Source organism: Lonchura striata, chromosome 14 (genome assembly GCF_046129695.1).
Source record: "Lonchura striata isolate bLonStr1 chromosome 14, bLonStr1.mat, whole genome shotgun sequence".
Taxonomy (NCBI): domain Eukaryota; kingdom Metazoa; phylum Chordata; class Aves; order Passeriformes; family Estrildidae; genus Lonchura; species Lonchura striata.
Genome location: NC_134616.1, coordinates 15,831,019 through 15,881,521, shown reverse-complemented (window position 1 = coordinate 15,881,521; position 50,503 = coordinate 15,831,019). Strand labels below are relative to the sequence as shown.

Below are 50,503 nucleotides of genomic sequence, written 5' to 3'. Positions count from 1 at the left end.
TGAACCCTGTGCCCTCCTACCTGTCTGTGCTTTTGCAACTGTTGCTTTTCTTTTCCTTCTGGGTTTGTCCTTTTTATTTTTGATCCTTCCCTTTTAGTTTTGACCCTTCACTTTTTCTCCGTGGGAATGAGAAGTATGAGCAAGCAGGAATTTCGTCTCAAAATTAGTTTTGTTGCAAAATTGACCCATTCATGGAAAAATGGCATTTTTTCATTGAAAAGTACCCATGTCTGTAAAAAACTAGAATATCCCCCTTGTTTCAGTGCAGGGGACTCCGTTTGGGGACAGTGTCCCAGCTGGGGGGGTGTTCCAGGCCTCGGGGTTGGGGAATGACCCCTCCATCCTGGTGGTGCTGGAGCTGGCTGGGTCCTGTGGCTGATGAGGCTCCTGGAAGAGCTCAGGGTTTGGGATTGGGATTGAATCCTGGAGTGCTGGAACTTCCTGGGCTCTGTGTGGGGTCATGGCTGGTGATGGAGCTTGGGTTTGGGGTTGGGGATCAAATCCTGGGTGTGGGATCATCCTGAGCTCTGTGTGGGATCATGGCTGGTGATGGAGCTTGAGTTTGGGATTTGGGATCAAATCCTGGGTGTGGGATTGTCCTGAGCTCTGTGTGGGATCATGGCTGGTGATGGAGCTTGGGTTTGGGATTTGGGATCAAATCCTGGGTGTGGGATTGTCCTGAGCTCTGTGTGGGATCATGGCTGTTGACAGAGTTTGGGTTTGGGATTTGGGATCAAATCCTGGGTGTGGGATCATCCTGAGCTCTGTGTGGGATCATGGCTGGTGATGGAGCTTGGGTTTGGGGTTGGGGATCAAATCCTGGGTGTGGGATCGTCCTGAGCTCTGTGTGGGATCATGGCTGGTGACAGAGCTCCTGGCCACCCACTTGGGGTTGGGATTGGGATTGAATCCCAGGGTGTAGAAGCTTTCTGAGCTCCCTGTTGGAGCATGGCTGGTGACAGAGCTTGGGGTTGAGATTTGAGTCCTGGGGCGCTGGAGCTTCTCAAGCACGTTGTGGGGTCATGGCTGGTGACAGAGTTTGGGTTTGGGATTTGGGATCAAATCCTGGGTGTGGGATCATCCTGAGCTCTGTGTGGGGTCATGGTTGGTGATAGAGCTTGGGTTTGGGATTTGGGATCAAATCCTGGGTGTGGGATCATCCTGAGCTCTGTGTGGGGTCATGGTTGGTGATAGAGCTTGGGTTTGGGATTTGGGATCAAATCCTGGGTGTGGGATCGTATTGAGCTCTGTGTGGGGTCATGGCTGGTGACAGACCCCAGCCACCTGCTCGGGTTTGGGATTGGGATTGAATCCCGGGCTGCGGGATCTTCCTGAGCTCCCTGTCCAAGCACACCTGGCGACAGAGCTTGGCGTCGGGTCTGGGGGTGCTGCAGCTTCCCGAGCTCCCTGCCGGAGCCCCGGGCCACCCTCTCGCCCTTTTATGAGCGGCTGTCCCGGCGCCGGGAGCCTGATTGGCTCCGCATCACCGCGCCGCTTCCAGGCGGCGTTTCCTCCTCCAGCGGCCAGGTAAAGCTTCCCGCAGCCAGGTAAAGCCTTCCCGACCCGCCGCCGGCCTCCCACCAGCGCAGCTCGCTCCGCCTCGCTTCAGGGTTCTTTTTTTTTCCCCTTCCCCTTCCTTGTTTCTCCCCTTTTTCCCCCGTTTCCCGGGCCCGTCCCCGTGCGGGCGCGGGGGGATGAGCGGCGGGCTGGTGGACGCCGCGGTGTTGGCACCGCTCAAACCCGTCAGCATGTCCGGGGACCCCAGCGAGGACACCCCGGTCTTCGAGGACATCAAAGCCCCCTCCCGGCCCCTGGAGACCCCTCCCGACCTGGCGCAGGTAAGGGGCCGCTCCCGCCCGCTCAGGTAGCGGAGCCTCCCCAAAACCTGGGGATTAGGGCGGAATTCTGCTTTGTTTTTCCCGTCGTTGCTGCGACACCTCCGTGGCTCTGTCGGCTCCCGCTTCCCCCTCCGCTGGGTTCTCTCCTGGGCGTGTTGGGTTTTGTTTGGGAATTTTGGTTTGGGTTTTTTGCCTCCCGTCTGCCTTCAAAACTCCCCGGTGCCTGTGTGGGTTCTGCTCCCACTCCAGGGTCCAATCCCTGTCCCTGGGGTTGGCAGGCCAGGGGGTGTCCAGGGGTTCTCCCACCGGGAAAGGTTTCGGGATCTGGATTGCTGTGCCTGCGTGTGCTGGATGGGACACGGGACATTATTTTCCATTTCATTTTATTCTCTGTACTTTTCCGCCACCGCGGCCGGGAAGGAATGCTCCTTGAGATTCCCTGGCAGCATTTTCCCCAGATAAAGACTCGGATAAGGCTTTGGGATGTTCCCGCATGCCCACCTCTGTGCTGTGCCCTGCTGCCCACCCCATGTTGGGGGACCAGGCTCCGTGTCCCACCGGAGCCTGCGGCCGCTCTTCCTGCTGGGAAGGAGGGTGAGGCAGGCCGGGCCCCACCCTGGAGCCGAGGTTTCCCCTTTTCCCGCTCCGTGGGGCGCGGGGTGCCCGGGGTAATGATTAACCCCAAGCCCACGGCCCCAGCGCCATTTTGATCGGGGCGGGAGCGCTCCAGGCCCGGCTCCGGGGCCAGCCAGGGACCCCCACCCGGCTGCTCCCCCAGAGGGACCCCCGAAAGGACACCCCATGTGGGTGGCACCAGCCAGGGTGGGGCCCTTGCCCGCTGCCCTGCTCTGCTCCCCATGTCACCCGTGTGCCAAGGGCCATTTTGGGCCAGTGTCCCACAGCCGGAGGTGGAGGCCGTGTCCCCATCCCTGGATTTCCTGGAGATCCGGGATCCACAGGGGCTGTCAGCGGCGCTCGTGGGTGTGGGGTCAAACAGGGGAGCCATTCCTTCCTCCTCTGTGGGATTCCTGCTCCGCCGTGGAGCTTTGGGGATCACCAGGATCAGAGCTGGGTGGTGGCTCTTGGAAAGCTGGGGACTGTCTCTGGGCCTGCCCGGGGGGAAAAGCTGTCAGCTCCCTCCAAACCCCCCAAAACAGGCTGGGAGAGGGTGAGCTTGGCTTCCTGCCTTTTCCCTCCGGGTGGGATGAGGCAATGTGGCCACGGCCATGGCTGGCCCTGAGCCATCTCTTGGGACACCCATGGCTGGGGACACCTTCACCCCCCCCATCCCTGCTGTGCTTCCAAGGGAAAGGCGCTTTCTCCTCCCAGTTTGGTCCCACTTTGCTCCGGGGTGGTGGCAGCTGAGGAGTGGCCTTGGAGGTGTCACCTTTGTCACCGACCGTCCTGTGTCCCTTTCTGGGCAGCGGGATCCCGGGACAGCAGCTGTGGAGCTGAGCAGACCCCGCGGATCCCCAAAGGCAGGCAGGGAGCAGGGCTGGGACACCCCGAGAGCCCCGGCTGGAGCTTCCACACCCCGGCCCCTTTCTCCCGATGAGTTCCAGAGGCTGTGGCGCTGCGGGAGCCGTGCCTGGAGGCTGGAGCAGCTGGAAGCTTTTGCTCCAGAGGGTTTTTATCAGCTTGACAAGGCTGCTGCCAAAGGCTCTGACCTGTCAGGCTCCAGCTCGGGGCAATTCCCGCTGCTCTGGCTGCCCGAGCTTGGGAAGAGGCAGGGGCAAATTATTCCTGTGGTTTTGAAGTCCCACTGCCATATATCCCCCTAAAATTGCTTTTCAGGTGGGAGCTCTTTGCTGTTGAAAGTTTTATTGGATTGGACTCAGGCGGAAAGAGAGCCTTTGTGGAATTTCCAATCAAATTTTCCCCTTTCCTTGGCTTTTCCAACCAAAAGAAAAACAACAAACCAAAGAAAAGAGGAGGGAAAAGGGCTTATGAGACGAAAGGACTTTTCCTTCCTGATTTGAGTCAGATCAGCCAGAAAAAGCATTTTCCTCTTTAAATCTCCAGTGGTTGATGCTGGAGGGAATAATGATGATGATGATAATAATAATAATAATAATAATAAAGGGAACATTTCAGGAGAGGAGGAGCTGATCCCTTTGTGTGGCTGTCAGGTCTCCTGGATGAGTGAGGGGCCTGGGGGATTTTTCCTTGTTCCCATCTGGCTGCCACAGCATTCCTGGGCACCTGGGGCCAGGGAAGCACCCTGGGATCACCCGGGGCCGGAGGGACAGGGCAGGAATTGGCTCCTCCAGGCTCCCCTGTGGCTGTGGGGAGGTGGCTCTGCCACCCACTGTCCTTGGTGGTTTGGGAAGGCAATCCCTGTCTCCGTGGCTCCAGCTGGGAATTCTGATGCTGGAGGCTCTGGAGCTGCTGGGAAGAGACAGAAGGACAAACCCCCGACCCTGTCCCTCGGATTAACCCCTTCCTGCCTGTGCCAGGCCCCAGGGCAGTTGTGGTGGGGCTGGTGAGCTGTGAGTGGGGCTGAGGCTGTGCTGGGAAACCAGGAAGGTGGTGATGAGTGTGGAAAGGGATTTTCCTTGGCTGCAGGCTGAGGAACAGCAGCAAAGGGCTCCCTTTGTGTCCCCTGATCCCAGTTCCTGCCCCACAGGCACTTCCCCACCCTGTCCTTGGCTCCCTCTGAGCTGGGGGGGCTCAGGAGGAATAAAACATCTCCAGCATCTGGAGGGTGCTTGGACACATCAGATGGGACGAGGAGAGTGCTGTTCCCAGAGCTTTTCCTGGCACTTCACCTCCTCAGTGCTGGGAATGGCACTGCCAGACCCTTCCAGCAGCGGGGAAGAGCTGTGGAACAGGGTGCAAGTGCTGTGGTGCTCCTCTGACTTTATCTTGGCAGGGGTTTTGCTCCTGGATCACAGGAGAAGCTGGAGGCAGCATTTTTAGGAATGCTCCAGCTTTCAGGAGCTGTTTCAATCCTGCCCTGTCCCTGTGCCATGTCCTGCACCTCCTTTGCTGCATCCTTGTCGTGAATGTGGCTGTGGTGGCTTGAGGGTGGCTGTCCCTTGGAGCAGGGATGGCTTTTCCTGCTTCTTGCTGCTCCAGGGCCTTGGAACCAGGGTGATGGCTCCTGGTCAGGGCCAGGAGAGTCCTGCCTTCCATAAATAAAGCTCCTTTACTTTTTAGGAGAGTTGTTGGAGTGCCCAGCACAGCTCCCAGCGGATGATTCATTTCCTTGGAATCTCAGGAGCTGCAGACAGGGAATAAATTTGGCTTTTCTGCAGGGAAAGGGGAGATGGCTGTCTTGGAATTTTGCTCTGGACCTGGAATGAGATGCCTGGGGAGAATTCCCTCCCTTGGGGATCCTCCTGGCTTTGGAGAAGGGTTCAGAAATTCCATGGAAGCGTGCAAAATCCATTTCCAAAGGGTGCTGGCAGCCTGGGCAGCCTCCAGGGTGTGCAGGAATGGGGTGGGAGAGATGGGACGTTAAATCTTGCCAAGGAAGAATGGGAAAACCTGATCCCTCTGGCACGAGGATGGGTTTGGGAGCTGGTGGAGCCTTGCATGAGGCATCTCCAGAGGGAGGGATCCTTCCCTCTGTTTTGCTTTGGGATCAGCTGATCCCAGCCCATGGATTTGCAAGTCTGATGGGCTTTGTGCCTGGCAGGTGTCTGCAGGGCCACAAGGAACTGGGACAGATTCCCCGAAAGGATCCATTTATCCCTCTAATTTTTCAGGAAGACCCTCAGGCGAGTCCCCAGCCCAGGGGTGTGCCAGGGGTTGGTCCCACGGCAGAGCAGCTCCAAAGCTTGCAGGAAGCTCAGGGTCAAACCAGTGCGCCCCAACCCAGCACATGTGGGGGGGGTTCATCCCCAATATTCGTTATTTGATTTTTCTGGAGGCCCCAAACCCCACCAAGTTCCCCAGGAGGGAGCGAGGGGCAGGAAGGAAGGAGCAGCAGGATGGGGCCGCTCCGTGGAACTGCTCAGCCGAGCTTTGAGCTTGGTGTCCCGGGGGACAAAGGCTGATTGTTCTGCTCGGGAAGGGGACGAGTGTTGCTGTCGAGGCAGGATGGGAATGAAGAGGCTCTGAGCAGATCAGAAGGTTGTGAGAGTAAAACTCCGGTTTATTCAAAATACACTGTTCTTTTATCCAGAGCTTTGTGAGGGCCAACTCCATTGAAAGTGAAAACAAGTCAGTGCATTGGTGTACAGTGCTTGCACACAGTGATAGAACTTAACTGTAAACAATGTGAAAAACAAGAGAGATAAAGAATTATTTACATTCTTCTCCAGCTCTTTCCCAGCCTTTTGCCTGGCTAGAAACTCTCAGTTTCTCTCTTTGACTGAATCTGAGTCCCACAGACGAGGATCCCAGGTGTGCTCATCCTCCTCCCTGCGGCCTGCCATCGGCTTGGATCAGCTGGAAAAGTGCCGGTGGGTTGGTGTTTTTTCCCTTTTTGGAAAGCTGCAGAAGGAGGGGACGAGCGGGGCGCCCCGGGTTTGCCTCTGCGCCTCCTCCGGAGCGGGGTGCGGGAAGCAAACCCCGACACCTGAACTCGCTCCCCGGCCTTTGGGGAATGCATTTCTGGCCCGTGCAGCTTTCCCCCTCTCAAACCTGTTCGGTCACCTCCCGGCGCTGTTTTGTTCTCCTTCCCTGCTCCAGTGAGTTCTTTTATCCAACCCATCCACTGCAAATAATCGCACTTACGAGCGTCCCGGGAGCTCGATTACAGTGTTTGCTTTCCTCCTGCTCCATTGGCGAATTCCCGCAGTCACAGGGTCCGGCCGGGCTCTGGGGATTGGAGAACTCGTGTTTACAATTCAGATGTTCTCAGAACTTGAGCTAGCATGAAAACCCTCCAAAAAAACCCCCATGGGCTGTTTACCACATCAAAGAGCTTCAGCCCCGTTCGAGCTTGGCTTGAAACTCAAACAAAGAATCTTTCAGTGAGTTCAGAAACGCTGCGAGAATTCTTGGAAAATTATTGTTTTCAGCGTGATGGGGAGGGAGCTTCAAGTTCCCACCCAGAGCAGGATTTGTGAGTATTAAAATGCATTTCAGGACCTGGCTCTTTGTAGGTTTTTCGGTGCAAGCAGGAGAAGGGAACGGCAAGGCATTCATCCCGGTGCATCTGCTCTGAAAGCACAGGTTTATCCCAAAAATCAGGGTATTATCCATCCCTTATCAAATCCCTCACACCTGAGGTGATTTATCTCATGGATCTGAACCCATCATGGAGAGGCCAGAGGATGTGGATGCTCTCCAGCCCATCCATCCATGGGTTTTTTGTTGTGTATTTATCTTCCCAAAATATTTTCATGTTGTCTCTACAAAATCGTAATTGTGCTGCTCCTCAGGCATATTTCAGGGAGCTAAACCCAGGAATGGCTGGATATATTCAAATTCCTCACAATGAGCAGGTTTGATGTTCTCTAAGCTGTGGAAAAGCCCCAAATTTGTTGGGAAAACCAGGGCATCTCCCCACCTGCTCATCCAAAACACTTCAGGACGTTTTGTTCTGGGAAGCTTCCAATATTTGGGGGTTTTGTGGTTCTGTGGTGCGGGAGGAACTCAAATCCATTAATTTGGGGTTTGCCATCCCCTTGGGGATGCCAGGAGTGTCCCAGTCCTTGTGTTTCCCAGAGCTGGCAATGCCCAGGCTCCCAAATGCTCCTGCTGGAGCTTCTCCAGAGCTCAGAGCCTTCTCCTGGGAGCTGCTATTGGCCTGTGCCATAATCAGCTTCCCTTAATTAACAGCAACTGAGGGTTCCTTTATACACAAGGAAACCATGGAAAGGGAGGGTTTGGGTGGAAGGCCCTGGATCTGGAGAAAACTCCAGAATTCTGCTCCCAGGACCACACCAGGAGCACAGAGGTCCCTGCTCGTGGCAGGGGGTGGAATGAGGTGATGGTTGAGGTCCCTTCCAACCAAAACCATTCCATGATTCCATGAAATACTCAGCACAGGACACGTGGCAGGAGTGGCCCTGCTGCAGTGTGCCCCTCAGTCCCTGTTTTGGCAGGATCTCCTTGGCCTGGGGATGTCCAGGCTTTGGGGAAGGGTTGGCCCAACCCAAGGCTGCCTCAGGGTTTGTTCTGTTTTCCCAACTGCTCTGAGGGGAACCTGGGGCCACAGGGATGGAGGGGGGGTTTGCTGTGTGCACGTGAAACCTGCCTGGGGTCTGCCCGGTGCTTCTCCTGGGAAGAACAGGATTTGTGGCCTCTCTGATGGGATCTGGATGCCAGGAGGGCTCCACAAGCTCCGGCACGCAGCCAGTGACTCACTGCACTGTCAGCCCCTGGGAACGTGCCTTGGAGAGGAGAGCGAGCTGCCACAGGGGCTGAGGCAGGCAGAGTGAGTCCCACCAGCCGGGGATGATCCCTGGGAGCTCCAAACCTCTCCCACAGCACCTTCAGCACTTGGGGCAGGGACGTGGAGCTGGGGGAACTGGAAGGCTCAAAGCCAATCCTGGTGTCCTGTGGCCAGGAACAGGTGGATAAATCTGTCCAGGTAATCCTGGGGATTGTGGCATCCAAGAGTCAGGGAGAGGCAGTTCTGGGATGGAGCTGAGTCCAGAAGGAGCAGTGAAGCTGCAGGGGCCTCTGCTCCTGGCTAATTCCAAATCCAGACCGATTTGTACCTGTGTAATCCAGGGTTCCTTGAGTGTTTTGGCTGAGGCTGGAGCAACTCGGAGCCTCTCGATCTTCCAGGAATTGAAATGACATTAAATAATTTCATTTTTCCCAAAAATCCCTCCAAGGGGCTGTAGCAGCTCACACCAGGAATCAGCCCAGATCAGCCTTTGATGGAGCTTTGATGGAAAACCTCCATTGCCTTTCAGGGGCATCACCTCAGCCTTTGCTGAGCAGGAGCAGCTCAGAAATCATGGAATGGGAATATCCTGAAAGCTGTGGAGGTCCAGCTCCCTTAAATCCTCATATCCTCCCTTCCCACGCTTTGAGAGGTCTCCTCATGCCGGGTGAAGCGATGGGAGAGGGAGAGGCCATCCCTGAATCCCACCTTCCTTCCAGCTCCAGCCAGGGCCGAGGTGGCTCTCGGTGGTTCTGCAGAAGTGGGATCTACCCCAAAAATGGGGATCAACCCCAAAGCCAACATGGGACTCCCCCACCCTCACATCTGGAGATGCTCCTGTGTCCCTTCCCGCTCCGGGTGCCGTGTCTCCAAGGTTTTGTTCTTTTTCAATCCATTTATGGCTTTATTTTTGGAAAGGTTTCTGCTTGCTGCTGGAGCCTTGCTGTTCCCAGCTGCTCCTTTCCAGCCCCTTGACCTTGGAGTTGGATGAGGCTGTTTTTTCCCTGGCTCCCTTGGCCTTTGGGACTGTGGCATGATCCCAGTGATAAATTCCTGAGGTGTACTGCCGTTGAGGGAGCCTTTATCAGCTGCTGGAGGGAAGGAATTGCAAACACAGCCAGCAGGTCTGGGAGTGGGGCTGCCTGGAAGGAGATTCCCAGCTTCCCTGGTTCCTGGGAAGTCATCTTCTGCTCAGGGAGTTCCAGCACAAGGGCAGGATGGAGCACTGGAATAACCCTCCCCATCTCCTGGGCCATCCGTGGGCAGAAATGTGGAAAATGAACGAAATTCCATGAATGGTCTGGGGGCAGCACCTCATCCTGGAGTGCTCTGAACACCCAGCTTGGGGCAGGATGGGCTCTGACATCCTTTGGCAGGGAACTGGGGCAGGGAAAGGGGAAATGTCTGGAGTGGATGATGCAAACCTTGGGCTTGGTCACCTCAGAGGTGTTTTCCAAGCCAAATAATCCACAAGTGCCTCGAGGGCAGCCGCTCACCCTGGAGTTGCTCAGAGCCCCTGGAGCAGGGGAGCCCATCCAGGGCCTCCCTGGGCCCAGCACATTCCCACGGGAGCTCAGATTCCACCTGGGACAGGCTTTGTTGTTTACAGCAGCCAAACGTTGGGCACTTGAAAGGAAGAGCCCCTTTGCTAATCCCGTTTTACAGAGAGTTCCAGGAGACTTGAGGAACAAACAGAAAATAACGTCGATCCAGGTCGGTATCAAACCTAAATGATCAGAGGATCAAATATTTACCCAGGTCAATATTTAACCAGGAGACAATAAATGCTGATATTGAACCAAATCTGGATATAAATACAGGCTATTTATAAAGCGAGCCTGCAAAGGGGCACTGCCAGGGCCGTGCCAGGGGGGTTGATTGATGATTATCCTGCCCATTGTTTGCTGATTCCCTTGGAGGCTGGAGTTTGGTGCAGGTGCAGGGAGGAGCAGGAGCCCGGGCTGGGCTGTTGTGCCACACCTGTGCCCCCGGGGTCCCTCATCCTGGGACAGGCCCCCCTTCCTGCTGGAGCCACCTCCTGCTGCTCCCCCATCCCTTCAGCCCCCAGAATCATCGACTCATGGACTGGTTTGTGCTGGGGGACAGTGGAGACCACCCAACACCTCCCACTGTCCCAGGCTCCTCCAGCCCCAGTGTCCAGCCTGGCCTTGGGCACTGCCAGGGATCCAGGGGCAGCCACAGCTGCTCTGGGCACCCGTGCCAGGCCTGCCCACCCTCCCAGGGAACAATTCCCAATTCCCAAATCCCATCCATCCCTGCCCTGTGGCAGTGGGAGCCATTCCCTGTGTCCTGTCCCTCCATCCCCTGTCCCCAGCCCCTCTCCAGCTCTCCTGGAGCCCCTCAGGCCCTGCAGGGCTCTGAGCTCTCCCTGGAGCTTCTCCTCTCCAGGGGAGCACCCCCAGCTCTGCCAGCCCTGGAGCAGCTCCGTGGCCTCCTCTGGAAGTCCTCCAGCAGTTCCACATCCCTCAGATGCTCCTCTCAGCTCTGGGTGCTCCTGCCTGCCCGGCATGGACACAGGTGACGTTTTTCTTGCCCCGTGTCCCCAAATCTCTTTGCAGCAGTGACAGCACCACGCTGGGGGCTGGGTCTGCATCCAGCTGGGAGGGAATCTCCCATCTGGGAGATGGGCAGGAGCGGGCACAGGGCTGCTGAAATGCCCCCACGTGCCCCCAGCCCCTCCCTGTGCCACCCTCAGAGCTGCTGCCTGTTTAGCAAACACCTTTTTCCTCCTGCCCGGGCGGTGACAACACCTGATGTTCCTCCCCGGCCGTTTGTCATTTATCACCTGCAGATTAGGAGGTGTTTAATCAGGGGACAGCCAGTCCCACCCCCAGCCCCAGCCCAGCTCTCCGTGCTCGTGGTTAATCCGGGTTTATCTGGGGCCTGCCAAGAAATGTTTGTGTTGGACTCTGCTTGAATCGATCTCTGTGCTGATAACAGCTCCCCCAGCCTGGGACATCTGATCCAGGGATAAATCCCAGGCTCCTGCAGGATTTATGGGAACTGCCGGGGCTGGAGGGGCTCATGTCCACCACTATGAACCCCTGGAAAATCCTGCTCCTGGAAAATCCACTCTGCAGAGGTGGGATGGCATTGCTCTCTTCATTGAGCCACTGGTTTTACTGGGGGTGGGGGATTCACATCCTGAGGCTCTCCCAGATTATCCTGAGGTTATCCCATCCTCCAGGGAACTTTGGTCACCAGGTTTGGGTGTGCTGAGTGTAGAGACACACAAGCTGGTGCCCTGTGCCTTTCTGGAGTGAACAAAGTGCTGGTTTGTGCCTTCTCCTCATTTTTATTTTGGTTTTCTTTCTCTGCCAAGTTGAGGAGATGCTTCTCCAGGGTCAAACTTGGGTGGCTTTGGGGGGAAAATCCCTCTGGAATTCAGTGCTTTGGCTGTGTGAGAGGAGCTTCTTGTTGGCTTTCCCTTCCTGGACATGTAAAGATGGCTGCAAATCAAAGAGAGTGGACTTAGGTGGGATTTTGGGAAGGAATTCCTGGCTGGGAGGGTGGGCAGGCCCTGGCACAGGTTCCCAGAGCAGCTGTGGCTGCCCCTGGATCCCTGAAGTCTCCAAGGCCAGGCTGGGACAATGGAATGGGATGAGCTTTGAGGTCCCTTCCTGCTCAAACCATTGTGGGATTCTGTGAACGATCCCAATCCCTCTGGCCTCCCAGAAGGTTTGTTGGTGTCTCCTCTTTTCCCTGAGCTGCTGCTGACTCTGGTGGCTGCTGGAGCCTGTGGCCATGCAGTCGGGGGTGTCTGGTGCCTCCTGCCCTCATCCCGGTCCCCAGGGATGGCAGGGACAGCCTGGCCATGCCTGTGAGGGCCTGTGATCCCACTGAAAACCTGGTGGCTCTTCATCTGCAAGGCTCCGAGGCCTTTTGCCATCAGCTCACATCTCGTGCACTGTGGGGAAGAGCTGAGCACCCTGTGTGTGGGATAAATTCAATCCTGCCCCAGAAAGAGCCGGGAAATGGCTCATTCCTGGAGGAGGGGATGGGCTGAGCATTGCAGGTCACTGCTGTCCCATGGGAGGGGGACAGGCAGAGGACGTGGGGTCTCCAGCTCTGAGATATGAAATTCTCCTGCAAGTGAGCAGGAGAACCATGTGGAATGAGAGCGAGCCCGCAGGAGCCTGCTAAATACTGCTCTGGGATTTGGAGGAATCCTAGATCTCTTCCCCTCTTCTTGGCCTGTTTGGAACACTGCCCTTGGAGAAAGGATCTGGGCCTGAGGGATCTGGGAAGAGCCCTCAGCCCTCTGTGGGAACCTGGGAGAGGTGGAGGCAGGAGAAGGGAGAGGTGCAGGACATTTGTGAGCACACCATCGTCTGTGTGGGGATGATAAAGGGATTTAGGATGCTGTGCCTCAGTCTCCTCAGGAGAGCCCCGCACTTCCCATTTGCCTCTTCTTTCCAAGAGGCTTCCTTTTTCCTCCTTGGAAAGGCTCCAACCGTGGTGGGCAACCACCAACCCATGGTGGGCAGCCACCAGCTGCTTCCATGGCAGGAGGTGTGGGGTGGGAGGAGACACCATTGGCAGGGGGAACACCTGGAGCCCTAGGGGCTCTGGGAGGCTCTGGGGGTGCTGCCTTCCTTCACCAGGGGACTCTGTGGGGGTCTTTGGGGTGGCCAAGCCAAGGACAACCCCCCACTAACCCAGCCCTGCCTCCCACAGCTGCACCCCATGAGGATGGACCAGCGGATGCCACCGCTCATCCTGGAGGTGAGTGGCTTCCCTCATTCCTTCCCCTGCACCCTCCTGCTCCTGGTGGGAAGAGGACACACAGGAGTCCCCAAGAAACTGAGCTGGGACATTCCCCACTCCCCACCCACTCCCTCCTTCCATCCCCGCTTCCAGCTGGGACACATTCCTCCCTCTCTGCCAGTCCCGTGTCAGTGTGTCACTGTCACCTCCTTGGCCTGTGTGTCCCTATGGGCTGTGACAGGAGTGACAACCACGAGCACCCGAGTGCCTGAGTGGCACTTGGTCCCCTCAGGTGTGCTGATCTGACCTGAGGACTTTGTAGGATCAGGGAATTGTCTAATTTGGAGAAGCCCTCTAAGATCATCAGGTCCAACCATTCCCCAGCACTGCCAAGGCCACCACTGACCCATGTCCCCAGATGTCACATCCACACAGCTGTTAAATCCCTGCAGCAACGGGGACTCGCAGCCAGGGCTGGACAATCCTTTTTGGGGAAGATTTTCCCACTCTCCACCCAGCCTGGGCCCGTTCCCTCTCCTCCTGTCCCTGTTCCCTGGGGTAAGATCCTGAATCCCCCCGGCTGTCCCCTCCTGTCAGGAGCTGTGCAGAGCCACAAGGTCCCCCCTGAGCCTCCTTTTCTCCAGGCTGAGCCCCTTCCCAGCCCCCTCAGCCTCTGGGTTGGGCTGGGTACGGGCTGGGAAGTGCTTTGGGGTCAGAGGTGCCAGCACCCGGCCGGGCAGAGTTTTCCAGGTAATTCTGAGCCACAAACAAAAAGTTCCCATTTGTCCCGCTGGTGCTGGGGATTCCTGCGGAACTGTGGCTCCGTGGGGCATTCCATGGGGTGGGATTGTTGTTGTCCAGGTCCTGCACACACACAGAGCAGTGGGGCAGGGATGGTGTCCTCCTGCCTGCTGGCAGCCACTGCTGTTCCTTACCACCCCTTTCTCCAGGAGCCTGAAGGGGGATTACTGGGTTTTTTTTAATGGAAAGACCAGGAAAAGACTGGCTCTGCTTGGAGGGGTGGTTCTGGAGGAAGCGAGGTTGGGTGATGCCAAACAAGGGTCCTCCATGGAAATTTGGGCTCTTGATGCCTTGTGAAGGCTGCCCTAGAATAGAGGCTGGACAGAGCTAAAGAACCAAGCAGGGATTTTTTAAAAGGCCTCAATGGATCCACCTTGGGCAGCACAAGGGCCCAGCCAGGGCTGCACCCCAGGTGAACCCAAAATGGTCACAAAATCCCCGACCGCTCATGGGGGCTCTCACTTTGATCAGTTTGGCCCCATTTGCATATTGGAGTTAATTGTTCAATTACAGCTCCAGCCTATTAAGTTCCATCCTGATTGTTTTTCTCTCTTCATTCCACGTTGTTTGTGCTTTTGGGCCTGAGATTTGGATCATTTGTCCTTGGTCCCCAGCTAGAGAAGGAATTGTTTTGTCTCCCTGCTCTGTGCATAGAGCTCACCATGCCCTCATGTGAAGCCCAGACCCACACACTAAGGTAGAATGGAATCTGAAAAATATAAAAGCTAAAACCTGAGCCATCACCCTCCATGGAAATTTGGGTCCTCCATGGAATCCTTTAGTTTGGAAAGGCCCTCTGAGCTCCACACCTTTCCCCATTTCCATCTGCCTGGTCCCCTAGGGCAGAAGGACCTTCCCTTGGGAACTGGAGGTGAGAAAGTGAAATGCCAGAGATAAGGGAAGTGTGAAGGAAAAGGCGCCCAGCACTTGCCCTGCCCCTGCTCCTGCCAAGTGGGGCCGTTCATGGCTCAGGAATGTGTGGCATCCCGAGCTGCCCGGGGCAGCTGATTCCCAAGGGAACCTGGCCCGTGCCAGCCCAGTGCCAGGAGTGCCCAGGGCTGGGCTCCAAGGCTGTGCCATGGCTCTCCCGAGGCAGGAACCCGCCCAGCGAGGAGCAGGGAGGGGCTGGAGCTCTCCATGGGGATGGAATGGAGCTGCAGCTCTCCAAGTCCCTTCCCTTCCCTGCTGATGCCTTGGGGTAAAGAGGGAGGGCAGGCACCAGGGACATGACCCAGGAATGGCTGGAGCTGTGCCAGGGTGGATGTGAGGGAAAGGTTCCTTGTCCAGAGGGTGCTGGGCACTGACCCGGCTCCCTAGGGAATGGGCATGGAGCTCCAGGAATGTTTGGACACTCAGGGTGAGGTTGTTGGGGTGTCCTGTGTGGGACCAGGGGCTGGACTGGATGATCCTTGTGGATCCAACTTGGGATGCCCCATAACACCACAAGTAGCTTTAGGCTCTGCCTGAGCCAAGGTTCTTCTCCAGGGGGACTTTTGAGCTTCCTTTGACCAGGACAGGAACTTCCAGCACCTCCACATTTGACGAGGACAGACATGTGATGGTTGATGCCCTTAGAGGTCCTTTCCACACGTGACAATTCCCCAGTTCTGCAGGATTCCCAGCAGGCTGTGTACACACAGCGTGGCCCTGCCCAGCCCGGCCTCCCTGAGCTCCTTCCCGAGTGGCCCGGGGTGGATCTGTGGCTGTCCCCGTGCCTGGGTGACAGCCAGCTCAGCCATGTGCTGCCAGCACGGCACCCAGAGGTGCAAAGGCTCTCTGAATGAGCTGGAAGCTCCGTGATCCTTTCCCCGTAAAGGGCGTGGAAATCTCTTGGCTCCCACCCAGCTTTGTTCGGAGCCCTGAGGAGGCAGCAGGGCCGACTTTGGCCCATGGCACCGTGGTGACACAGTTCAGGGTTGGAAGCCTCGGCTCAGGGCGTGGGCTGAGCTCAGCTCCTGCTCCTGGAGTGCGCCCCGGGCTCTGCCAGGGAAGCCTGGTCCTTTTCCAGCTGCTCTCCGTGGGAATGAGGGCTTTGACACGTGGAGAACCACGCAGTGAAGGGCTGGAGCTCCGCACGAGAGCTTTAGTGCTGGGATCTGCGACCGCAGTGAGCAGAACCTGAGTCACCCAGTGGCAGAGGATGAATTTCCTCGAGGATTGCTCCATCAGGAAGCAATCCTGAAGGATTGTTGGGCCTGGATCCAGTGGGATGCCCCAGCAGGCGGGAACCAGGAGGGGAAGGAGCCAGAGCCAGAGGTTCTGGTAGCTTGGAGGAGCCAGGCTTGTGAAAACAGCTCTGTAAAACCAGAACTAAGCCAAAGGTTAGTCCAGGGCTGAGTCACTGCCCAGGTGCGGCAGGAAGGCAAGAGCTGCTCCCATTTCAGGCTCAGAACACACTGAATTAGTGGCAACATCACTTAGATTTCTAGGCCCAAATTATTCCCAATTAATTAAAGATACTGTCCTAGAATTACTCCGTTCATTAAAGAGACTGTCCCAGGATAAAACACTTCTCAGGCTGATGAGTTTAAAGGAGACAGAGCCAGCATGTCTGAGGTGGGCTGCAGATCCAACCTGACTGAGGTGTGATCCTGGCTGGATTCATCTCATTCCTAGTGCTCCATCCTGCTGCTTGTGTGGCCAAAGCTTTGCACCCAAAGCTTGCTTCCCTCTATCAGGTTTGGTTTCTGTCCTACCTGCATCCCCTCCCACCTGCCCGGTGTTATCAGGGAGATAGGGAGGGGGGAAGTGGGGCAGAGGACGCTGATTCAGCCGTGGGGAGCCGGGCTGAGTCAGACCCGGAGCTAAATCACCTCAGCTCGGGTTCCTGAGCCGTCACCACTGGTGTCTCCATTTCCTGCTCGCTCAAATCCCCGCTGGACGATGGCCTCGCCCCGCTGGCTGCCAAGGTCACCTTTCCCAGCTCCCGTGTCTGTGTCTCTGCCGCAGGCACGCTCGGAGATGGACAAGTACCTGTCGGGCGAGGCGCCGCCCGTGCCAATGCTCCCGGACAAGAAGTACCGCCGGGAGAGCGCCTCGGTGGTGGACGAGTTCTTCTCCACGGAGAAGCCCAGCTCAGCGCCCTACAGCGTGAACATCAACGTCATCCTGCCCGACACCACCCACCTGCGCACGGGGCTCTACCGGCCCCCCAAACCCATGGCCCCCTTCCCGCAGATCAAATCCGAGCCCGGCACCGGCTTCTCCCAGCCCTGCTCGTCCTCCTCCGGCCCCACGCAGACCCTGCCCGACTTCACCAGCGTGTTCAGCATGCCCCAGTCGGTGGCGGTCAACAACATCTTCATCAAGCAGGAGATGCCCGCGGAGATCCCGCTGTCCGCCCACCCGCAGCAGCCCCAGCTCTTCCAGCTGCCCCTGGGCGCCGCCAGCGCCGACATTCCCAGCCTGGCGTCCTCCTCCAGCAGCACCACGGCCATCAGCTGCCTCAGCGGGGTCACCATGTCCACGGGCTCCGTGGCCAGCGTGGCACACAGACCTGTGCAGCCAGCAGGGCCCCTCAAGCAGTACCCACATGTGGCCCAGGGACAGGGGAGCTTCGGGAATATCTCCGGGCAGTTGTACCCCACCCCGGGGGTGACTCTGCCCCCCTCGCCCCCCAACTCGCAGCCTGGCAGCCCCGAGAACCAGCCCGAGCTCATCAACACCATCTCTCCCCCGCCGTCCTACGAAGCCACTTTTGGACTGAAGCTGGTCCAGTCGTCCCAGATGCCCCCGGTGCCCAACGGCATCGGGGGCCTCTCCCAGGGGCCCGTGGTGATGCAGCCCCCCAAGTACAACCGGCGCAACAACCCCGAGCTGGAGAAGAGGAGGATCCACCACTGTGACTACGCAGGTGTGCTCACGGGGGACTTGGGCGGTCTCTGAGGATGGGTAGGAGCCTCCAGGGAGGATAAACTGAGATCCTTTTGGGATGAAGCTGTGCATGGAGCCCCAGGGACATAGGAGGGAATAGAAGGGGTTGATCCCACCAGCATGGTGTGGTTCCTGCTTTGTCCCCTTCCCTCTCCCTTTACACTCTGGCAAAAGTGACTCAGCAAAGTTCCTAAACCAGGGAGGCTCCTGGGAATCTGCTCCTGGGAATCTGCTCCTGAGTTGTTGCTTTGCTCTGGTCTTTCCCAACCCCGAGCAGCCACTGAAGCCACTCTGCCATTCCCATTCCCCCTTCCTTTCCCTCTCTCTTACAGTGGGTGGAAAACCAGCAAGGAATTCCCACCAGGAGCCCGGCTGGACTCTCTCTGAGAGTTCTGATCTTCCAAAGAGGCAATGAACTGAACCCTGTGCCAGCCTTCCATGGCTCCATGTGCTGCAGCAGGAGCTGTGGAAGGGCAGTCATGGAATGGTTTGGGCTGGAAGGGACATTTAAAGGCCATCTCATCCCAATCCCACCTCCTGTCATGGACAGGGACACATTCCACTCTCCCAGTTTGCTCCAAGCCCTCAAGCTGGGGATTAGCCCAGAGCAGCTGTGGCTGCCCCTGGATTCCTGGAAGTGTCCAAGGCCAGGCTGGATGGGACTTGGAGCAGCCTGGGATAGTGGAAGGTGTCCCTGCCCATGGCAGGGGGTGGAACTTGGATGAGCTTTCCTTCCAACCCAAACCAGTCTGGGATTCCATGGCACACACCAGGGAAGCAAATCCCATTGAGAGATCCCAGTGAGAGCCATGGGAGGGCTTGGAAGTGGCCACTCCCAGGGCCAGCGCACACCTCCCACTGCCTGGGCCATCCCCAGGGCTGACCAGCTGTGGGTTAGCAAACAGTTTTCCCGTGGGGGTGTGGGAATGAGGAAAGTCACTTCCTAACTGCCTCAGGGAGATTTACTGACCCTTTCCCTGGCATGGGAGTGGCTGGAGGCCAGCCCAGAGGCTCTGCCTGCTCCAGATCCCGTCTCCAGCCGTGATGCCAGGAGCTGCATAGGAATAGGGCTCTATTTGCTTTCTGTGCTCACACCTTCCCACTCTCTGGCATCCTGTGGATCAGGGACTTTCTGAGCCAGAAGCTGCCAGTGGTTGATGGCTTGTGCTGAATTTTTTACCTTCTGCTGGTCGTGGTGAGGACATGAAAGTGCAATTAGACCTGAGACACACTCCTCGTGTCTGACTGCTCAGAGGCTCATCCTGCAGGATTTGCACCAAGGCCAAGCTGGTTTTAGCAGGATTTTGGTCTGTGGTGCAAAAAAAAAAAAAAAAAAAAAAAAAAAAAAAAAAAAATATATATATATATATATATATATATATGTATATATATATATATATATATGCCCTAATCTGTGCTGAATAAATCCTGGGTCTGTACATGCAGAGATGGAGCAGGGGTCCATGTGATCCCTCCCTCAAAGGTTCAGCTGGAGTTGGCTCCAGTCAGGAATAATGATAAGGAATTCTCACCAACCTGCTCTCTGTGAGGAGGTGAGGGGGGCTTGGAGACTTCACACCTGGAACCAGATGAATATGGGAGACCTGCTGGTAAAGCCCCCATCCAGAACCTTCCAGGGCCTGAAGGGGCTCCAGGAGAGCTGGAGAGGGGCTGGGGAGAGGGGATGGAGGGACAGGACACAGGGAATGGTTCCACTGCCACAGGGCAGGGATGGGTGGGACATTGGGAATTGGGAATTGTTCCCTGTAAGGATAGGCAGGCCCTGGCACAGCTGTGGCTGCCCCTGGATCCCTGGCAGTGCCCAAGGCCAGGCTGGACAGGGCTGGGAGCAGCCTGGGACAGTGGGAGGTGTCCCTGCCATGGCAGGGGTGGGATGGAAAGAGCTTTGAGCTCCCTTCCAACCCAAACCATGCCTTGATTCCATGATCTCTCTCCCAGATGTGAGGGGCTGCCAAAGCTTCAGAGCACCAGAAGCAAAACTGAACGGAGCCACCAGCCCTTGTCCCTCCTGCCAAGGAGGAGAAAAGCAGCTCCTGCCCCACCCGAGCAGGACAGGACCAAGGGCTGATCCAGGGCAGGAGGCTCCTCTGGGCTGGGTGGGAACACTGGGATAAAAACATCCCCAAGCTGCTTGTGCAGGTCATAGAAATTCAAATTCATATTTGAATGTCCTCATCAAAACACAAAGCAGCAGGGCCAGAAAGAGCAGCAGAAGCTTCCTTAAGCTTTATCCAACTTAAACTTCAGAGCAGTTAAACTGACTCCTTTCGAGATACCTTCTGTTGGAACTGTTCCCCTGTCATGGTGTTTCTGTTAAACCCTGTCTTTTGATGAAACCTGTTCTTGCTGGTCTTGTGAAAACACTTCCCCCTGGCTCTGCTCTGGGTCCTGGAAGCCAAGTTGTGATTGTCCCTGGCTGCTTCCTGCTTCCTGGAACATTGCTACTGCGTCTGCTGGGCCAGGACTGTTACAAAACCCAGCCTTGCAAAGTCATACCAGCTATGAGACAGGGCAGCACAGAGCCACAATCGTGGGGGAATCAAGTCTTTTCTTCCTGGTGGTGGAAGGGGGGTTTGAACCTCTGCTTGACTGTCCCCCTCCCTAATTCCTGGCACAATTGCCATGGGTGGCAGGAGGAGGTGTTAAAGTCTGTCTTAAGAGGAAACGCTGCTTAGTTAGTGCTGAGCCCAAGCCAGGCTTATTTACACGGCCCAGCTCTGTCCCTCCCCTCAAACAACAGTTTGTTTGAGCAAGGGCCCCTTTCTCACAGGGGAATTGTGCTTTTTTCTGTCCTTGCAGGTTGCTCAAAGGTTTACACCAAGAGCTCCCACCTGAAGGCACATCAGAGGACTCACACAGGTAAGAGCAGCTCCAGGAAATGCTGCCAGCCTCAGGTACCAACCCCCCCCAAAAAAGGGCAAGGTTAGATGGGATATTGGGAATTGGGAATTGTTCTCTGTGAGGGTGGGCAGGCCCTGGCACAGCTGGGGCTGCCCCTGGATCCCTGGCAGTGCCCAAGGCCAGGTTGGACACTGGGGCTGGGAGCAGCCTGGGATGTGGTGCAAGATTTAAGGTCCCTCCCAGCCTGATCTGTTCTTTGACTTTTTGTCACTCTGAGCTCTTCCCTTGAGATCTCCCAAGTCCTGCCCAGGGCTGATCCTGCTGATCCTACAGGAAGGCTGCTAAGGCCTGTGCTGCACATTTAGGATCTCTGAGGAGACCAGGGCATCTCTTTTGTGTCAAACCCCACCCCAGGGCTCCCAGGGAGAGGGAGGAACCCCTCGTGTCCCCCTGAGTTCCACTCCCTCTGAACCCACACAGGGAAGGGCTCCCAGTCCATGAGGGGCTGGGCTGTGCCCCCATTCCTGAGGGTGCAGGCAGGGACCCCAGCTGGGAGCAGCCCAGCACAGCTCCCCTGGGCTGGTCCCAGCTCCGTGACACTCTGCATTCAAGCCCCGGCGCCCTCATTAAGACATTTATTATACCTGAAACATTATCAGATCCCCAGGTAGTCCAGGAACCATCAGTGCCCTCATAAATCTCTTTTATAGGAGGGCTGATCTTTACTGAGAGCAATTAAGCCAGGCCCAGAGTTCACTTCTCTTTTTTATGAACAACGACCAAACCCTGTTCTGCGGCTGGGAATTGCTTCTTGCTCTTGGCTCCATTCCTTCCTCCCCTTATCAGCCCTTCAAACAAAGAATTTTGCTTTGTGCGTGAGCCATGATGTTTCTTTGGCAGGGGCTGGGGATGAGGGGGCTGGAAAACAGCACGGAAGGGCTGGAAAAAGGAACAGGAAGGATATTGTCCCAGAGCTGGGTGCTGATAGGGGTTTATCACAGTCTGGATCAGGGCTTTAAAATTAAATTAAATTAAATATCTCTTGTCCCTTCTGTTGGGAGCTCTGTGCCCAGGACAGGATCCATGAGTTGGGCGCCTCCTTACCTATCACACATAAAGATGTACCCAGGAAAACTTGGGAGGGTTTGAAATCCAGGAAAACTCAGTGTTTTTTCCAAGTTTCCCAGTAGTTATGCAGGAAATCCGAGTGGCTTTGCCTCCTTTTCTTCCCCTGCTGTTAGAGGGAAGGGTGGAGAGGTGGGGGAGGGTGTGAGCCGAGGAGTCAGGACAACTGGTGGTGGTGTGGGATGAGCAAAAAGCAGGGACTCCAATCCAGAGCCATCCTACAGTCCTGGCCCAGGATCTCTGCATCCAATGTTTTTAAGCCTCGTGGTTTGCTTTGGAGGCCTTAGCCTTGCTGAGGTCCTCACCAGAGCTGCAAGAACAAGGGCTCACCCCAAATCCTACCTCAGCTCCACCACCCAAAGGGTTAAAAGTGTCCCTTCTCCCATTCCCTGCCTGAGAAGTCCGTGGTCTGGGAGCCTTTTCCTTGTGGTTTCCCGTTGCCATGGCCGGGTGTTTTCCTCTGCTGGAGCCACCATTCATTTCCTGGGTGCCATTGTGAGGTTAAACATAAACCCCCGGGCCGGGAATGCCACCTCGGATCCTTTGTTTGAGCCCGCCCTGCCGTGCTGTCCTGGGAGAGGCAGCCAGCTCCGGGGACAATGGGCAGCCCGGGACAATGGGAAACCTTGGGCTTCCGTCCTGGACATCGACCTGGCATTGTTTGAAAGCAAAGGGATCGCTGGGCTTGACCCAGCCAGGTGACCTGGAGGGGACAATGTCTGGGCTGCAGGGGACAAATCCTGCCTTTGGGAAAATCCTGCTTTTGGGGAAATCCTACCTTGGGGCAAATCTTGCCTCTGGGAAAATCTTATTTTGAGGCAAACCCTAATTTTGGGAAAATCTTGCCTTTGGGAAAAACCTGCCTTGGGACAAATCCTTCTTTTGGGAAAACCCTACCTTGGGGCAAATCCTACCTTTTTTTTGGCATGTCCCAAGTCCCATAAAACTCCCACCAACTCCTTGTAAATCCTCTGCAAGCAGTGTGTTTACCTGTGCCATAAAAATCCCTCTCCCTTTCCCATGGAGCAGCATCCAGAGGTTTTTGGAGGAGCAGGATGTGCTCGTGCTGCTCTGCCTCCTCCAGGTCCATGTATCCATGTTTTTGTGTTTTACCCACTGCAGGCAAGGCACTGGAGACCTTGCTGTGGCTGATGTCACTTCCCTGCCCACTCGTGGCATTCCCAGCCCTGGAATTATTCAAGGCCAGGTTGGAGAGGACTTGGATCTAGTGAAAGGTGGAGCACGGTCTAGTGGAACCTAGTCTGGGGAAAATGGGCTTTAAAGTCCCTTCCAAGAGAAGGCATTCCAGGATTCCCTGGCTCTGTGGAACAGCCTGTGGGTGGGAGGAAGGGCTCCCTGGGAGCACGGAGAGGAAGGAATCCCTAGAAGCTGATGATGGAATCCCTGGAAGTTGGTGGAAGCTGGTCTGGGCAGGGTGGAGCATGAAGCGCCTTGCGGTCCTTTCCAAGCTGAGCTCTTCCAGGATTCCCTGGTTCCATGGAGCAGCCTGTGGGAGGAAGGGCTCCCTGGAAGCATGGGAAGGTCTCCCTGGAAGGCTGGCGAGGAAGGAATCCCTGGAAGCACGGCAGGGCAGGGCACACATGCCCGTGCACGCGTGCTGCGTGCGGACGTGCGCTCTCGCCGCCGCCGCGCCCGGCACTTGGCCCCGGAAAGGGTAAATATTTGAGGTCGGGAATGTCAGCACATTCCCTGAACTTCTGCCTGCCTGTTCAGGCTGTTGAGAGCTGCACTAATATTTGAGAGCACCACGCCCTGCGTGGGGACAGGGCTGCAGGCAGGGCTCAGCCCCGTGGCCTGGCTGGCAGCGGCCGCGGGCTTTTCCAGCCCAGTTCCCAGCTGGCTGGGAAGCGCCTGGTGGAATGGATTTCGGTTGGAATGGGTGTGTTGGGGAGGGAGGGGGAGAGGGCACGGGGATGACATCACCTGAATGCACGGAGGGAAATACAATAGGTTGTGTACAGAGCTGCTGGCAAGGGAACTCGGAGGTGTGGAGCATTAGGTCATGGAATCCTGGAATGGTTTGGCTTTGGGAGGGGTCTTTCAAAGCTGTCTGATCCTTTAGGGACATCTTCCACTCGACCAGGTTGCTCCAAACCCCATCCAACCTGTCCTTGAGCACTTCCAGGGATTGGGCAGCCACCAACATTGGGTGACGGATTCAAAAAAACTTTAGATTTTTCAGATTAAAATTCAGATTTAAATCCTGTCTTCCTCCTGGTGCCTCCCACCACTCACAGCTTCCTTGAGAATTTTTGGCTTTTCATTAAAAAAAAACCCCAGCCTAATTCACAAGTTGTTTTTAGCCAGAAAGGTTCCAAAATCCAGCGGGAACTTGAAGGCAAAGTGGGAGGGGGTGCAGAGGGGCAGGACCTGGTTGGTGCAGCTCAGACCCTTGGCAGCGCTGGGGTGTGTGCCCTGGGGAGCCCTGGCAGTGCCAAGGAAATTGGGTGTTTCCCAGAGGCTGGGGGTGTTTTTGGGAGCATGGGGAGTGGGTGAAGAGGAACAAGACCTGTGTGGTGCAGCTCAAGCCACACTCCCCCAGCGGCTCTGGGCTGTGCACGCTGGGCAGCCCTGGCAGGGCCACTGATGGGGGGCACCTCCAGAGGCCAGGGGGGGTTTTTGGGGGGGCTGGGCACGCGTGTGACCTGTGGCTGTCCCCTGGGCAGGTGAGAAGCCCTACAAGTGCACGTGGGAAGGCTGTGACTGGCGCTTCGCCCGCTCGGACGAGCTGACCCGGCACTACCGCAAGCACACGGGGGCCAAGCCCTTCAAGTGCCTGGCGTGCGGCCGCTGCTTCTCCCGCTCCGACCACCTGGCCCTGCACATGAAGAGGCACCAGAATTAGGAGCTGCCTCCCTTCCCACTTCTCCGAGGGCAGCTCCAACTCTTCCCCTGTCCCAGGGAAGAGCCTGTACATAGCAACGACCCCGCGCCGCCATCGGCGAGGCGGCAGGAGAGCCCTGCCAGCCCGGCCCCGGCGCTGTCAGGTTTTACGAGAGACTGGAACGCACCCAGCTCGCTTCAAACCAGCCCTGACTGCAGACTGATCTCCTGACCAGGCTCCTGGTGGCACTGGGGCACTGGAGCTTGGATGCCCGAGGGCTTTCTTCTGGCAATCCTGCTATTTATTTGTCACTCAGGAGCAACTTTTGGGATGGGTTTTGCCCCTTTGGTGAGGCCCAGGAGGATGTGGCAGCTTGGCTGTGACAGCTCTCACTTGGACTCTGTTGGACAGTCCCATGGCATCGCCATGGATGTGACACTGTGTGACCATGGACGTGGCACCTTGTCCCATGGTGTGACCATGGGTGTGGCACTGGTGCCATGGTGTGACCTGTCCCATGGCATGGCCGTGGATGTGACACTGTCCCCCGTGGTGTGACCATGGATGTGGCACCAGTGCCATGGTGTGACCATGGATTTGACCCTGTCCCCCATGGTGTGACCATGGATGTGACACTGTCCCCCATGGTGTGACCATGGATGTGGCACTGTCCCCATGGTGTGACCATGGATGTGGCACCAGTGCCATGGTGTGACCATGGATGTGACACTGTCCCCCATGGTGTGACCATGGATGTGGCACTGTCCCCATGGTGTGACCATGGATTTGGCACCATTGCCATGGTGTGACCATGGATGTGACCCTGTCCCCCATGGTGTAACCATGGATGTGGCACTGTCCCCATAGTGTGACCATGGATGTGGCACCAGTGCCATGGTGTGACCATGGATGTGACCCTGTCCCCATGGTGTGACCATGGATGTGACCCTGTCCCCCATGGTGTGACCATGGATGTGGCACTGTCCCCGTGGTGTGACCATGGATGTGGCACCAGTGCCATGGTGTGACCATGGATGTGACCCTGTCCCCATGGTGTGACCATGGATGTGACCCTGTCCCCCATGGTGTGACCATGGATGTGGCACTGTCCCCATGGTGTGACCATGGATGTGACCCTGTCCCCCATGGTGTGACCATGGATGTGGCACTGTCCCCATGGTGTGACCATGGATGTGACCCTGTCCCTCATGGTGTGACCATGGATGTGGCACTGTCCCCATGGTGTGACCATGGATGTGGCACCAGTGCTGTGCCAGAACAGGAGCTGTGCCCAGGACTGGTGGCAGTGACAATCCTGGTCTCTGCAGGGGCACAGAAGAACAGACCTGTGCCAAACTCACCCTTCAAACAAGGGGCAGCACAAAAGAAGGTGACAAAGGTGTCACCTGTGTCCCACTCAGCCCATTCCTGGTGGCCAGCTTGGGACTGTGAGCACCTGCCCTGCTTTGCCAGGTTTTTATGGTTGTGTCCTAAGCATTTCTGCTTCCAAGAGGAATTTGGACTTCGGGTGTCTCTGGGAGGACCAGCGTGGGTTTGAAGCCACCCAGGGGACAGCAAAGGAGACACTGTGAAGATCTGGTGTCCCAGAATCCACCAGTGGTGCCCTTCTCCAGAATCCCACAGGGACTCGGTGGCTGCTGGTCCCACCAGGCCCGTGCTGTTGCCATTCCATCAGATGGGAAAAAAAACGGGAAAAAAGCATCTTGGAAACAAATTCCAATAAATCCTGCTGTTCAGAGTGGAATCACATGACTACCTCACAGGTTCACCACCTCCAGCTCCCTAAGCTCCTTCCCCCATCGCGTGGGATGCACATCCCTGTTCTCCAAAGCCTTCCAGGGGCTGAATTTGGGCACAACAAGAGCCACTTCCAAGACCAGCTGTGAGCGTTGTAAATAAATCAGGATCAAATAATGGGTCTGCTGTGTCCAGCAGAATATTGATTTGTTCCACACCCTCCTCCTTCTCTCTCGTTTCTCCTTGGATAAATCCGCGTGACTCACGGATTGATGTGTGGGATGAAGGGACAGGCTGGACCATGGCATGGTCGGCTGGAATTTGGAGGCCACTCCTCTCTGCTGTTGCCAGAGCCACTGCTGGGTTCCTGCTTGGCCTTTTCCGTGGATAAACAGAGCCAACCCCATTGGTCTGACAGCAGAGGAGGGCAGGAAGGATTTGGGGTCCGTGGTGTGCTGCTGGCTTTGGGATGGACGATGGTCCAGCTCTGAGGTGGTTCTGCCCTGTGGCTCCTCAGCTAGGAGCCTCCCGTGCCACCAGGGAGGGTGGGAATGCAGGGGCGAAAGGCCATGGAATTGCTGGATGGCTTTCCCAACAGTGGGAACAGTTTTCCAGCCCTCAGCACCAACCTCCACGCTCCAAGATGGTTTTTTGGGGCATCTCTTGTGGTTGGACCTCCCCAGGGCAGGAGCCAAACCCCAAGGCACAGGGTCCTTACGTGTGTCACCATCAGCCCCCACACGGACTTCTCAGAGGGGTCTTTTCACCCCCCTATGCCTTTGGAGAAGGAAACCTCCTCTTCCCATCCCTAATTCCCCTCCTTCCCCACCCCGTGATGCCGATGGAGCCCAAAGCCAGTTTGCTAAACCAGTACAAACCCAAACCCACCAACAGGCAGCTTGAAATCCGAGGGGAATTGGACATAATTTTCCTGCTTATCTTGGGAATCTTTTTCCCTACAGCCTCTGCTTGTCCTCCCCTGGACTCTGTGTGTGTAAATATATAAATATATAAATATTTGTTTTCATCTGATGAGGGGCAGAAGTGTTTTAGCACCCACCCACTGCTCTGTATGCAAACTCCTGATATGCAAATGATTCTCTATGCAACAATTTTTTGTTTTTAAAAATGAAAACCACAGCAAATCCTCAGCTTTACTTCCCTTATTTTTCTATGGACAGAGTGGACAGCTCTGGGTTTGTATTAGTGGCCAAGGGCAGCTGTTTTTGGGGAGAAATGTGGGGAAAGGGGAGCGGTGCTGCTGGAGCCACGTGACAGTTGTGACAAATGAAGGTCCCTCCATCCCTGTTCCCCAGGGACATTTTGGAAAAGCTTTGCAAGGAGTGGATCAAATGCTGGAATGTGAGTGCCTCATCTCTGTTTGATAACAGGGAGAAAATTGCTGTAAATAGGCCAAAAGTGCTGTGTGACTTCATGGGTTCTTCCAGGTGATCCTTTATTATCCCAGATGAACACAATGGGGAAGAAACTGGGACCTGGAAAACGTGTGTGGGGGGGAAAGAGCTCTTTTCCTGGGATGCTGTGTTGGTTACAGAACCCTCTCCCCCACTAAACTCCCCCAGGAATATTGATCCACCCTGTATTTTGTAATAAAATTTTATCACCTGCAGACCTAGTCTGGCTTCTGGTCCTTCCTGCTCCAAGAGCTTTACTTGCCTTCACCCCCTGCCTTTCCTGGTGTAAGGAAAGGGGGAAATAAAGCTTTTTATTGGGGAAATGGGTGTCCAGGCAGAGAAGGATCCATGGATGGTGTGAGCCTGGAGTTGTCCCAGTGCCATGTGAAGGGACAGGGGGGACACAACCCTTGCTTTTGATCCCCTCACCTTCATGTGCTCCCATTCTTTATCCTGAGAAGGGAAATGGGGCATCCACAGATCCTGGAAGGAGCCGGAGCAGAGCCAGGACAGGGAGAGGGACAAGACACCTGAACATTCCGTGACCCCCTCCTGTCCCTGGGGACACTGCTGTGCCCTGGGCTGTGCCACCAGGCTGCTCCTGCTGGAGTCACCAGGACAGTGAATCTCGGGGATGTCAGGGAAGTCTAGAGGGTGCCTGATTGCTTGAGAACCTGAAGTGTCCTCCCAAAGTGGGGAAAACCCCACGGGAGAGGTGTCAGACCTGGCTGGGGTCCCTTTGGGCCAGCTCCTCCCTGGAACCTCCTCCTTGAGCAGAGGCAAATTGGGACGGGGCTCAGAGCAGAGATGGAAGGTCAGGCTCACCCCTCGGTGGGGTCTCAGCAGAAGAGGCTCCCAAAAAACCCTTCTCCCTTTTTCCCAGCCCGTGGCTCTCCCTCCCTTGCAGTGTCCCCCTGTCACCGTGCCCTTCCCAGCCTTGTTTGTGCCGCTGCTGAAGCGAGGGCTGTAAAAGCTGGGCCGATGCACAGACTGTTCCTGCCGGGCTGTTAAAGCTCCAGGAATGCCAAGATCCCTCTGCTCAAGGACGGGAAGGGAAGCAGGAGGGAAGAGGGAGTGCTGAAATCCTGGGGGAGGCCACACGGTCTCACAGGGCACGGCCAGGAGGTGACAGCACCAACGGGAGCCTCCCCTCGGCTTTCCTCTTGGGATTCAGAAGGAAGCGATGCTGATGCCACCACACCGCGTCCAGGACCTGGAAAACACATGGAGGGAGGGTGGGGATGGGAAACTCCCTGGGGGAGGCTCTGTCCTTCCTCTGCTCCCCGGGTGATTCCAGAGGGAGCGGCTGGAAGGTCCCACAGGACACTGAAGGTCCTGCTCAGTGCCACCCTGTGCCCAAGTCTGCTGGCATGTGGGGGGAGAAAACCCAGCCCAGCTTCCCTGGAGATCTGCAGGGCCCTGGAGATGCCCCTCCAGCCCGGCAGTGACTTTGAGGGTGGCTTTAATTTTGAACTTTGCTGTCCCGACATCTCCCAGGCAGATGCGGGCTGTTCTGTTTGATGTGCCCGGGCTGTAAAGTTATCCATTGACTCGGGAAAACACAATTGCAGCGGGAAGGAGCGGCCGGGCGGGTTCTGCGGGTGTCCCCGGAGCTCGGCAGAGGATTGTGGCATCGCCACACACGCGTGGCTGCCGGTGGCTGCGGCAAAGCCACCCCCGGGCTGCGACCTGCGGGCACAAATCCCGGCTCCCAGCAGCCGGGAAAACACCGGGGAGAGTTCCAGCTCTCAGGGTGAATTTTGGGGAAGGAGGCACAGAATGTTCCCGTGACAGCGGCCACGAGCGCTGCCCTTCAAACCCTGCCCTTATCTCCCGTATCCCGAGGACTATTAACCCCTGGAGTCTCCCGCTGCAGCCCAGCCATTAAAGTTAACGATTACCCGAAGTGAGTGTTTATTTGGGATAATCCAGGCCCGGGGGAAAGTGAGGGACAAGGGGGGAGGAAAGCTCTCGGTTCTTTTCTGCGAGATAGGGCCCGTCCCGCGGCGCTGAAGTGGTGCTTGAACAAGATGAATGCTCAAATAACACACGGCAAACAGCGCGGCCGGGAGCTGCGCTGGGAGAGCTCCGGCCGCCGGGACACGGCATTCCTGTTCCCTGGGGACACCCGGCATTCCCATTCCATGGGGACAGTCAGCATTCCCATTCCTTGGGGACACCCGGCATTCCCATTCCTTGGGGACACCCGGCATTCCCATTCCTTGGGGACACTTAATATTCCCATTCCTTGGGGACACCCGGCATTCCCATTCCTTGGGGACAGTCAGCATTCCCATACCATGGGGACACTCAATATTCCCATTCCTTGGGGATACTCAGCATTCCCATGCCAAGGGCAGACTCCCCCTCTCCGGGGGATTTTCGGCACCCCCAGCCCCTGTAGGGCTTTGTCTCCTGCCAGTGGTCTGCTCAAGCTTTTCCTGGACTTTTTTTTTTTTTTTTTGGTCACCTTTTCGAGAAATCCTCCTTTTCCTGATGATTTTTTCCACTCTGTATCTCCAAACCTGTTGCATCCCAGACCTGTTCTCTGCTCCATCCCTGGGAACATCCACATCCAGACCCTTCCTTGTGTCCTGGAGGGGCCTCACCCCTGCAGCTCCAGAGCTGAACAACCTCAAAGCAGAGGGATCCCAAATCCCAGCCCTCCTCCAGACCAGTCACTGTCCCAGAGTAAAACTCCTTATTTTTCCCACTCCCAGAATTTCTTTCCTCTCCTGGAGCTGGGGAAGGGCAGGGACATCCCTGAAGTTTTTCAGCACGAGGTTCTGACCCCAAATGTTCCCCCAGCGCTGGGATAAACCCTTCCCCCTCCCGCTGGTGCCTGGTCGCTCCTGGGCTCGGAGCCTTCCCAGAGCGCGCCAGGCAGGAGCCGTGCCCGGAGCGGCTCCCGGGGCCGTTCCCGAGAGTCCCGGATGGCGTTCCCGTTCCCGGGGCTCACCTGAGCCCTCTAATCCCCTAATCCGTCACCAAGGAGACCCAGCCCGTGCGAGCAGCGGGGCCCCGCGGGGGAGAGCCGCTTCTCCCGTGCCAAGTCCCTTTCTGGCTCATCCCGGTGCTCCAGCGCTGCGGGTGGAGCAGGGAATTCCCTCCTTGCCGCATTCCCGCAGGCATCGCGGGACCCCTGGATTTATCCATCCCTGCCTTCCTGGTGTCCCCATGGCCTGTTTGGAGACCATGGGGACCCCAAATTGCTGCGGGGGGGGGGAGGGACACTGGGGTGTGTCTGCCCTGCCCCAAGCCCACGGTGGGTGGGTTGGAGAGACACGGGGATGGGCACAAGCAAACTGGGAAAATTTTGCATTAAAAATTCCCTTTCTGGCAGCAAGGAGGGTGTGAAGGAGAATGGAGAATTGTCCCAGTGAGGCTCCAATCTGTCCCAGGCCCCACAAAGATGAGGACAGATCCCGAGCTGGAGAGCATGAGGCACAGGACACGGGGGTGGGGAGTGTTGCCTTTCCTACAACTGCCTGGAGGGGCATGTGGAGACCTGGGCTGGTCGCCGAGGGTCCCTGCGGAGCCAGCAGGGGACAATCCAACCACTCGTGTCACCCTGGTCACCTTCTGAACACACCGTGAGTGGAAGGGTGAGGAGAGCCAAGGGTTTCTGTGAGAAAGGCTGAATTCCCGCAGGGAACATCCTTCCTGCTCCCTGGAGCATCTCCTGGGGGAGAGTTCAGGGCTGTGGGGCACTTCAGCCCTGCCCGAGCATCCTCAGGGGTGTCCCTGGAGGTTCCCGTCGCCTCCCGGTGGCCTCCAGCTCGGCTGGGACCTCGCGGCTCAGGGCACGGCGGTGAATGGGATTTTTCCAGCGGCGCCGCCGATCCGTGTCCGTGCCGGTCCCTCCCGCTGCTCCGGGCCCCGCAGCCCCCGGGGATCGTCCTGCCCGCCCGCAGCGCGGCTGGGGACACCGGGAATGCGGGGACATCCCGCTCCGGGGACATCCCGCTCCGGGGACATCCCTGCTCCAGGACATCCTGCTCCAGGGACATGCCTATTCCAGGGACATCCTGCTCCAGGACGTCCCCACTCCAGGGACATCCCTATTCCAGGGACATCCCCACTCCGAGGACATACCTACTCCAGGGACATCCCCACTCCAGGGACGTCCCCGCTCCAGGGACTTCCCTATTCCAGGGACATCCCGCTCCAGGGACATCCCCACTCCAGGGACATCCCCACTCCAGGGACATCCCCGCTCCAGGACCGTGAGTTCTGGGAGCTCAGCTTGTTCCTGGGGGATGTCACCTCCTTCTCCCAGGACAGAGGCTCTGAGCAACCCGGTCTAGTGGGAGGTGTCCTTTTGCCCATGGTCTTTTTGAGGTCGCTTCCAACTCCCAAAATCTGGGATTCTACGAACTATTTTCTCCTAAAAACGACCCCGTGACTCTCTGACAGCTCAGGAGGAGCCGAAGCATCCGCAGGGGGACTCTTCCTCCTTCCCACACCTCCACCCAGCGCAGGGCGTGAGCCAGACCTTCACCCCGATCCTTTGTTGTTCCAGAGGACCTCTGGCTCCATCCCGTGTGTGTCCCAGCTCCATCCCGTGTGTGTCCCAGCTCTATCTCATCCCTCCCAATTCCATCTCATCCCTCCCAATTCCATCCCGTCCCTCCCGGCTCCATCCCGTGTGTGTCCCAGCTCCGTCCCGTGTGTGTCCCGGCTCCATCCCGTGTGTGTCCCAGCTCCATCCCGTGTGTGTCCCAGCTCCATCCCGTGTGTGTCCCAGCTCCATCCCGTCCCTCCCAGCTCCATCCCGTCCCTCCCGGCTCCATCCCGTCCCTCCCGGCCCCATCCCGTGTGTGTCCCAGCTCCATCCCGTCCCTCCCGGCTCCATCCCGTGTGTCTCCCGGCTCCATCCCGTCCCTCCCAGCTCCATCCCGTCCCTCCCGGCTCCAGCTGCCGCCGCCGTTCTCCCTCGCAGCGCTTGGTGCAGAGAGCCCCGCGCTCGGCCGGAGCCTCGTCCTGCCCGGCCGAGCTTCACCCGGCGTGGCTCGGCTGAACCTGTGGCCTCTCCCCCCTTATCAGGCGTTTATCTACGCCGGAGCCGCGGAAACGTCGCCGCTTCCCCCGCAGCGCCGAACATCCCCGAGCTGCCGCTGCGGCTCCTCCCGGCGCTGGCGGCTCCGGGATTTTTGGGCAAGAAGGATCCGTGTCCTCTCTCAGCGCTGGGAAGAGCCTTCCCCTGGGCTGGCCCTGCTGTGGTTGCCCCAGTCCATCAGGAGCGGGTTCCTCGGGAAGCAGCATTCCCTGGCACTGCTGCTCGCGGGGGGGACCGGCACCGCCCTCGGCTGCGGTGCATTAGCCGGCCACTGACCCTGTGGATAATCCTTTCCGAGCTGGTGGAGCTCTCCAGACCTTTCACACGTCTGCTGGGAGAGGAATGGAGCCTGAGTTTCGATTTCCCTTAAAGAGCTCCGGGGAGGGGAGGTGGAGGTTGTCACTGCCCCTCTGCCAGCACCACAATCCTAAATTCAGAGTAGAGGTGTGGAACGGGATAATCCTTAATCCCTCCCATCCCTAATCAATCTCTGACCTTCCCACTTTTTAAGGAAGGAGCACATTTTGGAGACAGGTTCACAGGTGCCACTTGTCCTTCCTACCCCAGGGACACAAACTCTGCTCCCACCCACGGAATCTTGGATGGATAAAAATCCCCAATCCCTGGAGTGCAGGGGATGAGCTCCAACAAATTCCCAGTGGCAGGAACTCTCCCCTGCTGGTTTTCACTAACACTGAAATATTAAAGCAATCTGGTTTTTTATTTGGGAAGTTTTATTGGATTTGTCGGGCTCGGGAAGCCACAGCAACAAACAAACCTGACAGAATCCTATTAGCCCCATTAATCACCATTAAGTGCTAATATCTGTGTTCTCCCTCCTTGCTGATGTTAATTAGCACAACCAGAGAGGGGCAGAGCTCCAGCCCCGACCCTGGAGGAGCTCTCAGCATTCCTGGGAAGGGGCTGGGACTGCTCCAAGCTCCTCCTGACCACCAGAAAATCTTCCACCAGCACCATTCTGGAGATCCATGCCCAGATTCCAGAGGCAGCCAGTGCCTCTCCTTTGCTGCCTCCAGAGGCAGCTCCAGCAGCTGGAGTAGAGGCTGCCTATTCCCGGGATTTCCTCTGCTGCCTGCAAAGCCTCTGGGGCCTCCCAAGGTGTTTTGGGGTTGGGCTTTTTTGGGGTGTAGGACTGGAATTCTCAGCTCCCCAGCCCAGGGAGTTTTTTTCACAGTGTAGTGACAGAGATGTCCTGTTCCCAGAATTGGCAGGATCCTGGGAACTTAATCAGTGTGGATGTGGCACTTGGGGACATGGTGGCCTTGGCAGTGCTGGAGGAGAGGCTGGGCTTGATGGTCCCAGAGGCCTTTTGCAGTTTAAATAACTCCATGGTTTTATAAGGTCCCTTAAAAGCACTGAGCAGCTCCAGCTTTTCCCTGGAAAGGTTGGCACTGGGGAGAGGAGACACTGCAGCCTGCAGGGTTAGAGATCAAAGCCTTCCCAAACCTTCATCCCAGTGGGAGGGGGAACAGGGCAGGCACATGGAGCTGCAGCAGCAGCTGTGGTGACCTTTGCATCCTGGGCAGGGAAATGCCAGCCCCGACAGGAGGGATGGCATTCCAACCTCCCCTGTGCCAGCCCACAGCAGGGATGGCATCCCAATTTTCCCTGTGCCAGCCCCACAGGAAGATTTCCAGCCCAATTTTCCCTGTGCCAGACCCACAAGAGGATTTTCATTCCAATTTTCTCTGTGCCAGCCCCACAGGAAGATTTCCATCCCAATTTTCCCTGTGCCAGCCCCACAGGAGGATTTTCGTCCCAATTTTCCCTGTGCCAGCCCCACAGGAGAATTTTTGTCCCAGTTTTCCCTGTGTCAGCCCCACAGCAGGGATGGCATCCCAACCTTCCTGTGCCAGCCCCACAGGAGGATTTCCATCCCAATTTTCCCTGTGCCAGCCCCACAGGAAGATTTCCATCCCAAATTTCCCTGTGCCAGCCCCACAGGAGGATTTCTACCTTCCCTGACTCCTGCTGCTCCTCCAGCCTTGATCTGATCCCACTCTTGGCTTGGTTTTGATTTATTTTTTGATTTGTGCACAGAGAGAGAAATAAATAAATAAATAAATAAACACATCAATCAATCAATCAATAAATCACCCTCCACCCCCAACATCCCAGCTCCTGCCAGCTCCACAGGGGGATGGAAATCAGCTCCATCATTCCTGCTCCTCCTGCTTCTCCCTCTCCAAGACATCCATCACTCCCTGCCCCAGCCCGGGAGCTGTGCGGTCAAAGCAACCCCTTCCTTCCTCTTGTCCTGCTGATCCCAGACATCCCTGGGTGCTGGGTGGGAGCTCTGTTCCCTCAAACTCTGGTCCAGGTGGAGAAGGAGAGGGAGAGGGGGAGATACCCACACCCCTGGGAGTGTCCAAGGCCAGCTTGGACAGGGCTCGGAGCAGCCTGGGACAGTGGAAGGAATATCTGCTCATGGCAGGATTTGGGACTGGATGGGCTTTAAGGTCCCTTCCAACCCAAACTAGTCTGGGATAAAACAAAAATTCCATGGAGCTGCTGGAATAAATCCAGGGGAGGCCACGGAGCTGCTCCAGGGCTGGAGCCCCTCTGGAGCCAGGCTGGGAGAGCTGGGGGTGCTCCCCTGGAGAGGAGAAGCTCCAGGGAGAGCTCAGAGCCCTGCCAGGGCCTGAGGGGCTCCAGGAGAGCTGGAGAGGGGCTGGGGACAGGGGATGGAGGGACAGGACACAGGGAATGGCTCCCACTGCCACAGGGCAGTGGATGGGAATGGATGGGACACTGGGAATTGGGAATTGTTTCCTGGGAGGGTGGGCAGGCCTGGCACAGGTGCCCAGAGCAGCTGTGGCTGCCCCTGGATCCCTGGCAGTGCCCAAGGCCAGGCTGGACACAGGCTGGGAGCAGCCTGGGACAGTGGGAGGTGTCCCTGCCATGGCAGGGCTGGCACTGGGTGAGCTTTCCTTCCCTTCCCACCCAAACCATTCCAGGATCCAGCCTCAGAGGCTCCTGGCAGCGCCCAGCACTGGTGCAGCTCCTGACAGCGGCTCCCAGCCGCTGTCACTTCCCGGGGATTTATCACCCAGATCCTGCAGACTGTGCATGAAATGCGGGAAAAAAACCGGGAAAAATCCCGTCCATGCTGGCTGGAGGGGAGAGGGAGCAGAGCGCTCTGCAGCCCGGGTGTCTGTGCTCGTCTGCACTGCAGCTCCCGGGCATCGCTCACCCCGGCCGGACAGCCCATCCCATCCCATCCCATCCCATCCCATCCCATCCCATCCCATCCCATCCCATCCCATCCCATCCCATCCCATCCCATCCCATCCCATCCCATCCCATCCCATCCCATCCCAGCCCATCCCATCCCAGCCCAGCCCAGCCCAGCCCAGCCCAGCCCAGCCCAGCCCATCCCAGCCCAGCCGGCATCCCGCCAGAAGCGGCCCCGGGAGCCCAATTAACCAGCACTAATTAGGCGGAGGCTGCAGCCTCACCGCGGGGAGGTTTCTGTGTAAGCCGAGCGTTCCAGGCCGATCCGAGCAGGGTTTGGGGCCGGGCCGGGGCTGCGGGGGCTCTGTGCAGCCCGGGACGCTGCCTGGGGTTAATTCACTGATGAGGGACACGAGCAGCACTCACGGCTCATCCTGCCGCACCTGCAGCATTCCAGAGGCTGGGAGCGGACAGCGCTGGGTGACTCTGCCATCCTGGAGCCCTGTCCCTGTGTCCGGGACATGGATGGGGCCGGGGAGCAGGGAGGAGCCAGCCGGGGGATGGTGGAGGGAGGATGGAGCCAGTGAGAGAGGTGCCCTACGAGGGGTGGGAGAGGGGATGCTGGCTGGGAACAATGGCAGTGCCCTCCCGAGGGGTGGGAGCAGTGACAATGCCATCCCAAGGGGGTGGGAGGGGTGACAGGGCCATCCCAAATCTGGCAGGAGTGGCGACAGTGCCATCCCAAGCTGGTGGGAACAGTGGCAGTGCCTTCTCAAAGCGGTGTGATGGTGGCAGCGCCATCCCAAGGTGCTGGGAGAGGTGCCAGCGCCATTCCAAGCTGGTGTTCTGGTGCCAGCGCCATCCCAAGGCAGTGGGAGAGGTGCCAGTGCCATTCCAAGCTGATGTGATGGTGCCAGCGCCATTCCAAGCTGATGTGATGGTGCCAGCGCCATTCCAAGCTGGTGTTCTGGTGCCAGCGCCATCCCAAGGCGGTGGGAGAGGTGCCAGTGCCATTCCAAGCTGATGTGATGGTGCCAGTGCCATCTCAAGCTGGTGTTCTGGTGCCAGCGCCATCCCAAGGCGGTGGCAGCCCTGGCAGCGCCTCCCAGGCTCTGCTGCCGTGAGCAGAGAGCAAAACCCGCCCGGAGGAGGCGGCAGCGCCACAAATCCGGGACTGCGGGTCCCTCCCGCGGCTCCGCCCGGGAATGCTGCGGCTCCAGCCCCGCTCTGCTCCCGGAGCATCCCGGCCCCTCCCGGCCCCGCCGCTGCTGCTGCTCATGCCAGAGCTCCTGCGGGAATGCCCTGAGCTCCTGCAGGAATGCCCTGGGCTCCTTTGGGAATGCCCTGAGCCCCTTTGGGAATGCCCTGAACTCCTTTGGGAATGCCCTGAGCCCCTTTGGGAATGCCCTGAACTCCTTTGGGAATGCCCTGAGCTCCTTTGGGAATGCCCTGAGATCTTTGGGGAATGCCCTGAGATCCTTGGGGAATGCCCTGGGCTCCTCTGGCAGTGCCCAGCGCTGTGCCCTGCTCACCCTGGGCACGGATGGCTCCCGAGGGGATCTGGGAATTCCCAAGCAGCGCTGGTCTGAGCAGAGTGTAGGAAATACGATGCTGAATTAGAGGAATGTTGGCTGTGTGATACCAGGATAAATTAGACAGTATTTGCTGAGGGAAAGGCCTGGAATGTGCCCAAAGCTGTCAGAAATCCAGGGAAGATGCGGACACAGCCTGGGGTTAATTGGTATTTCCTGGATTTGTTAAATCCACAAAAATCCCTGTTGGGTGGTGGGCTGTGATTAGAGCTTCCCATTTTTAGGGGACAGGGATGTGGCAGGTGTTCATGGACTGATAAATCCCAGAGTTTTCCCTCTGATTTAAAGCAACCATGCCCAGATTCCCCCTCAGGCAGAGCCATCCACGTCTGTGGGTGCTGGGAGTGGAAGGTCCCTGGTTTTAAGGGCTCTCCCAGTCCACACCATTCTGGGATTCTGGGATTACCCAGGACTGTGGGTGTCCCAGGATGAAGGGAGAGGCCAGACCGAGCCATTTCCTGCAGAAGCTCAGCCTCATCCTTCACCAAATCCACCTCAGTTTTCCCTCCTCCAAAAAGATCCTCGGAGCCAGGCAGAGGGAAAAAATCTGCCAACGTTTCCACGACAGAAACTGGATTTTTGGGACAGGGAGGTTTTATTGCTCTGTGGGATGTCTGGGCACAGTGAGCGTTCCCCACACACAGATCCATCATTTTGGGACTCCCAGTGTATTCCTTGGAGCACAATCCCTTCCCAGGGAAAGAGAGGAGCAGCAGACAGGAGAACATTTGGAAGAGTAAAATGAAGCTCTGTCAGTCAGGGACCCTCCTGATCCCGGCTGCAGATGCATTTTGGATGAGTGTGGGAATCCAAGGCTTCCCTCTGGCTGCCCTGGCAGGTCTGGGACCCTGGCAGGGCTCAGGAACCCCCCTGGACAGAGCCCCCAGAGACACTGGCTGTGATCTCTGTCCACGGAAAAGAGTTTTCAATCTTACAGGATCAATTACCAGCTCTGAGTGTTTGATATAAGTAATAATTAAGTGTGGCACGGGTGCAAAAGTAAAATTTTAGGATTCTAGATTAGGGATCCAAAGGGGACAAGATGGAGGAAATTGGGTGTGCCTTGTCCTTTTTCTCCTTCTTCATGCCCTCCATGTCTCACTGTGGTGTTGGCATTTTTCTGTTGGTTCAGGCTGGGGACACACTGTCCAACGTAGGTGACAGATATTGGCACGTTATTGTAAATCCAGCCCAGGGAGTTTCTGGTATTTAATGTTTGTAACATCCCACTGAGGGCAGAGCCCCACACGCTGCCCTGCAGGACAGAGCTGGGCAGGGCAGCAGAACATGTGAGAGATAAACAGAATAAACAACCTGGAAACCAGCACAGAGCAATTCTGGCTTCTGCTTTGGCAGCGGGGCTGACAGACAGAGACTTTCTACAATCTCAGAATCATCAATACCTCAGATTCTGACAGACGAGCTCCTGTTTTAAGGATGGGCTGAGGGGTGCTGGAACCCCAGGTTGTGAGGACAGAGCGGCTCCAGGATGGATTTGAACGTGGATCCCACAGTGTCCAACGGAGCAAATGATTGATTGAATCCGTGCCACCAGAGGAGCGTTCCTGCCTGGAAAATCAGTGTCTGCTCCCGCCCCGAGGCAGAGGGAACACATCATCCTGTGGAATCCTGGGATGGCTCCCGCCTGGAGGCAGCCAGGAACACGAGGAGCCTCTTTGCTACCCAGCTGTGGGTGTTTCATCCTGGAATTTGGGATGTGCAGGAGGCCATGTCTCCCAAAAACTCATCTTCACCCTGCAGGAACAACTGAGCTCGTTCCATGCTCACTCCCAGGAAACTGGAGACAAGTCCCAGTCTGGAAGGAGATGGAGAACAGCAGAATGTCCCTGATCCCACCTGGGATCACTGCCTTTGGCTTTGAGCAGGGTGATGGAAATCCCTGGACGTGAACTCCTTTGTTCCCTCACACTTGGCACAGCCCCCAGAAAGAAATTTTCCTGTTCCATCATCCCAAAGAAGGTCAGGAATCGTTCCCAGCCCCGGGATAATGCATTCCCTGGGCAGGCAGAGGCCATCCATCACGGCAGGAGCCGTTAGCAGCCGTTTGCTCTCCTTGGGAAGCTCATTTCCACCCAGAACTGCACCTGCTGCAATATTGTCCCAGCAGTGATGGCTCAACGCCTCGGCTCCAGGGAACAGGCCAAAAAAAGGGAGGGAATTGATTGATCTGGATCTGTTAATTTGGGAACACCAAGCCCTGGGGGAAGGACAAGAACAGCAGGATTACACAGGAACACACTGGGGAAAGCTGAGGAACATGGAGCTGCTCCAGTGTCGGAGTCCAGCACATCCCCCTGGCTGCCCTGGCAGGCTCCAGACCCTGGCAGGGGGCTCAGGGACCCTGGCATGAAGTCAAAAACATCTGTGGCTTCAATTTTAGCCAGTGAGAAAAACTGCCAATTTTATATGAGGTATTACAAGCCACAAGGGGTTTGGTAGTGTGATATTTGAACTAACACAGGGTGGAAAAATAGAATTTTGGGGTTGTCGGAATCTGAGGTATTGATGATTCCCAGATTGTAGAAAGTCTCTGTCTCTCAGCCCCGCTGCCAAAGCAGAAGCCATAATTGGTCTGTGCTGGTTTCCAGGTTGTTTATTCTGTTTATCTCTCACATGTTCTGCTGCCCTGCCCAGCTCTGTCCTGCAGGGCAGCGTGTGGGGCTCTGCCCTCAGTGGGATGTTACAAACATTAAATACCAGAAACTCCCTGGGCTGGATTTACAAGAACGTGCCAATATCTGTCACCTACGTTGGACAGTGTGTCCCCAGCCTGAACCAACAGAAAAATGCCAACACCACAGTGACACATGGAGGGCATGGAGAAAGAGAAAAAGGACAAGGCACACCCAATTTACTCCATCTTGTCCCCTTTGAACCCCTAATCTATAATCCTGAAATTTTACTTTTGCACCCGTGCCACACTTAATTATTACTTATATCAAACACTCAGAGCTTGTAATTGATCCTGTAAGATTGAAAACTCTTTTCCATGGACAGAGATCACAGCCAGTGTCTCTGGGGGCTCTGTCCAGGGGGGTTCCTGACCCCTGCCAGGGTCCCAGGGCAGCCAGAGGGAAGCTCTGGACTCCCACATGCAGTTTTCAAGCTAAGAGGTTCAGGGGACAAGATGGAGGGATTTGGGCATGTCCTGACCTTCTTCTTGTTCTTCTTGTCCTCCATGTCTTGCTGTGATAGTGGCAATATTCTATTGGTTTAAGGTAGGGACACACTGTCTAACATAAATGTTAGATATTGGTAATAAATTGTAAATACAGTATATGTAACTTTTGATATAAAAGGTAAGCACCACCAAACAGGGGAGGGCAGATGGCCATGGTGGACTTGCTAGGCAGATCTCTGCAGGTCAGAGAAAGAATGTTTAGACAAGAAGAAATAAACAACCTTGACAGCACAATTGGAAGCATTCCAGGTCCTTTCCTCAGCTGCGTTCAGGCTGGGGAAGCAAAGACTCTTTACGATCTCTCTTGGGGTCATCCTGACCTAGGAACCCCGAGAGAGAAATCCACATTCCAGAGGCACTGGAAAATCCCTCCCTGCTCACACACAAACTATTCCAGGTGCCTGACCACTTCTTCCACTGGGATAAGGTGGAAGAGGGGCTGGGAAGGCCCAGGGATCTTGGAGCATCTTCTGGGGAGGGTGGAGCCGCTCGGAGCCGTGCGGAGCCCGCAGGGATCCCAAGCTCCGAGCTGGGCACGTCCTCCAGGGATGTGTTCATCCAGAAAACACCTCCAGGGAGCCCTGTCCTGCTGCCAGCACTCTCTGGGCCCTCACAGAATCACAGAGTCACTGGGTTGGAAGAGATCTTCAAGATCATCGAGTCCACCCCAGCCCCAACACCTCAACTCAACCCCGGCACCCAGTGCCACATCCAGGCTTTGTTAAACACACCCAGGGATGGGGACTGCACCACCTCCCCAGGCAGGACATTCCACAACTTTATCACATTTCTGTAAAAACTTTTCCCTAATATCCCACCTGTATCTCCCTTGGTGCAGCTTCACACTGTGTCCTCTGTCAGTGCTGCCTGGAGGAAGAGCCCAGCCCCAGCTGAGCACAGCCACCTTTCAGGAGCTGTGGGGAGTGCTGAGGTCACCCTTGAGTCTCCTTTTCTCCAGGCTGAGCACCCCCAGCTCCCTCAGAGGTTCCTCACAGGGTTTGTGGAAGCAGGGGATGGAATGGGAGGGTTTGGGGCAGCCTGGGGACAGCTGAGTTATTCCTGAGCACAGCCAGAGCCTCATCCTGCCGGCTGGAAGGGGAATTCTGCCTCTGCTGCAGCTGCTGGTTCTGGGAAGCAGGGACAGGATCTCTGGGATGTGGGATCATGTCAACACTTCACCCCTAACTCGTGTTTATAAGGGAAAGGCAGAGTTTCCAGGCTGCTCCCACACCTTCCCCTTCTCCCTGCTCCCTGCTCAGGGCAGAGGTGTCACCCACGGATCTTCTCCCATCCTTCAGCGCCTGGATCTCTCTGAGATGGGCAGAGGGTGAGGGACATCCGTCTGCCACCCCCTGATGCCCTCTTCAGCCACCACGGAGCCGGGAATGCTCCTCAGGAGCTCCGGGATGCGCAGCTCTGGGAGCTGTTTGTCTCCGGCTTAGGGAAGCGTGAAATCTGAGGTGGCAGCTTGACATGGAGCAGCAGGAGGGAACGACCTCCCTCCTTCCCTCCCCTCCCTCCTTCCTTCCTTCCTCTCTCGTTCCTTTCCTCCTTTTCTGTCTCCCCTTCCCTTCCCTTCCCTTCCCTTCCCTTCCCTTCCCTTCCCTTCCCTTCCCTTCCCTTCCCTTCCCTTCCCTTCCCTTCCCTTCCCTTCCCTTCCCTTCCCTTCCCTTCCCTTCCCTTCCCTTCCCTTCCCTTCCCTTCCCTTCCCTTCCCTTCCCTTCCCTTCCCTTCCCTTCCCTTCCCTTCCCTTCCCTTCCCTTCCCTTCCCTTCCCTTCCCTTCCCCTCTCCCCAGGGATGGATTTTTCCAGGAAATCCGTTGAATTTCATGGAATTTCACGGAATTTCACACATCTCTGCCGCAGGAGCTGATCCTGCTGGAGCTGTCACCAGTGCCAGGAAAGCTCCTGGATTCCTTCGGGAGCCTCTGGAGCAGGGGAGGGTTCCCAGACGAGCTCAGCTTTGGGAAGCAGCAGCCAAGGGGCTCAGGGGGGTTTGTCCCGTCCGGGATCAGCTCCGGTCCCTGCGGGATGGGAGGAACTCTCTGCTCCCATTTGTACCGCCAGGAATAAACCCACGCAGGAAATGTCCCGGGAAAACCTCTGCCCTGCTCCAGCACGAAGCAGGATGCAGAGCAGCAGCCATGGGAGGTTTTCCCCTGGCTGGTGTGGGGTTTTGGGCAGAGGGAGATCCATGGATCCTTCTCTTCTCCAGGCTGAACAGTCTCAGCGCTCTGGTCCTGCCTCCACGGACACCTCGGAGCCCCTGCAGGGCCTGAGGGGCTCCAGGAGAGCTGGAGAGGGGCTGGGGACAGGGGATGGAGGGACAGGACACAGGGAATGGCTCCCACTGCCACAGGGCAGGGATGGATGGGATTTGGGAATTGGGAATTGTCTCCTGGGAGGGTGGGCAGCCCTGGCACACATTCCCAGAGCAGCTGGGGCTGCCCCTGGATCCCTGGCAGTGCCCAAGGCCAGGCTGGACACTGGGGCTGGAGCAGCCTGGGACAGGGGAAGGTGTCCCTGCCATGGCAGGGGTGGGATGGGATGAGCTCTAAAGCCCCTCCCAACCCAAACCATTCCATGATCCCATCACACCCCACCTCTGCCCCGTGGGGAGATTGATCCCATCTTTTGCAGCCCAAATATTCCCCTGCAGATCCTTCCAGAGTCCCCAGTGTGATGATCCAGGGCAGCTCCCAAGGCACTGCAGAGCTCTGCAACATTTGCAGGGAATGCTTTCCATGGATGATGAATGTCCCCGAGGTTTGTCTGCTCTGAAGGGCACCTAAGGAGCTGATAAAGGATTTAATAGAGGAATTTTATCTCTCCTGATAAAATTCCCAGCTGGGCTCAATGTTCTGGCAATTCCTTGTGTCCTTCCCATGCTGTGACTTTCCCAAAGACCAAAAGGTGGTGACACTTTCGGCTCTTTCATCCCAAATTCTTGTGCCCTGTCCCACTATCCTGGATGGTGGCATGGCCCCATTGCTGCCCCACATCTCCAGACACCCCAATCCCAAATCCATCCTCTCCAGGCATCCCAGCTGTGCTCCCCAGGGGCTGGGAGTCTGTGATTCCATCTACCAGGTTCACCCCAATCTCTGCAATATCAGCTTTGTCCCCACCCCGATCAGTTTTGTCTCTGTCTGGGTCACTCCTGAAATAAACCCCAACCTTTTTTTCTCCTGAAAATCCCCTCTGTGCCTTTTCCCTCCTGCCCAGAGGATTCTCTGTGGGGCTCCTCTCTTGTTCCTGCTCCCACCATCTGCTCCATGCCCTTGCCAGGGCAGCTTCCTGCTGGAAAGCCGAAGGATCTTGGCTCTGGATCCTTCCCTGGCACACTCAGGGCTCCTCGTTCAGGACCCAAGCTCAGACATTCCCTGTTCCTACATTTTCCTGCAGTGTTGGTTATGCAAAATGTTCAGAGATTTCCTATTTTATCTTAAAAAAAAAAAACCAAAAACGCAATAAAATGATTTTCATTTCCCAGGAGACTGAAATTACATCTTTTCTTCATCTTTGAGCCCCACTGTTTCAGGGATAATCCAGAGCTTGATGGGATTTTTTTGGGAGATGCTCCAGACTCCAGGTCCCAATTTTCCTGCCAAACAGAGTTCTTTATCACTTTTGCCTGGATTTTGATTTCTTTCCATCATGGGTTGAGTTTCTACCCCAGGAGCTTCCCCCTGAGCTGATTTCTGGTGCTGAAAACTTCCTGGCAAGTTTTCCATGGCTGCTCCAGAAATGCTTCCTCACCTTCTGAGCAAGCGTTATTTAATTGCTCTGCAGTGGGGCTGTCCCTGCATTTTAATGGCAGCTGGATCCCTCTGCGCCTCCCCATCCTGATTTTCCTGCTTTTTTTTCCTGTGGGAGATGTGGAATTGCTGCAGAATTACACAGCATTAAGCAGGAAAACAATCAGGTCCAACCAGGATCCAGGGTTCTGTCCCTCCTCAATGGCTCTTTCCCCTGCAGGGATTTTTCCAGCAAGGAGACTCCTGACGAGCAGCCATGGGAAACTTTGGGATGGGGCTCCAGTGAGGCCTTTTCCCCAGAGAAATGGGGACAGCAAGGAGCAGGAATAAGGGAAGAGCAGGAAACCCTCTGGAGAAGCAGAGGGAAGCTTTGGCCTTGGCTTGGGGAGGCAAATCCCAGGAAAACAGGGCTATTTAGCACTAATAAAAAACCTTGGAAAAGCTACCAAAACAGTTTCATTTCCCTGCAGATTTGAACAGGGAGCGGGTGGGGGTTCATTATAACCCATAATAAGTTTTCCTTATGTAGGCAAAGTCCCAGTGGATTTTCTGGGTGATAATAAAGCAGGAATGAAGTGATTCAGTCCCTTCCATGCAGACAACAAATCCCTCTCTCCTCTGTCCTGATGAGCTCCATCCATCATTCCCAGAGCTGCCTGGAGCCACAGGGACCCTGCTCCTGCTGGGCTTCCCCTCCTGCCTGCAGGTGCTGCTGAAAATTTGGGAATATTTGGGAAATTTCTGTTCCCTGTCCATTTCTATGGCCTGGGCTCACTGGGTTTTTCTTCCCCTCCTCTGAGCCTTTTCCTGTCTGTCCGCACCACATCCAGACTTTCCCCTTTAACACAAATTCTGCCCTTATTTAGAGTTCCCAGAAAATCCATTGGCCCTGATCTTCATCTCCCAGTAATTGGAAAAGAGACGTAAATCAAACTAATTGCAGACGAGTTCAAAATGGCTTTGTTTGCCATAGCTCAGGCTGCAGATCCCCTCTGGGAGGACCTTGGGATCAATGAAACCCCGGATGTGTGAAAGCAGAGCAGGGATCCTTTCCTCCTCCTGGCTGCCCCAGGAATGAGCCCGAGCCCATCCTCTGCTGGGACATGAGAATAAAAAGTTCCCAGGTGCTGGAACATTGCAGTGATTCCCTCCCAAACCATCCCTGCTGTGGCTGTGGCTCAGGTGGCACCGTGGAGAGGAAGCTTGGAATGGTTTGGGTTAAAAGGGACTTTAAATCCCACCCAGTGCCACCCCTGCCATGGCAGGGACACCTCCCACGGTCCCAGGCTGCTCCAGCCCCAGTGTCCAGCCTGGCCTTGGGCACTGCCAGGGATCCAGGGGCAGCCACAGCTGTGCCAGGCCTGCCCACCCTCCCAGGGAACAATTCCCAATTCCCAGTGTCCCATCCATCCCTGCCCTGTGGCAGTGGGAGCCATTCCCTGTGTCCTGTCCCTCCATCCCCTGTCCCCAGCCCCTCTCCAGCTCTCCTGGAGCCCCTCAGGCCCTGCAGGGCTCTGAGCTCTCCCTGGAGCTTCTCCTCTCCAGGCTGGACATCCCCAGCTCTCCCAGCCTGGCTCCTGAGCAGAGAAGGACCCAAACAAACCCAATTTTTCCCCTGTCACCTCCATCCCCCTGCCAGCCTGCTGCCTTGGGCTGATTCCAGGAGCCAGGGAGAAACATCCTTGAGGAGGAGTCAGAGTGGGACACAAGCTGTGAGCCCAAACCTGCCCTCCCCAAGCCCCAGCCCCAACTTTTCCTTTTGAGGGATGCATTTCCCTGGAGCTTGCTGGAGCCTGAAGTAGAGATGGGAATCCACAGGCAGCCCTAAAGCAGAGATAAGAGATAAGAGATAAGAGGCAGGCGTTTGGCTCTGATGGAGCTGTTTGGAAACAGAAATATTTATCCAGGGGGATCCTTCGGGAGGATCAGAATTCCTTTTCCTATTCCACGCGGCCGTGTCTCCCCTCCCTGGAGCTGCTCCAGCCTTTCCTGCCGGCTGAAAATAAAATTTAATCCATTTGCAATCCCCGCTCCCGGCCATCAGGGCTCTCCGAGCACGGTTATTATCGCGCTTGGCTGGCCGAGCATCCCGAAGGATTTAACTCCTGCCGGGCTGGGCGGGAGCACCCCGGGATCCTCGGAGCAGCTGCGGCCAAGAGACCCCAGGGATGTCCTGTCCCCTCTCCCAGCCTTGTCCCAGTGCTGCCGTGAGGGGAGAGCCTGCAAATGTGCTGCTTGCAGGGAGGTTTTGTCCCACAATGCCCAAAAAAGATGGGAAAATTGGGTTTTATTCCAGTTGGGAAAGTAGAGCTCCTAAATGGAACAGAGGATCCAGCCTGTGGTGGTTTGGGGGGATTTGTCCTAAACCAGGAGATGATTGGGAAGCTCAAATCTGCTCCTGAAATTCATTAAGATCAGGAAGAAACAAAAAAACTCTGTTTTCCTGCATGAAAATCCCACCGAATATTTCACAGCCAAGTGATGCAACCAGTTCTTTCCCCATGGAACATCCCAATTCCTTTGTGGAATCCTGTGAAAGCAGCTCTGGGCTGCTGGGACATCTTAGCTTGGAATCCACAGGTGATGCCAGAGGGAAGCAGCTGAGGCCATGCTTGGGAGCAAAACCCCTCCAGCTTTCCTGCAGGGATTTGCTTGGAAGGGTTTTCTCCCCCAGCAGATCCCAAGGGAAATAAAATCCTTCTTGTTTCCTTTGCTGGCCAATTCCTGCTCATTATTATTTGGGCCATGTTGAAATTATTCTGTCTGCAGCAGCTGATGGCATTTGCTCCGCGCCATGCAATGTTCCAGGTAATTAATTGGTGTTTAATTAATTAAGGGGTAATGACATTCAATTAAGGGAACACTGTCACTGGGTAATTAATGGTTTCCTGCTGCTCCAGGAAAGCCAAGGAATTTGTGGGAAAACAACCCAGGGGGAAGCCGAGGGGTTCGTTCATTCCCCTGGGAAGGAGCTGTGTCCTGGGGATCTCCAATTCCTGCCCTTTTGGAACTCAAAATGTCCCTCAGATGTTTTTGGAGGTTCCAAGCCCCAGTCAGAAGCATTTAAAACCCTGGCAGGCAGCTGAAAAGAGATGTAATTTTAAGTTTAAACCGTAAAATGATTTACCAACTTTACAAGAAGAACAAGAAGTCACAAAAGTTGAAATATTATAGTAGAAGTAGTTACAAAGTATAGGGAAGAATTTTTTAGTGTTGTACAGGGGGGTTTTAACACCTGTACGGGGGGGGGGGGGGTTAATTTACACATAAAGATCAAAAATTTTAAGATAAAGGGATTTTTAGCCAGTCCTGTCCTTCCTCTTTCTTCTTCCTTACCTCCATGTTTTTAGTAATGTTAGCACTCACAAATTAGTTTAGAATAGAAAAACACCATTTAATATAGGTAGTAAGTATTAAGGAAAAACTATAAACATTTATCACGTAATGTACCATATAAAAAATAGCAGCAGCCAAAGGCAAAAGAGAGAAGAAGCAGTCGGGGTCAGAGAGGATGTCAGGGTGTGTGTGTGCCTCTGCCTGAGCTGGGAGCAAACCACAGCAACCCCAGAAGAAAATCTTTTAAATAACTTACAATAGATAAGAGAATTAATGTTTATCCCAGTGCTGCCGTGAGGGGACAGCCTGCAAATGTGCTGCTTGCAGGGAGGTTTTGTCCCACAATGCCCAAAAAAGATGGGAAAATTGGGTTTTATTCCAGTTGGGAAAGCAGAGCTCCTAAATGGAGCACAAGATCCAGCCTGTGGTGGTTTGGGGGGATTTCTCCTAAACCAGGACATGATTGGGAAGCTCAAATCTGCTGCTCCTGGAGAGCAGAGGATCATCCAAGAAAGATTCCAAATGATTCCACAACTCCTCTCCAAGTGCCAGCTGTGTTGGCTGGTGCCTAGTTAAGGAGTTGTTATTTTCATTTTAATTTTCGTTGAATTTTAAAACCAAACAACAAGAGGCTGCTGAGCCTTTCTTTGGAAGCTCGGGTTAGAGGAGGGAATTTTCCACCATGGGGAATCCCTGAACCAGGCCTGGGCTCCATCACTGCCCCTTCCCAGGACCAAATTCATGGCAGGAAACTCTGCAAGGACCTGTCAGGAGCTGCTCCCAAACCCCCAGCAGTGGGAAACACAAGGGGAAATCTCGTGGAATTAGGAAAAGACCTGGAGGTGTGTCCAGCATCACACAGAGCAGGAATTCCCAGCTCCAAATGCCCTGCCCAGGCTGTGCCCAGGGGCAGCCCGGCTCTGCCTGAACTCGGGATTTCTCCCCCTAAACTCGGGATTCCCTTCCCTAAACTCGGGATTCCTCTCCCTAAACTCGGGATTCCCCTCCCTAAACTCGGGATTCCTCTCCCTAAACTCGGGATTTCTCCCCCTAAACTCGGGATTCCCCTCCCTTAACTCGAGATTCCTCTCCCTAAATTCGGGATTCCCCTCCCTAAACTCGGGATTCCCCTTTCTAAACTCGGGATTCCTCTCTCTAAACTCGGGATTCCCCTTTCTAAACTCGGGATTCCTCTCCCTAAACTCGGGATTCCCCTTTCTAAACTCGGGATTCCTCTCCCTGATGTCCAGCACCAAAGCCTGGGATCAGATGAGGCTCTGTGTCCTGTTGGCTTTGGAAGAGAGCACTGGGAAAAGCGGAATTTCCTGAGATGTGAGGATAAATGACAATAAATTCCCCAAATCAGAGGGAGCTGAGCCCTGTGCTGAGCGAAGCAGGACAAATATTGAAGGATAAACAGGAAAGAGTCGCTTCCCAGCTGCTCCCACCCGTGGAATGAGCCCTGGATGTGGGCGTGACCATTCCAGGCACCTCTGGCAGCATCTGGAGGGGCTGAAGCAGCACAGGGACCTGAGGAGGGGCAGCCCGAGTGGATCCTGCTGCTCCTGGAGAGCAGAGGATCATCCAAGAAAGATTCCAAACGATTCCACAACTCCTCTCCAAGTGCCAGCTGTGTTGGCTGGTGCCTAGTCGAGGAGTTGTTATTTTAATTTTAATTTTTGTTGAATTTTTGCAGGCGTGCAGCTTTCAGATGGTAAAATGCTTTTGAGCTTAGCGTTTGCCACTCTCAGGCACCATGGGCAGCATCCGGGAAGGAATCAGAAGGAATTCCAAGGCCTTCTGCCAGGAACATCCTCCTCCTCCTCCATCCCAAAATCCAGCCTGCCCCTGCAGAGCTGCCCCTTGCAGCTGGAGGTGATGCAGGCAGGGAGAGCCTGGAGCATGTCCTTGGGTGGGAGAAGCTGTAATTCCCAAACCCTGAGGAGAACAGGGCTGCCTGCAGGTGCCAGATCCAGCTGGGAATGTTTGCCAGCTCCTTTTGGCACGGGCAGTGTCTCTGCAGCTCGTTCTGCTGAGGAGCCTCCAGAGAGCCGTGGAGAGATTCCAGCTCCAACTGCAGCTCTGGCTCAGCCCCTGCCCTGCTCCCTGAGCTCTGCCTGTCTCCCGGGAATTTGGGATCCTGTGCAGGGAATGATGTGGGATTAGAGCCTTTTCCTGGCTGCCAGCTCTGCCCAGGGTCATCTCACACTGTAGTGCTCTCCATGTCCCTGTCAACACTTCCCTGAACAATTCCCCAAACATTTCCTAAAAGCTTCCCCAAACATTTCCCCAAACATTTCCCTAAAAGCTTCCCCAAACATTTCCCCAAATATTTCCCTAGAAGTTTTCCCAAACATTTCCCTAAAAGCTTCCCCAAACATTTCCCCAAATATTCCCCCAAAAGCTTCCCCAAACATTTCCTCAAATATTTCCCCAAAAGCTTCCCCAAACATTTCCTCAAATATTTCCCTAAAAGTTTCCCCAAACATTTCCCTAAAAGTTTCCCCAAATATTTCCCTAAAAGCTTCCCCAGACATTTCCCCAAGCAGGTTACTGACCTGGCTCCATATAAAAGGAATAAAAATGTGGATCTGGTCGCCCCCTCCACAGCCCCAAAGCCCAAGCAATTCAGGGAACTCCATCTCCCAGCGACTTGTAGGGTTCTGAAGAGCCAAATTCCCACATCTGCCCCGAAGCCATGAGGAGACTGGAGCTCATTTCGGACACCAACTCGATTTTATTGTTTGAAATGCCAGGGAAATTCAGAAATGTGGGGATTCCTGCTGGCCCTGGACATCGTTCCTTGTCCTATCCCCTCCAGCTGTAC

At 55.9% G+C, this 50,503-nt stretch overlaps 1 protein-coding gene across 1 annotated transcript; it reads left to right on the top strand.

Moving 5' to 3' along the window:
- The first annotated feature begins 1,736 nt into the window (after positions 1-1,736).
- LOC110467912 (Krueppel-like factor 5) lies at positions 1,737-24,382 on the top strand. The gene is made up of 5 exons (XM_077786579.1): positions 1,737-1,838; positions 12,826-12,873; positions 16,606-17,509; positions 20,350-20,409; positions 24,204-24,382. The coding sequence occupies exons 1-5, from the start codon at positions 1,749-1,751 to the stop codon at positions 24,380-24,382; spliced, it is 1,281 nt and encodes a 426-aa protein (XP_077642705.1). The 5' UTR covers positions 1,737-1,748.
- The last annotated feature ends 26,121 nt before the right edge of the window (positions 24,383-50,503 follow it).

Coding starts and splice junctions, on each gene's coding strand:
- LOC110467912 (XM_077786579.1), top strand. CDS start 1,749: ATGTCCGGGGACCCCAGCGAGGACACCCCGGTCTTCGAGGACATCAAA. Junction 17,510..20,349: donor CCACCACTGTGACTACGCAG/GTGTGCTCACGG, acceptor CTGTCCTTGCAG/GTTGCTCAAAGGTTTACACC. Junction 20,410..24,203: donor ACATCAGAGGACTCACACAG/GTAAGAGCAGCT, acceptor TCCCCTGGGCAG/GTGAGAAGCCCTACAAGTGC.